The 70,424-nt window shown below is 48.1% G+C and overlaps 3 protein-coding genes and 1 non-coding gene across 7 annotated transcripts in view; 3 read left to right on the plus strand and 1 right to left on the minus strand.

Annotated features, from left to right (window-relative positions):
- LOC122911923 (insulin growth factor-like family member 3) overlaps nt 1-581 on the plus strand; it is a 3,335-nt gene extending 2,754 nt beyond the window's left edge. The window contains exon 4 of the mRNA XM_044257071.1: nt 83-581. Within this exon, the coding sequence (XP_044113006.1) occupies nt 83-107 (25 nt within the window). The 3' untranslated portion in view covers nt 108-581. The remainder of the gene's footprint in view (nt 1-82) is intronic.
- A 16,041-nt stretch (nt 582-16,622) lies between these two features.
- LOC122914822 lies at nt 16,623-16,726 on the plus strand. Its single transcript, XR_006385894.1, has one exon. It is a non-coding gene; the product is annotated as a U6 spliceosomal RNA (small nuclear RNA).
- Nucleotides 16,727-32,924: 16,198 nt separating this feature from the next.
- On the plus strand, nt 32,925-36,850 carry PGLYRP1 (peptidoglycan recognition protein 1). The gene is made up of 3 exons (XM_044260540.1): nt 32,925-33,300; nt 35,759-35,880; nt 36,480-36,850. Exons 1-3 carry the CDS (start codon nt 33,011-33,013, stop codon nt 36,656-36,658), a joined length of 591 nt encoding a protein of 196 aa, XP_044116475.1. The 5' UTR covers nt 32,925-33,010; the 3' UTR covers nt 36,659-36,850.
- A 343-nt stretch (nt 36,851-37,193) lies between these two features.
- On the minus strand, nt 37,194-59,252 carry CCDC61 (coiled-coil domain containing 61). Of its 4 annotated transcripts, none has more exons than XM_044257074.1 (14): nt 59,228-59,252; nt 52,218-52,376; nt 51,884-51,966; nt 48,034-48,191; nt 46,801-46,962; nt 40,480-40,690; nt 40,307-40,389; nt 39,475-39,644; nt 39,281-39,356; nt 38,815-38,957; nt 38,640-38,718; nt 38,408-38,462; nt 37,652-37,730; nt 37,194-37,552 (listed from the first exon to the last, which is right to left on the minus strand). In XM_044257074.1, the coding sequence occupies exons 2-14, from the start codon at nt 52,363-52,365 to the stop codon at nt 37,455-37,457; spliced, it is 1,545 nt and encodes a 514-aa protein (XP_044113009.1). In that variant the 5' UTR covers nt 52,366-52,376; nt 59,228-59,252; the 3' UTR covers nt 37,194-37,454. The 4 variants fall into 4 exon arrangements, with proteins under 4 accessions (XP_044113009.1, XP_044113010.1, XP_044113008.1 ...); XM_044257075.1 differs by lacking the exon at nt 59,228-59,252 and adding an exon at nt 55,517-59,145 and having other exon boundaries at nt 37,652-37,727; XM_044257073.1 differs by lacking the exon at nt 59,228-59,252 and adding an exon at nt 55,517-59,145.
- Between the last annotated feature and the right edge of the window lie 11,172 nt (nt 59,253-70,424).

Consider the following 70,424-nt stretch of genomic DNA (forward strand, 5'->3'; position numbering starts at 1 on the left):
CATAAAGCAAACCTCACTTAAAATGGAGTCAGAAGCCCAGAAGGGGAAGCTTTCACGGTATAACACATACAACCCTTTGCAGAACCAGCCAGAAGAAGCCTACGTGACTACCTCAGCAAGAGGAAGATTCTGTCCTTGGCAAGAAACCGCCATTACAACGAAAAGCCATTACATGCAGAACTCCCAGTGTACGCCAATGGGCTTTTCCTCTATAACAATCCCCACCTCCCTGCGTTTCTCTTGAAAAGGGGGTTTCTTGGAGGAATACAGGAGAACTGCCAATGCCAGACAAGTTACGACTGAAACACAGGCAAGTTGGAATTGCAAGTGTGGTGGCTTCTCACTGAGGGAGCTGTTGTTGCCTGGAGGGATGAGGAATGCTGCTTCCTTCCCCACATCGGAGGTATCCTTTGTTTTCTGGACTTGACTGTGATTTTGCCAGGGCTTGTGTGTGTCCAATTCCAATTCTCTGCTTAAGAAAATTTATTTATTTATTTATTTATTTGAGGGCGGGAGGTGCTGGTAAAAGAACATTTCTATTGCTAACATTGACAATATATACCCAAATGAGATGAAATCACTATCTCGAAGAAGTGGTGGCACACCCTTGTTTGTGTAAGGTTTTAAAGGCGAGATAATCACGACACCAGGCAAGATATGCACAAATCAAGATTTATTAAAGTCACTCTCTGGCATAGTGTCAGGGCTCAGGAGAAGGGGAGCCAGGAAAGTCGCCCCGGGAGGAGGTGGGCACCCTTGGGTGAGGTTCCCCCGACTCTGGAAAGATGCAGTGGGGGGAAGTTGCACTGGGAGGGAGACGGTGGGGGTCTTTTATCCGGCCAAGGCAGAGCATGGGCTCACATCCATATATGGTAGGATATTTGGTGATCAGAGGGTATGGGGTGGGGGGTCCTAATACTTCTGTTTCCTGTATAGATATCAGGTTACCTATGGAGACGCGACCTGGGCATACATCCTTTTGGCAGGAGAGTCAAGTGTTGAGGGAGGTGGGGGGAGAGGGCTGGAAGATGGCGGCCCCAGCGGTCGTTTCTATTGTTCCTCCTGCATTCCCGGAGCCACAGACCCAACAGTTTGCTGTGGTATTATTCACAGTAGCCAAGACACGCATACCCAACAACCTAAATGCCCCTGGACAGAGGAGCAGATAAGGAAAATGTGGGAGACATCATAAATACAATGGACTGTTGTTCAGCTCTAAGAGGAATCTTGCCATTTGTGACAACACTGGTGAACCAGGAAGGCATTATGCTAAGTGGAGGAAGCCAAACAGAGAAAGATAGTGTATAATATCACTTATATGTAGAATATACAACATAAAGCTGATTTCATAGGAACAGCACATAGGTAGAATGGTGGGTGCCATGGGCTGGGAGGAGGTTTGTAATGAACAGAGAAGTCAAAGACCACACACTTCCTGCTATAAGCTCTGGGGCTCCAGGTGGCTCACTTGGTTAAGCGTCTGACTACCTGAGGTCCTGGGATTGAGCCCCACATTGGGGGGGAGCTTCTCCCTCTCCCTCTGCCCTTTGTCCCACTAGTGAGTGCTCTTTTGCTTTTTCTCTTGAATAAACAAAATCTTTTTTTTTTTAAGATTTTATTTATTTGACACACACAGAAAGAGATCACAAGTAGGCAGAGAGGCAGGTAGAGAGAATTCTAAAACACAAGGACCGAACCCATGGGCAGAAAGAGCTTCACTGGGGTTGTGACAGGAAACTGATTATATGCAGTTGGAAGGGGGTTACCTACAGCACAAACTTCTGAGGTATTTTGTAAACAAAGTTTCCAGGACCTTGAGGGGGCTAACTATTGCTAGGAAAAGGTCATTTATTACTGTTTGGTAAATTCAATCATGAGACCCTTCTGAGGGATATAGGAGGCCAATGCTTGGGAGTATAATTGCCAATAGGCATCTTGGTGGGGGAGGGCAGTAAGGAAATTTCATTTTTTCTTTTACTTTTGTTTCCCACATCAACAACACAAAAAAAGTTAATTTCATACGGTGATGAATGCTTTCATTATCTTGAGCTTGATAATAATTCCACAAAATAAATGCATGCGAACTCCTCACACTGAATAAACATCACAGTTACTTCTGTCAATTACCCCTCAGTTGAGATGCCTAAATTATAACCATAATCTGCTCCTGTACCTTCGCTTGCTAACCCACGAGGAGATAGAAAATTACCAGCAAACTTTCTATAGGCACTCTGTAACCACACAACGCCTGACCAGAATCGAACCTAGCAAAGTGGCCGCTCCCGGACTCCCACCCGGCTCTGGCCCGAGAGATAACAGCCACCTGGCGCCAGAGAAACCCCCACCCAGAATTGGACATGGCAAAGTGACTGCTCCCGGACCCCCCACCCAGCTTTGGGTATGGGAGATAATAACCATCTGGCACCCCGCAGCTTGACAGGGAGACCCCAGCCAATCCTGAGGTGACACATACCCTAGCGGTGCCAACCAAGCAGTTTGAGGAATGACAGCCCTTTGACCTAACCAATAATCTGTTCCCAGCCTTTTCCCGCTCTGTAGCGCGCCAGTCATATTGTGGAGTTGCTGTTTGATTTTCCCGTGGTATGAAGTGATCTGTTACGAGATACTATGGTGTATGCTAAGTCCCTGCCTCCCCAAATAGTGTATAAAAAGTGCTGTGATCCTGGGGCGCCTGGGTGGCTCAGTGGTTAAGCCTCTGCCTTCAGCTCGGGTCATGATCTCAGGATCCTGGGATTGAGCCCCCCATCGGGCTCTCTGCTCAGCGGGGAGCCTGCTTCCCCCTCTCTCTTTCCCTGCCTCTCTGCCTACTTGTGATCTCTCTCTGTCTATCAAATAAGTAAATAAAAATCTTTAAAATTAAAAAAAAAAAAAAGTGCTGTGATCCTGAGCTCAGGACCTCTTAGCGTCACCGGCAAAGAGTGCGCAGAGGTCCGGGTTCGAACTCGTAATAAACGACCCTTGCTGTTTGGCTTTGACTCTGGACTCTGGTGGTCGTCTTTGGGGGGTCTCGGAATTTGGGCACAACACAATAAAGCTGATAAAAACCTTAAATGGGATCATTTCAATGAACCAATCATGACTTACAGAATATAATTACGTCCGGCTCTCGGCTCAGCAGGAGGGAACTTGCTCCCTCCCCTCTCTCCGCCCTCCTCTCTGCCTACTTGTGATCTCTCCCTGTCAACTAAATAAATAAAATCTTAAAATATATATATATATAATTACAAAGCAGCTTTCATCTTCACACCTCTTTCCTTTTACATATTTTTCTGTATTGCTAGTTCTTCCCCTGCCCCTGGATAAAAAGATCAAATCCCATATTTCCTGGTCCCTTTTATTTAATAAATATCCTCTGACCAATCTAAAATGTCCAGGGGTACCTGGGTGGCTCAATTGGTTAAGCATCCAACTCCTGCTTCCAGTTCAGGACCATGATCTCAGGGTTGTGAGCCTGCTTAGGGCGTGGAGCCTGCTTAGGATTCTCTCTCTCCCTCTGCCCCTCAACTCCACTCTGCCCCACCGCAGGCTCTCTCTCCAAAAAAAAGTAAAATGTACCCTCACCCTGCTTGTTCTCTCTTGCAAATAAATAAAATCTTAAAAAAAAAAGTAAACTGTCCAGAAATATATAAAAATGAAAACCACCATCTTTTTTTTTTTTAATAGATTCTATTTATTTATTTGAGAAAGTGAAAGAACAAGAGCAGGAGGGGCAGCAGGAGAAGCGGGCTCCCGGCTGTGCAGAGAGCCCGACCTGGGGTTCCATCCCAGGACCCCGGGGGATCATGACCTGAGTGAGCCAAAGGCAGACGGTTAACCAAGCGACCCGAGCGTCCCTAAAACCAACCGCCGGGATTGAAAGTTACTTCTCCTTCCTAGCTCTGGCCCGCAGAAAAAGTGGAAGCCTGAACCCGAGGAAGGAATACGGGCACCTTTTACTTTACTTTTACTCTCCCCCGTGCACTTTTATGAATCTTCGCCCCCTCTGCTGACTTAGTTTCTGAACCCAACGCTGAGGGAGCTTTGGGAGGGATGACAGTACGGCTCAGGGAGTTCCGACACGGGGGGCACTGAAGTTCCTCCTCCACCCCCACCACCAGGGTGATCCAGCACTGACACCCCCAGGGCTCTGCAAATATTTATTTATTTATTTATTTATTTATTTATTTATTTATTTAAAAGATTTTATTTATTTATTTGACAGAGATCACAAGTAGGCAGAGAAACAGGCAGAGAGAGAGGAGGAAGCAGGCTCCCTGCTGAGCAGAGAGCCCGATGCGGGGCTAGATCCCAGGACACTGAGATCATGACCTGAGCTGAAGGCAGAGGCTTTAACCCACTGAGCCACCCAGGTGCCCCTATGCAAATATTTAAAGCTGCTTCTTTCCCCTGGGGGTGCATTTTGGCTTCCGCACAGACACATCTCTCTCACCTGACCTTCCCTCGGGGAGGGTGAGCGTCTCAGTTCCGTTTGCCTATCTACGTTCCTTATCGACCTCGAGAAGTCAGCAACCCTAACCCAGCGGCAGCCAGGCTGGCGGGTGCAACGCACATGTCCATGCAGCCGCAGCAGGTGGGCCCCCTGCCAGCCACAGAGGAGTCACGGCTCTTCCAGAGCGCGGGCCACTGCCTGGGGACACGGGGGCCTCGACGGGGCAGACGCGGGTTATGGGGGTCTGTCACGTGTGTGACTTAGGATCTCGGTCTGGATAAAGGGGTGCACGCTGGCTCCCGCGCCGTGGAAGATGCACCTGTGTAACCTGCCCAGGTGCGCTGCGCGAGGCACGACTCTCGGACTCCATTCCACAGACGCAGAACTTGGGAGGCCTTGACTGACCCAAAGGCGGCAGAGACCTGACAGAGTCCCGGGGCCGCCAAAAGAAACCATTAAGAAGGATCGCAGTCCCATGCAGGGGTGGTTCTAGCCATGAACTCAGTGACGTGGCGGGTTCCGGGATACTCCAAGCACAGCTAAAACCACGACATGGTGACCACAACACACCTACGTCGCTGGAAACATGGCGGCCCCTCCGCCGCAGCAGTGCGCATGCACGAGCTCTGCTAGAGGCGCCTGCGCACTGCACGGCTGTTCCATACCACTACCTCTGCCTCCTACCACGTGGGAGGAAGGTTGGGGACGCTGGCTGGGAGATCCAGGAGAGAGTGGCCTGCACGCTTTTTAAGCGGCAATGTAAATGCCATATGCTGCTATGTTTGGTACATTTTAAACCCGTCTTTGATCCCATATTAGATGATGTTATAACCTCTATAAAAAATGATCAAAAACCGGACCAATTTTTTAGGGGGTGAAGAGTCCATTAATGCCTCTTTTGGATCGCGAGGTTCTGGTGGTCTATGTTAAACTTGTTCTTGCAGGCTCATGGTTGGAGAGGGTGGGCGGTGAGTGAAAAAATGTTCAGGGTAAGTTTTAGCCCCTTATTTCTGGGAAGCTGACCTCAGGTGATCTTCTCTCCATACAGTTTCTTTAGAACCATCCTGGGTTAAGATAAATGTGGAGTGTCAACTGTGTTATCAGGCAACATTGTTTATCATTAAGAGGATGCCTGATCTGGACTCAAAAAAACTGTGGATGTGTGACCAGAAAGAGTTAGAGATCCTTGGAAAAAGAAAGACAAAGCTTTCTTGATTTAAGAAAGTTAACTTCAGCTGCCCCTGCCCCCCATCTCGTGAAAGAACAAACGGCCAGGAGGTTGACTAATCATACCAGAATGATGAATCAGTATTAAAACTCCCAGTGCTCATTCATAAGTGCAGACAGCTTACACACACTAGTAAGCTATCTTGGCGGGATCTAAACCCCCTTTGAGCACTCAGATACTGGACCAAAAGGAGCCACAGAATTCATGATGCTGACCCTTGCCAACCCTGGTGACTTTGACATGGGCTCAGTCATTTCAAGATGATTTTTGCCCCAAGTCCATTCTGTATTCCCCATTGAGCAAGCCCATTCATGACTATGGATGTACCCTTAGCTTAAAATTTCTCCAATTTTGTTCAGTTGTGTTCTCCTTTATTTGTTCCAAATAAAACCCTTTCTTTTCCTATTCTTTGACTTGGTTGTGTCTTTTGGTTCAACACACACCAAGAGGCCAAGAGGTGAACCCAGTTTCGGGTAACAAATGACACACAGAGCCAGACAGAGGATTTCATCATCTGGGCTACAAAGTACAGTTTAAGAGCTAAGCCTTGGTTTTCCTGAGTGAAGTTTCTTGTTTTTGAGCATAACACTTGTGAGTTTCCCTATTCTATTTCTTGTTTTCTGTTTATAACCACCATGTATGATGAGTAGCAGATTTCTTCAGTTCAGGTTGACATTCACATATGTGAGCCACAATAGGGCTGTAACTCGGGGTAGCAGAGTTAAAAAGACATGGGAGGGAAACCCAATATGCACCATAACAGCATCACACATATCTTTATTGGGATGGCTTGGAACCATTTATGTGGTGCTTTCCAGCGCCCAAAATAGGCAGCTCAGCTGAAAGGGGTAAGCCCTGGGGTTGGAATTGTCACCTTGATCAATTCGATGTGGTTGGGATAACAAAATCGCTCCTCGAAAGTCAGAGCGCACCCCCGACTCCATGAGACTAACTGTGAATTTGTGGAGCTAAAGGATTGGTCTTTATAATTGGATTGGAGAATGCACTTGGAGGTGCCCTTAGCTCCCAGGACAAGTCATCTCCCACTTGACAGTGCTTCCTCATAATTAGGATATTGTTATGGCTAGACAACAGGCAAAGAGGGCTTTTTTTTTAAAAGATGTATTTGTTTATTTTAGAGAAAAAGAGGGTCTCAAGCAGACTCTGAGCTGAGCACAGAGGCTGGCATGGGGCTCCATCTCAAGACCCTGAGATCACGACCTGAACTGAAACAAAGAGTTGGGACACTTAACTCACTATGTCACCCAGGCAGTCTGCAGAGAGGACTTCTTTATGGTTTTACCCCCTTAGCCTTATTTGTCCTGAGACCCACCTCTATAGTTGTAAGATTACAAACAGAGGCTTTAGCCAAGCATACAGCAGCCACCTTTTAACCCAACCCAACACAGAATCACCCACAAATTCAAAAAGTGGCCCTCCAAAACCTAATCCTGATTGCAAGTCAAAGGGGGGACTTATTATGCTAATACTGAAACTAAATGTTGTGTATGTATCCCAAAAGACTCTACCAATGTATCCGAAGTTTTAGTAGACATGTCCACTGGAATTAAGGCAACATCTCATTCATCTAGTTCTCCCAATGATGGGTTACCTTCCTGGTTTAGCAGAGATGGATTTCACGATGATAATAGTATCATTATGTAAAACGATATATAAATTATGTAACTTGTAATTATGCAAATATGTAAAATATAATTATATAATCATGTAATTATGTAAAATATTGCATAATATAGTGTAATTATGTAAATATGTAAAATATTTTCTAACTTATTATATTGAAAATTTTAGACTTAACAAAAAAGTTGCAAAGACAATAATTATCTCTCATAACATGGACATTTTACATGATTCTAATACAATTATTGAAACCAGGAAACTAACACTGACATGATACTATTAACTACTCTACAGACCTTATTTTAATTTTCCCTGATGTCCGCTACCTGCTCAGGATCCAATCCGGAATCCCACATTACAATTTGATCGATGTGACTCCTTTGTACCCTTCCATCTGGAATAATATTCTGTGTTTTCTTAGAGTCTGTAATTGTCTATTTAATTTAGCATCCATTGCAGGACCAAACTAAAGGTCCTATCTTCCCTGTGATCTATGTTCATGCTCTGGCCCACCCCCTTTGTCTACTCATGCATACAAAGCCAATATTGTCCCTGCCCTAATCAACCCAGAGGAAGGTACCAGACAAGAAGAGATCACCGCAAAAGCCCAGAGCCCAGCAACATCATCTAACTAGACAATGCCAAACTGTTTGCCATGCCCTGCTTTTCCTTTCCCTTGGAAAACACAGTAAGTCTCTGGCCCATGATTTCCCATCTCTCCTGCTTCTTCCTCATGACCAAACCTGGTGCTTCCTCATGTGACCCTGCATGGCATGTCTCGTTTCTAGGGAAACTGTCAGTAACATTAAACTCTTTCCAATGGCATTAGCCTGTGTCATCACTCAATAACCTTCAAACAATGGGTACAAATGAGTCAGATACTTTCTTCCTTAAACGTTCCCTCTCTGGTCAGCTTTGGGAGGTCTTGCCTGTGTATGCACAGCCTGGCCCTCTCTGCCCACGTGGATTTCTGGGGCTCACTCTCTGCCCTTTCTCTTTGACACCAAACGCCTGAGGTTCCAGTTCCATCCAGTTTCCAGAACAAACTTGTTTCTAAAGGTTGACTGTGCTCTACTCAGGTCCCTGCTGCTTGCACAACTAAGTCAGTGAAAATGTCCCTGAGCAGAAAACGTAATTAGCTAGGTAATCAATTGGTATGTTGTTTTTGTTCCCATTACATATGACTCAGTGCATCACACCCAAATTCTTGTTCTAGGGGTACCTGGGCGTCTCAGTGGGTTGAGTCTCTGCCTTCAGCTCAGGTCATGATCTCAGGGTCCTGGGATCAAGCTCTGCATTGGTCTCTCTGCTTAGTGGGGAGCCCTACTTCTCCCTCTCCTGCCTCTCTGCCTACTTGTGATTTCTCTCTCTGTGTCAAATAAATAAATAAAATCTTAAAAAAAAAAAAAAGAAGAAATTCTCCTTCTAATGCTGTTACCAGAAAAATACTTTACTATGTGCACAAAGACTTAAGTATAAGAATATTTATTGCCACATTTTTAGGGTAAGACTGAGAAATTGGGGAAACCTTAGGTAACTTTCAAAAGGAGACAGATGAAATAAATTATAATTTATTTGTAGAATGAAAATCTAGGCAGCCATAAAAAGAATACCTTGTGTGCTTTTGGGATTTTAAAGGGTGTATGTATAATATTGTCCTATTTTATAAATGGAAAAGTGTGGTATATATGTGCACATATTTACAGGTATGTGTGGATACATATATACGTAAATTTATAGAAAAATACAAAGAGGACATTGTAAATGCCATTACCATGTGGGAGGGGAACGGGTGTGATGAAGAAGGTTATCATCTCTCACTGTATATTCTAGTTCTCAACAAATGGAACATTTTTCAATAAAATATATTCCCATTTTCCATATTGTTAGTTTAAGCAATATTTCAAGATTTTTTTTAAGATTTTATTTATTTATTTGACAGAGAGAGACCACAAGTAGGCAGAGAGGCAGGCAGAGAGAGAGAGGAGGAAGCAGGCTCCCTGCTGAGCAGAGAGCCCGATGCGGGACTCGATCCCAGAACCCTGAGATCATGACCTGAGCCGAAGGCAGCGGCTTAACCCACTGAGCCACCCAGGCGCCCGCAATATTTCAAGATTAAGAAAGAGGGCGCCTGGGTGGCTCAGTCATTAAGTGTCTGCCTTCAGCTCAGGTCCTGATCCCAGGGTCCTGGAATCAAGCCCCGCATCCGGCTCCTTGTTCTGCAGGAAGCCTGCTTCTCCCTCTCCCACTCCCCCTGCCCGTGTTCCCTCTCTCACTGTGTGTCTCTCTGTCAAATAAATAAATAAAATCTTTAACAACAACAAAAAAAGCTGAAGAAAGATAGGCAAAGAGGGGCACCTGGCTGGTTCAGTCTGTAGAGCTTGCAACTCTTAAGGATTTATTTCATTTATTTGTAAAAGAGAGAGAGAAAGAGCACAAGTGTGTTGGGGGCAGGTGGGGGGAGGACAGAGGGAGAGGATCTCAGGCAGACTATGCACAGAGAGTGAAGTCTGATGGGGCCTTGAGGTCACGACCCTGAGATCATGACCTTGAGGTGACAGCCCCCGAGTCAAAATCAAGAGTCTTATGCTTAACTGACTGAGGAAGGAAGGAAGGAAGGGAGGGTGGGAGGAAAGGAAGGATGGAGTGACAGGAGAGAAGAGTCACGGGGGATGGAAAGAGACAAAGCAATGGAAAATCGGGATGGAGAGAAAGGTGCAGGCTGGGGGGAGAAGAGACAGGACCTTTCATTTTTAGCATCGGCAGTGGCTGGCCTGGCCTCTGGGGTGGGCCCTGGAACAAAGCTCTCTGTCCCCACTCCTTGCTGGAGACAGTCAGTAATAGGAATAGATATTCTCAGTCCAGGAGCCTCTGACCACCTGCTCTTTGCAGAGCTGACTGGACGGCCTTGCATTTGCTGCCTGCTGTCGTGGAGCTGGAACCCAGCACGACCCTCAGCCAGAGTCCAGGAACGGAAGGAAGCGAGGTCCTTCCATCCTAATCACTAGTGAAACTGTCCCTAGACGAGGACCCACCTAGCTTGAGTGGGCCCTTAAGTCAGTCAGACAAAACGATGTAGGTCCCCAGAGCTCAGAGTTGACAGGCCTTCCCGAATACCACCCTGATGGGCCCTGAGGCCGGCTGGGTCCGGGGATGCCTGAGCCGATGGAAAGCCTTCCTCTTACAACACACACTGCCTCTAACCGCAGTCACAAAGAACTAGACTGTTTGTCTGGAGTCTTCCCAACAGTCTCCCAGGAGGAAAGCCATAGGCAAGACAGGCCATGCAGAGGCAGCCCTCCGCCCCCTAAAATGCACCACACACCCTTGTTCCAAAAACCAGCAAAGCAGGAGGACAATTAAGGAAAGAGTTCAGATCTGGTTACCTTATTCCAAACGTGGCAAGCAAAAAAAAAAACAACAACAACAACAACAACAAAAAATCTAGCAAGAAGGCTTCTTTGCAATTCCGCACATGATTCAGCATGACGTCCGCGTTCAGCCTTGATTTGGGGTTGTATCGTGATGAGAGAGCACGTGGAGGGCTGTGGTCTCCAAAGCCTTTGATGTGCCCTGCACGCCCGGTTATCCCAGGCCAGCCTGACCCCACGCTCCACTTTCAGCTGCTGCAGGAAACATCAGCTCCAGTCCCTCTGGCAAGCCGCTCTTCAGCTGGAAAGAGGAAGAAAGGCACGTTTGAGACCAGGGATGACAAGCATCTAGGTTAAAAGGTGGAGAGAGGGAGGATGAACCAGTGTGCTCTATCAGAAGACCCACGCATGGAAATTCCCTCCCCTGCTCTCTCCACTCCTGCCTCCAGCCCAGAGGCACCTGTCATTTCTTGGTGGCAGGAACAGACATACAGTCAGAGGTCCCACTTGGCACCTTTTACCTCAAAGTCACCTTCCCCAAGAAAGCAACGATCTCAAGGCATGAGGCCAGAAACAGGACCAATATTTGTGACAAAGGGCACTAGGGTCTCTTTGATAAAGCCGTTCTCTGTGGTGGCATGGATTTAGTTCCCATACCTGGCTCTCTGTCATGGCCCAGGCCCAGAGTTCAAGGGGAAGCCTCAGCCTGAGAGCCGGGGGCCCCCGGGAAGCACTAAACCTGGTTCCCAGTTGGGGTCATATAGACGCCCACCCCACCTCCCCGTGAATTGCTTCCTCCTGCCTCCTTATCCTTATCCTCCTTATCCTCACCTCTGCACAAGCGCAAGAGGACGCGGACCAACCTGTGGGACAGAAAGGGTTTGGCAATGGAGCTAATCTATTGTTTCCTGCCTGGGGTAGGCTCTGCGGAGAGTTTGGCTTCTGGCTACAGTGTTAGTTTGAAGCAGATTCTTTGGGATCTGGTTCTGGCAGGAAGTGGGCAGTGTCCCCAGAGCTGGCCTTGGGCTCCCTGGGTTCCTGAAAGAATTCCCAACTCCCAAGTCCGTCTGAAGGGAACCAGATTGGACATGGGGAAAGCTCGTGTGAGCTCTCTGGAGGGTGGGAGGGGCTGGGATGGTGCACCCCATCAAGCTACAGCTGGTCCAAACAACTTCTGGGGGGCTACCAAATGTTCCAGGGATCAAGTCTGCTCAGCTGTCTCCGTTTCACCCCAGTAAATCATATATATATATATATATATATATATATATATATATATATATTTTTTTTTTACACACACACACTATTTACACACACACACACATTCAGTGATACCGGTATTTGTATCCACAAGCACATAGCATGACGAATGTGTCTATTTTGTGAGACACTCAGAACAATGCCCCCAGTAAATATCCAAATGTTTGCAAAACATTGGAAAGCAATCTTCTCAGGGCTATAACTTTATATATCCTCTACATCAGTGAGGAGTCCAGATTTCAGTCAGGATAAACACACTTGGAGTAATTCATTTAGAAAAGGAATTTATCGGAAGGATACAAGGGAGCCCCAAGAATCAACTGGGAGACTGGAAAAATGGGCGCAGAGCCTAGCTGTCCTAGCTCTTTTCAAAACCAAGCTATGGGGGCACCTGGGTGGCTCAGTGGGTTAAACCTATGCCTTCGGCTCCGGTCATGATCTCAGGGTCCTGGGATTGAGCCCTGTGTCCAGCTCTCTGCTCAGCGGGGAGCCTGCTTCCTCCTCTTTCTCTGCCTGCTTCTCTGCCTACTTGTGATCTGTCTTTCAAATAAATAAATAAAAATCTTAAAAATAAAAAAAAAAACAAGCTATGGATCAAAAACCAGGAATGACTGCTCCCCAATATATGTGCCTGAAACGGGGGTCTCAATGCAGTTGCTACCGCCCACCCCCCTATGAGAAACACTGTGTTTTCTGGCCCCAGAGTGCTCTGCTCACCCACCAGAAACAGGGTCAGCTGCAGCCTTCATGTAGCCAGAGAGATGGCAGCTCGGGGTGAACTGCTAAAACCCAGAGCTCTCCCAGGACCTGCAGACGTCAGGTCATATCTCAGATGTCTTCCAGGTGAGGAAATCCTGGAGAACATTGGAGCCTGGTCACAGCAGCTTTTTTAATCAATTAAAATTAAATAAAATGTTGGGTTTATTTCCTCAATTTCCAGTACAATGGAGAATGTGTTCGCCATGGCAGAAAGTTCTGTTGGACGGGGCTGAACGAAATGCGTTGAGAGGAGAATTTAAAGAGCCTCTCAGTGATGAAGTGTATAAAACCAGCAAAATGAAGAAAGATTCCAATTTCCTAACTCTTGTGGGTTTTCTCCCACAATGTAACCCGCTGTGGTTGGGTTGCCTGGGCGGCTTGCCACTGCCTGGTGGGAATTGTCTTCTCCCAGAACATGTTCCTGGAAAGTCTCTGACTGTGCCCTTAGACACAAAATGGAAAATCTCAAAATGAAGTCTGCAAAAACGTCACCGAATCATGTACACTTGCAACTGGTAAACTTCATGACATGTAAACTAGATCCCAATAAAGTTGTTCCAAAGTAGGATAAATTCTGTGCAAAAGACAAAATCACTTATGTAGAGTGTCTTTCTTTTTTGTTTTTAAAGATTTTATTTTATTTATTTCTTTGAGATAGAGAGAGAGTGCACACGAGTATCAGGGAGGGGCAGAGGGAGAAGCAGACTCCCCGCTGAGCAGGGAGCCTGACAGGGGGCTCTATCCCAGGGCCCTGAGGTCATGACCCAAGCCCAAGGCAGACACTCAACAGTCTGAGCCCACCCAGAAGAGTCTATCTTTCCCCGTGATGGCCAACAGCAGCACAGTACATATAAGGCTCTTCAGAAATGGCGAGGTGAAAATAAAGACAAACATGAAAAAACCACTTGTCAGAAACTGGGAAGGGACCGAGATGTTAACCTTACTGCATCCTGCCACATCCTACGGTTCCTCTCAGAAGACACAAGACTTCTGGGTCAGAGACAAAGGACAGATTTGCTCCCAGCAGTAGAGAGTAACCAGGTACCAGCATTTGCACCTGTCCCCTGAGCCACAGCACCTACAGGGCAAGGGAGGAGGTCCGGGAGATGGCAGCGCACACAGTGGGTTGCATTACAGGAGATGTACTTGTATCTTAAGTAAGGAAATCTGAATTTTTCATAATGGGTGGTAAGCCTGCCTGGCTTTTGTCCTAGAAGATCTTACCACTATTACACAGGACACTGAACAAATCCGTCCTCCCCCTGGAGGGAGATACTCCCTCTTATCTTTCAAGGCTCTTTACACTACAAATATTCTTTTTTTTTTAAGATTTTATTTATTTATTCGACAGAGAGAGATCACAAGTAGGCAGAGAGGCAGGCAGAGAGAGAGGGGGAAGCAGGCTCCCTGCCGAGCAGAGAGCCTGATGCAGGGCTCAATCCCAGGACCCTGAGATCATGACCTGAGCCAAAGGCTTAACCCACTGAGCCACCCAGGCGCCCCTCTTTTTTTTTTTTTTTAAGACGTTTTCACACTACTTGAAAGGAACTTGGAAGAAAGAGCAGTCAATACCTCCTGGCAAGACAGGCAAAAACGCAAGAGACGCATGGAAAATGGTCACCAACACCAACAAACAATATTAAAACAAAGAAACACCTACAGTAGTCCCCCCCTTCCCTTATCCATGGTGGGATATTTCCAAAATCCCCAGTGGATGCCTGAAACCATGGATAGTTTCCGATCCCATAAATACTATGTTTTTTTCCTATAGGGTACCATAGGTGTCCACAAATACCTATGATAAAGTGTAATTTATAAATCAGGCACAGTAATGGATTAACAGCAATAACTAATAATAAAAGGAGAATTCTAATAATACGCTGTACAAAAAGCTATATGAGTGTGGACTCTCTCTCTCAAAATATCTTGGTGTAGTGTAGTGCACTCATCCTTCCCAAGATGACCCGGGAGGACGTGATGAGATGGAGTGAGTGGAGTGACAGGCATTAGGACACAGCATTAGGCTACTTTCGACCTGGAGACAGTCCTTCAGAATGGGGGTTATCTGCCTCCCCTCCATGGCAGGTAAAGCAGGGACTGCTGTAAATAAACGAGTTAAGAAGAGAGAGCAGGCTTGTGGTCTGGGAAGTTATTGTCTTTGCTAAGATGGTTGTGACAGTCCTGAGCAGGAGGGATGACACTAGGATCACAGAAACGTGACCTGGTTTCCATCTTCAAGGTTGCTCAAAATCAGGGAGCGACTCCCCACTGTCTCCAGGATGAAACCCAACCCAGTCTGCCCAGCACGTCCAGCAAGGTCCTTCCTGATCTGCCCTGCTTGTTCTACAGCACCTTCTCCTCCAGCACTGCTGGCCTCCGCCATGCACCCCAAGACTCGCTCCCCGTGGTTCCCCAAACAGGTTCCCAAACCTGGCTCACCTGCAGGTCTCTGTGTATTGTCCTCCTGGCCTTCACAGGAGTCATTCAATCTTCTCGAAGGGCTTGGCTAAGGCCGCCCCTCCTCCCCACCCTCCCAGCACTGCCAATTCCTCCCACTGATAATGAATAAGGTGTATGGTGGCTCAGTGGGTTAAGCAACCAACTCAATTTAAGTTCAGCTCAGGATCTCAGGAACCTCTGGGGCTCTATGCTGGGTATGGAACCTGCTTAAGATTCTTTCTCTGCCTCTCCCTCTGGCCCGCCCTTCTCACCTTCCCACTCCAGCTCCTGCGCACTGGGCAGGCACTTTCTCTCTCTCTCTCTCTTAAAAAAAAAAAAAAAAAAAAGAACCCATTCTATCTGTCCCCCATAGCGCCCATGCTTAACACTATCATTGGTTCATGGGCCATGTGGAGCCAACCTAGGCTCCTTTTGAATTTTCAAAGGCATGCATAGATAGGGTAAAACTTCCAGCTCATGCTTTTTTAAAAATTAAAAATTAAAATCGCACTCCCTTCCTTTGACCTTCCTCCCCATCAGCACTCCTGAGTCCCACGCTTTTACCGGTTTCTGGCATTAGCCCGTTCATGGCTTTAAATAAGGTGCTTGCAATTCTCTTTGATGATTTTAAGGACCCGACTCTACCATTTCCAAGCAGTGGGATTTTTTTGTTCAGTGACTTAGTGTCTTGGACCTTTGGTGTGCTCTTCACAGACAATGAAATAACCACACTTACCCTTACGATATAAAGCAAATGCCGTTGTAATTATCACGGACACTGGAGACTCCAGCATACTCCTTATGATCCAAATTGAGTCCATTTCTGGAAACATTTTGGATAGACGTGTTTCAGGACATCAGAATTTGGACTCTATTTTTTTTAAGGTTTTTTTTTTTTTTTTTTTTTTTTGGGTGGTAGGAGCTGGCTCGGTGGCTGAGTCAGTGGAACATCCGACTCTTGACCTCAGCTCGGGTCTTGATCTCAGAGTCCTGTGTTCAAGCCTCGCATTGGGCTCAAAACGTGGGACTTGAACTTACAACCTTACAAGATCAAGACTTGCATGCTGCCTGGACGGAACCAGTTGGGCACTCCAGCTTTTGGGGGCTGAATCTACCAGCCTTGCTTCTTGCTTGACAAGAGGTTTCATGAGGTTTCTATGAAGATAACTTAATTACACGGAAATTAATTCTTCTACTAGTAATTTATGATTTGGCTTTATAGTTGGTTATACTGTTTATCTACAGCATTCTCCTCCCTGAGGCCAGGAATTTCTCCGTTGTAGGTTCAGAATTAAGACTGAATTATTAATTCATTCATAAGCTAATTAATTTAGAAGACAGGAACGCAGTTTTTCACGTCTGTGATCCCATCAGCAGAGGGGTGGGTGTGCCTCCAAGGTTGGGTCTCCTGTTGGGATGCCTTGGGCATTAGGAGACAGTGTGGAAATCTGCTATGCCAATACCAACCTACGCAGTGCCTGCTGAGACAGCACATACAGTAAAACTGGAAGGATACAGAAATTAGCACGGCCCCTGTACAAGGAGGACACGCAAATCTGCAAAGCGCTCCCTTTTAAAATAAACAAACAAAAGCAGAAATATACACCAACCCACACAGACTTCTGCCAAATTAGGGGAGGAGGGCTCATTTATATGCAACATCCTCAGACTCTAACAGCCCTCCAGGCTGTCTTAACTTGCTTCAAGTAACACACGCATTGTTTGCTGACTTAATGCCTTTGGTCTCTAACAGAATTAACTTGCCTTCTTTGAAATTTACAGACAACTGGCCTTGGGTAATAAGGGATCAGAACTTCTGCAGGCCACAGAGGCGGCCAGGTCCACTTGAAGTCCCCTGGGCTTTCTGACTCTCTCAAAACTCTTTTAGCAAATGAGTCTAAGGTCATGCACCACATTACCAACCCCCCTTTGCACATCTGTAAAACTTGTCCTCCTTGGCAGAAAGACCAGAATACTCTTGCACAACAACAGGGTATGAAAATATCAGACCTTCTTGCGCACCCCACCCAAACCCAGGGCACCAAGGAACTGGAATTTCTGGTAAAATCAATCTCCCAGCACAGAGATAACTCAGGAGCTGGCACCAGCCAGAAAGGTCACTGATCCCAGCACTTCCTTAACGGATTCAACCCCCTTTGAAAAATCTCCAGGCCAGGCAGAAACTTTGGAGTTGGCCTTTGGACAAAAGCCCACCCTCTCCCCAGGTGGCCAGCCTCCTGAGTAAAGCTCCTCTCCCCAGTCAAAACTCATCTCTTGAATACTGACCTTTCCAGGGAAAGGCTGCTGAACTTGGGTTTTAGGAACAAGACCACTCCTATTCAAAATTACTCAGGCACTTAGAGAGGAGAGGGAGGAGTCCCTCCCGTCAACAATGCACTTTTACAAGGATGTGAATACTCTGCTTTCTCTTTCTCACGCCTTTCCCATCTTTGTCTTGTGCCATGGGAAGGAAGCCACCAGGAGACAGAGGGGCACAACTAGTAATATCCCACATACTTATCTCTTCACACAATTAACGTTCATGGTGACAGTAGAATCCTAGGAAGGAGCATGGATGGAATGTTCCTTCGGACAAGGCACTCTGTAGTCTGCTGCCTTGCAGTCTGTTTTATGAACTCCGGAAGCCTATCCTGTGGTTGCCTATTCCTTTCTGGTTCACGCCGGTGGAGTTTCTGCAGCCCCCACTCTTCTTCTAGATCATTCTGCAGCTCCATCATTTCCCACAAATGAGTCTGAAGAAGACACACAGGGTGGGTCTGGAGGTGCCTTGCAGGGGAGGGGAGAACGGGGACCCCTTGACGCTTCCAGGGCAGGGGAACATGGAAAGTCTAGAAAAAAGTGGGCCTCTGGCCGGTGACTTGACAAGCAATCATTTCCAGGTGGGCTTTCCCTGGAGGCCTTCAGAGAACGGCACTTGCCAGAGTCACCACTTTGAAAGTATCCGTGGTCATATGGACCCTGAGGCTTGGCAAGTGTGTCTATCAGAGTCCCAGGATCAAGTCCCAGCCCCAGCTCTGTGGCTGCTCTGCCCACAACTGCTCTGGAGCTGAGATTCGAGAACCGTGGTGCCCAGGATCTTTGGTAAGGATCCACAGGGCACTCCCCACAAGCTTCTGTCTTGTGGCATCCCAAATGGACCCGTGAACCTCTCTCGCCTGTTCGATTCTTGGCTTCCTGCTTGGTCATCACCCCCAGGCCAGCTCTGGCTGCAGCTCAGTCTCCCCCTGGCCAGCAACTATTAGACCCGACCCTTCCCGGAGCCCTTCCTGCCACCCTGAGTCTGTGTCAACATCCACTCTGAGCTGTGGCCCACGCTGAATGCAGTTCAGTGACATCATCTGCTATACCCCGGTGCTGACCGCTGACCGGATGCTTATACTCTCTCCATCATTCTCATGTCCCTCCGCTGCCACTGCGGCTGCTGCCTCCCATTCTACTCGTGAGCTCAGGCTCGGAAGGAATCACAGGTGAGAGCAGGTGGAGTGTGGAAGGAGGAGATGGTACCATGGATGGAGGTGGGTGTTAGGGTCTGTAATCAAAGGAGTGAGACTGATAAAAGCGAAGGTCAAGCAAAGCTTTATTTCGCGCCAAGCACCAGGAATCATACCGACCATCAAACACACCGGCCGGGGCCCTCCCCTCCAGAGAGGACGACCCCTCCCTGCTTTCCAGACTAACTTATAGAGCAAAGGCCATGCGGTTGGGCCTGGACACACAGGTGGCCAATGAGATTGTAACACACACAGGAAACTCCACAGTGATGCTAGGTGACCAACTAAATTACAATTTACCCTAGTAGACATTTGAACCAGCCTATCACACCTTGGTTAAGATTGGCACCAAAAGTCTCCCAAAGGGCGGGGCCCATACTCCTCGGAAGCTCGGAGACAGTATGCACCCCCACTGATTGAATACCACCACCTGGCCAGACCCACCCTTGTACTTGGATTTTGTTACGTAGGACTGGTTTCCATGACTTGCTTTTAAACAAGTTCCCCTGGGGGGGAGGGGCAAGGTCAATTTAAGTTTTACAACAAAATGGCAGTTCAACCAGGTTGGGGCTTCTCTGGCTGAATAGGCCAAAATAAATGGAATCTTTTATTTGATTTGGGCAGCTTCATTTTTGATTTATATAAAAACGCAGGGTCACACACTGTTGTGATAATATTTAATTTTTAGGGGCGCCTGGGTGGCTCAGTGGGTTAAGTGTCTGCCTTCGGCTCAGGTCATAATCTCAGGGTCCTGGAATCAAGCCCCACATCGGGCTCTCTGCTCTGCAAGGAGCCTGCTTCCTCTCCCTCTCTGCCTGCCTTTCTGCCTACTTGTGATCTCTCTCTCTCTCTCTCTCTTTGTCAAATAAATAAATAAAATCTTTAAAAAATATTTAATTTTTAGAATTAGCTTCCTGCTCTTCCAACTGTATGAGGCTCCTGCTAGGATTTTGCAGACCCTGACATCATTGTAAATTTCAGGTAAGTCCATTCTGAATGTAAATTTCAGTAGTTCTGGAGCTGATGATTCTCTCAAGACAAGTGCTCTAAAAATATTTAACTTTACAAATCGGTCCTGTGTAGCGTGGATTTATTTAAATGCAAATATATCCAAGGGTATTTTGCTGTCTCATTTGACATTTCTTGTAACTTGTGAAGTTGTCTAAGAAACCAAACAGGGCTTCATAATTTGTATATAACTCAAACGTTTTGTGTTTCATCATTGTATCTTCAACTATAAGGAAAAATGACTTTTAAAATTACCTTCCTGGGGCATCTGGGTGGCTCAGTGGGTTAAGCCTTGGCCTTTGGCTCAGGTCATGATCTCAGGGTCCCAGGATCGAGCCCCCGCATCGGGCTTTCTGCTCAGTGCGGCGCCTGCTTCCTCCTCTCTTTCTGCCTGCCTCTCTGCCTACCTCTCTGCCTACTTGTGATCTCTCCCTCTGCCAAATAAATAAATAAAATCTTTAAAAATAATAAAATTACCTTCCTGGAGGGGTGCCTGGATGGCTCAGTTGCTGAAGCATCCAGCTCTTAATCTTAGGGTTGTAAGTTCAAGCCCCACACTAGGCTCCATGCTGGGCGTGGAGCCTACCTTTAAAAAAAGAAAAAAAATTATTAAACATTTTCTGAAGGCAGAAGTTTGGATAAGATCATTTGAATATAATTTTCCTTGGGTTTTGTCTTTTGGGCTTTTTTGGTAGGGGAGGAAGGGTCTGTGTTCAATAATTCCTGGTACCCTAACCACAAGCATGGTGGACCCCTTGGTCACTCACCACTTGAGGAATTTTCCTTTGTTTTCTGATGATTTTTTTCTTAACATATAGTGAACTTTGTCAAGTACCTTTCTGTGTCTATTGAAATGACCGTACAGGTTCTTCCTTACTCTGACGCCATGGCAAACTATACAGATTTTTTTTAATGATAAATAAAGTCATTGCACTTAACATTATTTTCTTAGAAACCAAATCATCATATTCCTTAGTGTTGTATCAAACACCAACAATATCAGTTCAAATTAGAGGAAATACATGCCAATACCAGCTTCTGACAATAAAACTAAGGAAGTTTCAAGTCCCGAAGTTTGGCTACTTGAGGTCAGGAAATCATGGAAAAATTCCAGAGTATATTGTTCTGCACATGGAAGGAGGGCAGGAAAGACAGTGGTGTTCTCTTGCATCACAAGATCACATCTTCCCCTTTATTTTTGGAGCACTAGTTTGAAGAGGTCCTGGCACATTCCAGTTATAATAATTTTTCTCCCATGAACAATTATCTCATATTTGCAGTATGTTGAAAAAAATGTCATCTTGTAAGTCTTTTCTTTTCTTTTGAGTCTGAACCACTAAGACTCCCGGGTACTTTGGGAGACTCCTGATGGGTTGGATGGCTTGCTGAATGTATCAAAAATCAAATTTGCAGGGGCACCTGCTTGGCTCTGCCAGTGGACTGTGAGGCTCGATCTTGGGGTTCTAAGTTTGAGCCCCACATTGGTTGTAGAGATTACTTTAAAATATTTATTTTTTAAATCAAGTTTTGTACTTTGAATACACTCTTAAATACATACGCACACCACGGACATGGTGGTGTACGTATGGACATGGAGCTCAGATCTCTCTCACTGGAACTTTGACATCTGAGGAAACGTGTGTGTTAGAAGTTGCACGTTAATTCTGGTTTGTTCCTTCTCCCTGAGCAGCTGGGCTTCCTTTTCCATGTTCTTTGTTGTTCTCTTGCTCTCTTTTCTCCCTTTGCTATTTTCTGCTGCCTCAGAACATCTGCCGGCTAGGCCAGCTCGCATCCTCTTGCCATGCCCTAGTACTTTCTTGCTACGTGTCTCTGTCACCTAATTCAGGAAACTGATGGGAAAAAGCCAAATTTGCAGAGATGCCAATCAACCACAGAAACCATCTGGAAGGCCAAAACCTAATGGCCCATTCCCCTCCTCCTACTCCTTCTTTTCCTCCTCCACCTGCTGCCTCTCCTCCTCCTGCTCCTTCTCCCCACCCACCAACTCCCTCCTCCTCCCTCTCTCTCTCCTCCTCTCCCTCCTCCTGCCTCCTCCTTCTCTTCCTCCTCCCTCTTCCTTCTTCTCCTCCCCTTTCTCCCTCCTCCTCCTCCTTCTCTCCCTCCTTCCTCCCCCACCTCCTTTTTTTTTTCTTTTAAAGTTATCTCTGCACCCAACACGGGCGTTCAAACTCACAACCCTGAGATCGAGAGTCACGTGTTCTGCTGACTGAGCCAGCCAGGCGCTCCATGACACACTCTTCTTAATAATAGTTTCCGGAACTTTCCTTACAGTTGCTGTCTCGTCCTTAAAACAGCTGGATCCCAGTTGTTTCAAAATGTTTTGTGCTTTGGCCACATTCCCACCTCACCCTGGGTCTCTACCCGTGTGGATGCCTCTCCCTCTCAAGCAGCCCACTCTTCATCATGCATCTGCTTAGGAACTGATGAACTATCGGCTCTGGTTGCAAAATTATCTGATGGCCAGGTGACTTCTGTCCTCTGCCAGATCTGCAACCTCGATCTCCTTAGGAACAAGAATCCTGCCTCGAAGCAGCTTTAAGCTTTAAGTCACCAACTCCCTGATGGCCAGTGGGGAAAATCACAACTTGCCCTCCCCCTCCACTCTGCTGTGGGCTGCCCGGACACAGGATATGAAGGCTCGTGCTTCACCGACTGGGCTTTGAATGTTAAGCATACGCAGAACTGCTGGGTTAAACCTCATTTGCTCTCATTACATATTTGTCGGATTCTGTCTGCTTGTACTTTGTTAAAGCATTTTTGTATCCATGATTTTCTTTATCTGTCAGAGAGAGAGAGCAAGGGGGAGCAGGAGGTAGAGGGAGAAGCAGGCTCCCCTGTGAGCGGAACCCTAACCCAGGACCCCGGGATCATGACCTGAGCCGAAGACAGTCGCTTAACCGACTGAGCACTCCCCAGGCGTCCCATTGCCTCCATTTTTTAAAAATTTTTTTAACGGGGCACCTGGGTGGCTCAGTGGGTTAAAGCCTCTGCCTTTGGCTCAGGTCATGATCCCAGGGTCCTGGAATCAAGCCCCACATCCGGCTCTCTGCTCAGCGGGGAACCTGCTTCCCTCCCCTGCTTCTTGCTGCCTCTGCCTACTTGTGATCTCTGCCTGTCAAATAAATAAATAAATAAATAAATAAATTTTTAAAAATAAACATATAATGTATTTTTATCCCCAGGGGTACAGGTCTGTGAATCGCCAGGTTTACACATTTCACAGCACTCACCATAGCACATACCCTCCCCAATGTCCATAACCCCACCACCCTCTCCTGACTCCCCTACTCCCAGCAACCCTCAGTCTGTTTTTTGAGATTGAGTCTTTTATGGTTTGTCTCCCTCCCAATCCCATCTTCTCTCATTTTTTCTTTTCCTACCCCCCAACCCCTCCACATTGTATCTCCACTTCCTCATATCAGGGAGATAATATGATAGTTGTCTTTCTCCGATTGACTTATTTCGCTAAGCATAATACGCTCTAGTTCCATCCACATGGTCACAAATTTATCGCCTCCATTTTCATGAGGGATATTGGTCTGTGATTTTTCTTTTTCTGGAATATCTTTCTTTCTGGCTTTGATATCAGGATTACGCTGATGTCATAAACGAGTTAGGGAGTACTTCTTACCTCGATTTTCAGAAAGAGTTTGTACGAAACTGTCCTTTATTCCTTGAATGTTTGAATCCACCAATAGAACTGTCAGGGTCTGGAATTTAACTCTCCGTTACAAGTCAACAAATTATTCCGTAATTGTTGCATAAAAGTTGGCAGAAAGCTCAAAACACCTGGGTCAGAGACAGAGGACTTTGGTATTCAGAGCGTATCAAAAGGAAGAGGATTAGTGTGTCCGTATTGATGCATCTCCCCCCACCACCACCCCCACAAGTACCATGGGGCAGGCAGGGGGAGTCAGAGCCTGGCCTGCCTGCCTGTGGTTGTATCACAACACAGAGCTTCAGGAATCTGAGCAGTAAGTCAGTCTCCTCTTTATCTGGGAGATAAAGCCTTCCGGGCTGCCAGCTGTAACCACGATCTTAAGAAATACATAAACAGCCATCTGAGCTTGGATTCCTTTCTCGCCCAATAAGAATGTTCAGGGATGCTCAGTTCCTTCTGTGGATTGCCTCTCTCTGGGGGCTCAAAGGGAGAATTCTTTCCATGTGTTCTATTCGTTCTTTCAGCTTCTGATGGAAGCTGGTAACTTTGGCTGTGCCTGCATTGTTCCAATCTCTGCCTCTGTCTCTGCAGGGCTTTCCCTTCTGTCTCTAGTCAAACACCCCTCTCTTTCCCCCTTCTAAGTGTAATTGTATTTAGAGCCTACCTGGGTAATCCCAGATAATCTCCCCATCTCAAGACCCTCCCTGAATATAATCACACCTGCAAAGATTTTGGGGGAGGGGGTCTTTTTGCCAAGGAAAGTAACACTCACAGTTTCCAGCATTAGGATGTGGGTATCTTTGAGGAGGACCACTTTTCAGCCTACCACAGCCATTATATTACACAACCTTTCAAAGACACAGTAAACACAATTGCCCTAATCGAGAGGTTGAAACAAGGAATTAGTAAAAATCTCTCTAATTTATGGAGCATCAAAGGGCAGAAGAATTTGGTAAGAGGACTGATCTTAGGTGAGCTCAGCAATATTATCACAGATACAGATTCTCTCTATCTTCTCTGCCTTCCGAAGAGCTGACCACACTAATTATGGCTTCCCTCATGGTTGAAATCAGGTTTCCAGAAGTTTCCGCGGGTATAGTTATAGACCTCCAAGAGGGTCTGCTATCTTTCACTCCCTCTCCCTCTCTGCTCCTCAAAATGACCTCTTAAAAATGCAAAGTGGTGGGCAGTGCCCAGCTGGCTCAGTCGCTGGAGCAGAGGTTGAAACTCTTGATCTTAGTGTTGTGAGTTCTAGCCCCACGGCGGGTGTGAAGATTATTTAAAAATTTAAAAAAAATTTTTTAATTAAAAATAAAAATGCAGGGGCACCTGGGTGGCTCAGTGGGTTAGGCCACTGACTTCGACTCGGGTCATGATCTCAGGGTCCTGGGATCGAGTCCCACATCGGGCTCTCTGCTCAGCGGGGAGCCTGCTTCCCCCTCCTCTCTGCCTACTTGTGATCTCTCTCTCTCTGTCAAATAAGTAAATAAAATCTTTAAAAAAATAAAATAAAAATGCAAAGTGGGTTAGCATCACTCCTTACATGCTTTTCTGTGGCTTTCCAGTGCTCACAGCACAAATCCAGGCCCTTACCAAGCCAGACAAGCCCCAGGAGAATCTGGTTCTACTGAGCTGGCTCCCCACACACTCTGGTCCTTTCCAGTCCAGCAACAGCAACCTTCTTATAGCTCCAGAACATTACCCTGCAGTTTCTCATCTCCACACCTCTACTCCGGCTGGTCCTTCTGACACAACAGCTCTCTCTGTGGACCCTGGCTGATTGTACCTATAGGTGCTGTGTGATCAACACGAAACTCAGTAACTCTGGGCTCTAGTTCTTCATGGCATGGTTGCCATAGCTCTTATTAGGAGCAAACCACTCTCAGGGACACACAGACCCCCAAGAAAATTACAGAACAGTACCCTTGAGAGGCTGAGGCTGTCTCCTTACTATTGAGATTGGGGAAAAGCGCGGCAGGGAGGGCAGGGACAGCTGAGGACGGCGCGCCCTCTGGCGGTGGAAGGAGGGAACCGCGGAGAAGGATGCTTTCCCCCTCTCCGAAACCAAGCTCAAGGTCAGAGTTGATGATGATGTTCTTTGGGGGCCTGCTACCTGCCAGGCCTAATGCTAGCCGTACCACACATGTGAAATATAGTATATCTGGAGTTATTTTAAATAGTTAGGAGTTTCTTTGTTTCTGTGTGTCTTCCCCACTAGAAAGTGAGTAAAGGGACGCCTGGTTTGTTTTTTTTTTTTTAAGATTTTATTTATTTATTTGACAGACAGAGATCACAAGTAGGCAGAGAGGCAGGCAGAGAGAAAGGGAGGAAGCAGGCTCCCCGCTGAGCAGAGAGCCTGATGTGGGGCTCGATTCCAGGACCTTGGGATCATGACCAAGCTGAAGGCAGAGGCTTTAACCCACTGAGCCACCCAGGCGCCCCATGGGACGACTTCTTTTGTTGTTGTTTTGGCTTGGTTTGGTTTTGGTTTTTTGTGTTTTTTTTTAAGATTTTATTTATTCATTTGACAGAGAGAGGAGGAGTGGGGGAGCGGCAGGCGGAGGCAGAGGGAGAAGCAGGCTTCCTGCCCAGCGGGGAAGCTGACACAGGGCTTGATCCCAGGACCATGGGATCTCGACCCCAGCAGAAGACAGACACTCAACCAACTGAGTCACCCAGGCACCCTGGGACTCCTGTTTTATTTACCATTGAGTCCCCAGGACCTGCAATAGGTAGAGCAGGGAGCCTGCTTCTCCCTCCACCTGCCGTTCCCCCTGCTTGTACTCTCGTCCTCTCTTGCTCTCTCTCCTATGCTTGCTTTCTCTCTCCCTCTCTCTCTGGCAAATAAGTAAATAAATAAAAAAATTTTATTTATTTACTCGACAGAGATCACAACTAGGCAGAGGGGGGCTGGTGGTGGCGGGCAGGCTCCCTGCTGAGCAGAGAGCCCAATGTGGGGCTCAATCCCAGGACCCTGAGACCATGACCTGGGCCGAAGGCAGAGGCTTAACCCACCGAGCCACCCAGGTGCCCCAAATAAAAAATTTTTAAATAAAAATAAATAAATCTTTAAAAAAAAAAAGAGGAACAACAACAAAAAAGGTATTAATCGCATGACTTAAAGTCAACTGACTGAGAGATTCAACAAATGTGCAAGAAAGCTGTCCCCTTCCCCCTCCTCCCCTCCTCCCCTCCAATGGCCCCGAGTGAACCATGGTCTCTGGAAGGAGAAAAAAATCCATTTTGAAAGTGCACAGTCACGCTTGGTGTGGACTGTTGCTTTGCACACAGCTTTCTATGTTGTGTTTCTGAAGGTGTTTTTGCGAAGAGGCAAGACCGTATTTTGCCTAGCAGCTGTTTGCTTAATGTATAACTTTTCAATATTTAGCAATAGGGTATGTAGACATCTATCTGTACTTTTTTAAAAGAATACAAGTCAGGGGAAGGGCAGAGAGAGGGAGGAGCAGACTCTGCTGAGCATGGAAACCAAGGCGGGGCTCGATCCCAGGACCCCGGAACCCAGGACCCTGAGACCATGACCTGAGTCAAAGGCAGAGCTTAACCCACTGAGCCACCTAGGCGCCCTGGGCCTCTATCTGTACTCTTGCCCAGGAACATTCATCTGAGGGGCAGTCCTGATGCTTACGACAGCTCTCTGAGGGCAGAACTGTCCTTAAACACATTCACAGATGGAGAAACGGAGGGTAGCTTCGAATGTGATCTTCCCATGTATCTGCCACCAGCTGTATGCAAGGAACTGGGGATATAATAGTATGCAAAAGGGGGAAAATGATAGCCCCTTCCTTATCTTTAAGCCGGGTGATGACATGTCCTCAGTTGTTTGGGACAGTCCATGTTTGCCTGCTGACCCAGCAAAACTATCAGTAGCTCTGGACTACTGTTGGTCTGGGCTACTTATAGACCCCACTGTATACGAGAGACAGAAATTCATCAAAAAATTGCCCAGGTAAGTTAATAACTATGCTTGTGATAAACACGAAGGAAAGGAAACGATGTGGGGAAAACAACTGGGGGAATTCATCACCTCCTCAGGTGACACGGAAAGAAGAGTGACAGGATGGGACAAGTGAGGGGGGCTTGGGAATGTCAAGGAAAAAAAAGAAGATTCTGCATTGTGTTTTAACTTTGTTTTTGCTACAATTAGCATTTAGTTTGACTTTCTCTCATTGTTGAGATGACAAAGAAAATCAGTGTTTTTTGCTAACTGCAAGAGAATCTGTGGAGTTTTTATAATGGCTGACTTAATTATAATGAGATCAAAGAAAAGCAGTTGATGAATTAAATATTGAAAAAATCCAACTTCCTAAAACATACGGGGAGTAGATCTAATTCCCTATTTAGAAAAATGCACCAGTAATACAGTGTCAGGATTAAAGGTAATGCAATTACCCACTGAAGCTCTTGTAAATGCTCACAAGGGTATGTCTCAATTTTAGGCTGACAAGAGACAGAATAAATAGAATTCTAACAAGGGAAGACTTCACACCACCTGTTCATAGTACCGGCAAGCAGTCCGATGTGTAAATATCCCTGTCTTGTTACAAAAGGCAAGCTGAATGTTTTGTCATCTTAAAGGTAAGGTACAAAGTTCCCAAATTTTTTAAGGTTCCTCTATTTAAAACTTGTACACAGTGTGAAGAAAGTCCCCTGGGGACAGGGTATCAAAGTACCCTTAAAGGCAGCAAGAAGGGCAGGGAAGCTTGATGTCTCGGGAGTGAGCCAAGCGAGGTTAGGCTGTCAGATCATGGTGAGGTGCTTGGGACTCATCCTAAGGGTCATGAGAAGCCACAGAAAACTGACTCACTTTTGAGACTGACCTGATCAGATCTGAGCTGTGGTCTCACGGTAGCCAAGGTGCATGCTGGGAAGTCACCGAGGAGGTGGGAGCAAAATCCAGGGGCAAGACTATGGTGACTGGACCAAGATGGGGAGGGGGCAGTAGCCAGGACCAGCCTAATTCATAGGACATTTAGGAGATAACAGCAACATGACTTGGGGGTGACTGGATATTTATCAGTCATTCAGGATTTATTGAGCACGTGCTATGTGCGGGCTGTTGTTCTGGGGGGGTGCTAGAAACAAGAGGAGACAGAGTAGAGGTTGGTCAAGGATGGTAAGCTCATGCATGGCTTTTGTAACTGGAAGACCATCACAGCATTCCTTTAGATGCGGACTCTTGGAAGAGGGCTGATTATGGAGGAGCACATCCTAAACCATTCTGGGAACCTTGCATTTGAGTTCCCTGTGGGACATCCAATTAGCGATGTCAAGTAGGCAGGTGGATATACAGATGCAGACGTCATCTGAAAGCTCCAGGCTGGACATAAAAAGTCTGGAAGTCAGCTGCATTTCAGGGGCAGCTGAAGCCATCGCATGGATGAAATCCCCCAGTAGAACAAGTACAGTAAGATGGTTAAGGAAGGAAGATGGAGTCAAAAAGGGAGAGAAAAAGACCAGCTAGAGAAGCAGAAGGAAAATCAAGACAGTCTTGTGCCACAGAGGCTGAGGAAAGTGAATGTTTCAAAAGGGATGTGGTCGACTATGTCAAATGCTGTCTAATTGCCCAAGGCAATCCAGCTAAGGTGTAGCAGGGCTGAAATTTAAAATTAGGTCTAACTATTTAATAAACAGCACCAGGCCAAATGGCTAGCCATTTGGAAACAAAATTAACCCCCTACCTCACACTGTATGCAATTGCAAATTCTTGCCAAGGTAAAAGTCTAAAAGTAGAAACACAAGATAACAATATTTTTTTAAACAGAAAAAGTTTCACAGTCTTGGTGTGTTAAGATCTTCTTAAGGCAGCACAGGAAACATAGCATCCGTAAAAGAAAGAAACAGATTTTTCTTTTTAATAAACTAGAGGAAAATGTTTGCAGCACATTTGGCAGCGTCAATACTCTCCATATACAACGACCCAACAGCAAAACCGAGAGACTTAAAGAGATGAACAGACAGTTCGCAGAAAATGGATGCAAATAGCCTCAGATAACCACCTCTCTGATGCTTGAAGAAGCGCAAATAAAACAGTAATGAGACACCATTCCTTGGATTGGTAAAGCATTTTAAAGCTAATCCCATTACTGGGGAAAAGAAATACAAAAACTTTTTTAGGATGATATTTGGCAATATTTATTAAAAATTTTAATGTAGGGGCACCTGGGTGGCTCAGTGGGTTAAGCCTCTGCCTTCAGCTCAGGTCATGATCCCAGGGCCCTGGGATCAAGCCCCACATCAGGCTCTCTGCTCAGCAGGGAGCCTGTTTCCCCCCTCTCTCTCTGCCTACTTGTGATCTCTGTCTGTCAAATAAATAAATAAATTCTTTGAAAATTTTTTTAATGTAGGTCTATTTCCTGATCTGGGTGCTGGGTACATGGTGTATTTGTGGTGTGAAATTAACATAGTTCTTCACTCTATTAATTCTAATAACCCTATTTTAAAAGTACGATGTTCTATATGTATGTTATTCCTTGATGCTTTCAAAAAGACCACAGACACAAAACGTACACACCCAATGACTCAACAATCCCAGTTATGGGATTCTTTCCTTCAATTTGCAAATTGATAACAAAAAGATGAACAACCCAATTTACTTTATTTAAGATTTTTTTCTTTAAGGCATCTCTACACCCAACGTGAGGCTTGAACTCACAACTCTGAGATCTAGAGGTGTGTGTTCTACTGACTGAGCCAACCAGGTGCCCCCAGTCCAATGTATTTCAAAAATGGACAACGGACATGACAGCCAATTGACAGAAGATGATTCCCAGCAGGCAGAAAACACAGGGAACAAAATGTCCTGAGTGGTCATAAAAATGCCATTTCAAGTTAAAAAGAGATCTCTATTGCTTTACACTCATAAATTTAATAATTGATAACATCCACCTCTGGGATACAAGGGGGTTCCAATACTGTACTGGTAGAAATAGGAATTGTTAACAGCCTCCGGGGGAAAACCATTTGGTAATAACTATTAAATATGTAGAGTCTTTGACCTAGAAAGCTTATATTTTATCAGTTATCAGTATGTATGGCTGGATGTCTGATAATATTTTGTGCATGGGGGAGGTTGTAGAATGAAGAACAGCAAAGCTTTAAAAAACAACAACAACAACAATGATCCTCTCCAAATGGCAAGCCTATACCATGAAATACTATGAGACTATTACAAAGATTCCATTAGAATTAGCTGTGTTCAACTAGAGAGAGGGACATGGGATAGGAGGTCACAAAAGGCAAAGTGATGTGCGTGATTTGATTTTGGGTTTGTTTTTTTTTTTAAGGCTTTATTTATTTATTTGACAGAGATCACAAGTAGGCAGAGAGGCAGGCAGAGGGAGAGAGGGGGAAGCAGGGTCCCTGCTGAGCAGAGAGCCCAGTGCGGGGCTTGATCCCAGGCCCCTGAGATCATGACCTGAGCCGAAGGCAGAGGCTTAACCCACTGAGCCACCCAGGCGCCACTTGATTTTGTTATTTAAAAAAATACAGATGGGGCACCTGGCTGGTTCAATCGATAGGACATGAGGTTCTTGATCTTGGGGTTGTGAGTTCGAGCCCCATGTTGGGTGTAGGGATTCCTTAAAAATAAAAAAATCTTGAAAAAGGTAATAAAATACTTAAAAACTAAAATACACACACACACACACACACATATGATCTTACATATGTTTGTAGGAAGCAGACCGTGGTCTAAAACTCCATCTCTGGTGTCCTAGAAGCCTGTGGCTAAACTCCAGCATTCCTGTCTTCTCCCTATACGTGATAACTTCTCTGGGCCTCAGTTTTCTTGACTGTAAAAGGGGTTAATTATATCTATCCCCCAGATCCATTGGAAGAAAGTGAAGTGGCAAAAAATGTTAGCGACGCCTGGTGGGCCAGTCCGGATCACAGAGGTAAGCGTGCTCTCCCGACCACCAACAACGCCATGGAGGAAATCCTATCACACTGTGAGTGAGCTCTGGCAGACAGAGCAGGAGGGGAGTGGGACACAGGGGATTAACATTTTTTATCAATTTTGACTGGTTACAGCCAGCATGGGTTATTTGTGTAATTTTTTTTAAAATCCACTAAAGTGTAAGGAAAGGAGGAAGAGCAAAGGAGGGAGTCGGCCCTGAATTTACCAGCTCTCTGAGAAGTGGTGGGAAAGGGGGCTTGGGCAGGGCAGAGGCCCCACGACACCCCAACAGGTGATCTTAAGCCACCAAGTGGCCTGGGCAAATGGCTGTTCCTCTCTCGACTTCAAGAGTACCTTCTTGGCAGAATGGAGTTGCCAGCGTCACCCAATGCAAAACATGCAGCTGACTACCAAGGACAGGTTTGAATTTGAGTCCCAGTGGCCCTTATGTGACATTAGGAGCCGGACCTGTTGTAAGGGCTCCACTCTTATCCACCCACTTGCTTCCTTAGTTCACATCAACCTTCTGAGTAAGGTACTTTACAGTATCCCCATTTTGTAGGTGGGGGAAACTGAGGCACAGAAAGCTCACTTGCAGGAGCTCACACACTGAAATGTGGCCAGAATTCAAATGCAGGTTCTGAATCCAGCCCGTGGAGCACCAAGTCCTCCTATGTCCCCCTCTCCCAGCCTCAGTTTACTCAACTGCAAAATGGGCTTCTCAACACTCAACATCTTCATTTCATTGCAAGGGTTAAATAACCACAGGATTGGGCCTAGGAGAAGTGTTTTTTAAAATGGGAGCTTTGGGGGCACCTGGGTGGCTCAGTGGGTTAAGCCTCTGCCTTCGCTAGGGTCATGATCTTAGGGTCCTGGGATCGAGCCCCACATCAGGCTCTCAGGGAGCCTGCTTCCCACCTGCTCCCCTCTCGCCCCACCTGCCTCTCTGCCTATTTGTGATCTCTGTTAAATAAATAAATAAAAGCTTTAAATAAAATAAAGTGGGAGCTTTTGATTCTTAAATACAGAGATTAAATGGGCAAGAGAAGGTTGGGAGGTGGGGGATGTGGGTGAAACAGACAAGAGGGATTAAGAGATACAAACTTCTAGTTATATAATAAGTCACAGGGGTGAAAAGTACAGCTTAGGGAATGTGGTCAACAAGATTGTCATTGCATAGTTTGGGGACAGATAGGGGCCACGCTTATCACCGGGAGCACTGAGTAAAGTACAGAACTGTCCAATCACTATGTTGTATACCTGAAACTAAAATAAACTTGTATGTTAATTGCACCTTAATTTAAAAAGTGGGGGGAGGGAGCCTTTGTTACCCAGGACCCTCCAGGAGGAAGACAAAGGCACACAGGTCTCCATCTCCTGTGTTAATGTTCCTGGTGAGTTATTCAAAGCCCCGCTGAGAAGGGAAACAAAGCTGGGCAGGGTGCCAGGCCCTTGCTCTTCCAGAAACCACAGGGAGAGGTGACCAGAGGCCTGTGCACCCCTCCCCACGCTGACTCTCGGCCAGGAGACAGGCCCCTTGGCTTTGCCACAGGCTCCCCACTTCCCCTACCTCACCACAAAACATCCTGTTGTGGCCAGAGAAGGTAGCACAATCTGGGGTGTAGAGAGACCCGCCTGTTCTGCCTGGGTGTGAAGCAAGGCCCTCCCCGCTGCCAGGCCCCAGCAGATAAAGGTGGCCCGGGCCAGCCACGAGCTCCTAGCCGTGCCTGCGTGCCTCACCTGCTATGTCTGCCCTCTGTGTGCTGCTCACCTGGGCCCTCCTGGCTCTCTTCGGCCTCGGGCTTGGGGTGCCTGGAGAAGACCTCCCATGCTCCTGCTGCCCCATAGTGCCCCGGAGAGAGTGGAAGGCCCCGGCATCCAAGTGCGTGGATAAGTTGAAACTGCCCGCACGCTACGTGGTGGTGTCGCACACGGCCGGCAGCCCCTGTGACAGCCCAGCCTTGTGCCTGAACCAGGTCCAGAACGTGCACAACTACCACACGGGGATGCTGAACTGGTGTGACGTGGGCTACAAGTGAGTGCGGAGCGGGGGCGAAGGCCCAAGCTAGGGCGGATGGAGGGAAAGGGGTGCAGGCCCGAAGGACCCGCCCTGGCCGGCGGTTCTAGACTCCCCCTGGCTGACCGGTGGGCTTGCTTTCTCCCCAGGACGGGCACACAAGACTGTGCGCGCGCGGCACACAGGTGCTAAGAGCGGAAAGGGCTGAAGTCCATGCTCTGCTCCCCTCCCACCCCACCCCATGGGAGGGAAAGCCTTTGCCAACACAAAAGAAACTGTCCTCTACACTGCAGTCATTTCATAAAGTCTGCCGCCTCTGCTGGGAGGCAGATAAGCAGGCTGGTTCAGCCCAGAGGACAGGGGACAGCGAGGAGGACGGGGGGGGGGGTGTCACCAACGCTTTCCCCATTTTCATTTGCTCTCCCTCCTCTGCAAAGTCAGCTTGTGGCCCCCACCGGGTCACAAAATCAGCCAATACATACGTGCAAAGCCCTTAGGACACCACCTGGCATGCAGTACAAACCCCCAAGTTCATGGGCTCTTGCCCTTAGGCACTTACTATGTGCCAGGCCCTGCCCAGGTGCTGGGACAGGGGACACATGACCAGTGCGAATCTGGCCCAATGGGATTTAAAGACCAAAAGGGAGGAACAAGTGGAAACAAGCAAAGGCAACCAGATAAATTCAGCCGGTGATGGAAGCAATAAGGCAGGACGGGAGTTGTGGGGGGAGACTGAGGTGGCTCTGGGATGGGGGGCGCCGGGAAGAGTGGTAAGCTGCAAGGTCCAGCAGGGGTAAAGGCTAAGAGGACAGGTGAGAGGGTCATACCTGGAGGACAGAGGTCAGAATGGCTGGAGGGAGCTGGGAGGAATGACATGAAACAAACGGGGAAGACCGGGTGGGCAGCGCTTTGTGGACCACCCTAAGAAAGACTGGAGCCATGGGAGGGGCGTGAGCTCGCTGGGTGTAAGAGCTCCCTCTGGCGGCTGTGGGGAGAACAGACTGCAAGTGGGTGACTGCAGAAACAGATGGCTAAGATCTCAGCCTGGGGCCCGTGCTCCCCCCTGCCCCGCCCCGCACTGCGGGGAATAACTTTGAACCCTACAGGTTCTCAGATCTTGGTAAGCAGCAGTCACGGTACTGGAAATCCAGGTTCCTGGCTTCCAATAGGGCTAGGGAAACCTGACATCACTGGAATTCTAGCCGATGAGGGTATCCCCAGCAACTCGGCTCAAGCTTTTACAATCCCAAGGCTCCATCTTCCAGGATTTGTCTCCAAGACTCAGGGGCTCCGATCCTAAGTGTTTCCATGAGGTATTGAAAGCTTGGCTCCCCAGCCTCTGGCCTAAATCGCCTCACAGAAAAGCAGACCGAAATCTGTTTCTCAGATTTTGGGATTTAGAGTCTGATCCCAACATTATGGATCTCTCTTCTTGTCACTTTACATTTTTTGGGTCTCAGTGTCTTTACTGAGAAAAAGGGCTCCTCACTCGACCCAGCTGGTGGTGGTGCTGGAGGTTTAAACTAGACGCTTCCATTTCACAAACACACAGGGAGTCCCAATTGCCCGTGCCACGTGCTGAGGCTGTGGCAAGGCCAAAAGCAGCCCAGTCCTGGGTGCCATCATCACCCTGGAATTTCTAGTCTCTCTGGAGCCAGATTCTTCTGCACCTGGCTTCCTGCATGGGAGCCTCAGGACCCAAAGATTCTAAACGTCCAACGTTCTTTCCATCATTGGTGACTGTGAGAGCTAGAGGTTGGAGGCAGCAATCTTGCAACTCCAAAATGCTGATCTTCTAGCTAATCCCAATGTGCCAAAATCAGACTCGCTCCATCAAGATGTGTCAGATGAGTCTTGAGGATCTGATGCCAGGACTGGAAACTTCCAAGAGCCAGATGCCAGGACTCCAGGGTCTGTATCTGGTTTTGATGCCAATCCTGGAGTCTCAGATTCTGTCACTCAGTGTACCCCAGCAGGGAACAGAGAGCAGGAAGCAGGCTGAGCCAAGGGGAGAAGAGCTTCTCGGAGGAGAGTTCTGAGAGGCAGGGGTCTACGGGGAATGACCTTGGGGTTGACAGTGTACCTGCCTCAGAGGACTGCATGAGAGGACTCAGCAAATCAAGAGTTCAACAAATCCTCCCGGGGGGCTGGAGGAAGCAAGGAATCACCTGGGTGGGAGTCTCAGGGACCCGGATGAGAATCCAGACTCCCCTCTCTGGTTGTGTGATTGCAGGCAGATGTCCCTACCTCTCTGATTCTCCACCTGCAGAATAGGGGCAGTACTGGCTCACGGGTGGCTGTGAGTGTGTAGTGTGGTGCCTAGGATGTGGCAGGGGCGAGAGGCATTGGATTTCAGGAGAAGAGGAAGGTGTTGGGGGGAATTGTGTGTGAGTAGCATGGGGCAGGGGAGGAAGGGGGGAGGAGGCCCTCCCTTACTCATCAAGTCCACACCCTCCCCACCCCGCCACCCACACAGCTTCCTGATTGGAGAAGATGGGCTTGTGTATGAAGGCCGGGGCTGGGACACCAAGGGCGACCACACAGGCAAGATCTGGAACCCTATCTCCATTGGCATCTCCTTCATGGGTAACTATATGGGTGAGTGTCCAGCTGCTGGCACGGTGGGCCGGCCTGGGATCTGGGATATGGTGCCGCATGGTATGTGGTCCTTGGGAAGTTCTGCCACCTCCAAGCTCTGTGACCTCAGGAAGTGAGTCAGCTTCTCCAAGCCTCACCAATTACTTCAGAGAATGACCCTTTCTTTGCAACTGCATGGTCTGGGCCAGGACGAGTTAATCTGTATAAAAGTTCTTCGGCCAGTCTGTGGCTCATAGAATATGAGCCTGAGACACAGCCACCGTCATGGGGAGGACCCAGAGGTCTGGGGGCAGAGGAGGGAGGATAAGCTCTCATCTTGATACTTGCTGAGGGTTTAACCTGTACCAGGCACTGTTCTGTGAGGGCTTTACATAAAAAAAACTCATTTTCTTGTCCCACAGCCCCATGGGCACATGCCATCATTCCCTCCTTTCGCCGATGAGGAAACTGAGGCACGGCAGGATTAAGTTCCTGCTAGGGGGCTGGCAGACCCCGTTCTGGGTGCTAGTGGGGCAGGGTGCACAACTGGAACCACTGCCCCACACTACCTCTGCCCCTCAAGGAAGCCCCAGCCTAACTCCTGCTTCTGTCTCCCCCAGAGCGGTCACCTCCACCCAGGGCCCTCAGGGCGGCCCAGAGTCTGCTGGCTTGTGGTGTGGCTCAGGGAAAGCTGAGTCCCAGTTATGAGGTCAAAGGACACCGGGATGTGCAGCGGACACTCTCTCCAGGTGACCAACTCTATGAGATCATCCGGACTTGGCCACACTACCACGAGTGAGACCCTGTCTACCTCCTCCACACCCAGAAACCCCACCACCGACCCTCCAATAAAGGAGCAGCTCAAACTGCGTTCCTGCGTCCCACCACATGTCTCCCCTCCCTCTCGACCTCCCACAAGACCCCCAGCCATTCCCACCCACTCCGGGGCCCAGCACTCTGTCCTCGCTGGTGCTCAGAACCCAGAGGCCCCGACCCTGAACCAAGACCCCAGAGATCCCAGCTTGGAAGGAACATCACAGCTCAGAACCCAGAGGTCTCAGGTCAGAGCGCAGGAATCAGCACCAAGTTGGCCCAGATGTCACTGACAGCAGCTCAGGGGTCCCGTGGGACCGTGAACCATGCTCCACAACACCCCTCCTCTAGCACTCAGTCAAAGATATCCTGTGCAACATCTCTGCTTGGACCCCTTTGAGGATGAGCTGCTCACTACCACCCTTCATTACTTTAGAGAGTCGGCAAGTTTTTCCTGACTCTGAACCCCAAAGTGCCTCCCAGAAAGACACCAGGCCCCATTTACAGCCACCACTCAATCCTCATGTCTTCCCCACTCCAGCTCCACCCTTCAGTCATAAGCTGAAGGATCCCAGAGGGGAATACGTTTATTTACAAAATTCACATACCCTCCCTCCCAGCATGCAGTGTGTAGGGGGGAATCAAGGCTTCACACACCTGAAACCCCCTGTGAGCACCAACAGGGGAGGAGCCTGAGCAGGGCTGGATGGACAAGCCGACCAGCGCCCCCACTCAGAATCCAGCGGAGGGGGGGGATGGAGGGGCTGTACTCCTTGTGGGGGTCACGACCGTGTGTCCAGTCGGTTCATATATTCCTGCAAGGCCTTCAGGCGCGCGTCTATTTCGGCCATGTCCGCCGCCTGGTGGTCGGAGCTGTATTCTGTGAGAGCGGGTATGGGTGCAGTGGCCGTGAGGGCCCAGCACACTTCCCTTGGGCCCAGGGGGCTGGGGAGGGAGAGATGTGGAGTCCCGGGCTCACCTTTCATAGGGACCCAGCCTCCTGAACTGGTCAGGCGTCTCTGATGGTGGCCGCGTTCCAGAGGGGTGGACTTCTGCTGCTGGGAGAGACGGGAAGGAGGGGTTCGGTATTCTCCCTCCATTCCTGTCCCCCAGATCCCACTGGAAATTTTGAACCTAAGGGCCTCAAAGAACTGGGGCTGACACCAACTGGGCACTTACTAGATACAAAATCGCCTCCTGGTATCTCCACCGGAGCCCCCTGGGATGAAAACTACTACCATCCCCTTTGAACAATTTACAAAACTGAGGCTAAGGGGCACCTGGGTGGCTCAGTGGGTTAAAGCCTCTGGGTCCTGGGATCAAGCCCAGTATTGGGCTCTCTGCTCAGCAGGGAGCCTGCTTCCCACCCCCCTCTCTCTGCCTGCCTCTCTGCCTACTTGTGATCTGTGTCTGTCAAATAAATATATAAAATCTTAAATTTAAAAAAAAAGAAAAGAAACTGATGATAAGAACTACCAGGAGTCACACATGTGACAGGAAGGCGGGGCCATGTTTTAAGAGCTGGTCACTTGAGGCTAGGTGCCATCAGCAGGTATCATCTCCCCCAACCCAACTCCACACTCCCCTCCAATCCAATGGTCTCAAAACATTCTGCATCCAGGTGCATTTCAAAAGACCCCTAGGCAACCTGACTGCCCCAGAATGGGAATGATGGGCTTCTGGTGGTTTCCTGCTACCCCCACCTCCTTCAAGATCTGGGGAAAAAGACACTCACCTTGTTGGGCCCACCCCAGGTTGTGGGGCTGGGAGGCTTCCCGCGGCGGCGCACGCTTGACAGGAAGAGAGTATTCAGGAACAGCGGGTGGAGCCTTGGGCACCTCCCACCTAGCCCACCAGGGTGGTTTCAAGGCTCCCGTCCCTATCACCCAATCTCCTCTCAAAAGGCTGTTTCCAGACTCCCCAAATTCCCGTTTGAAGGCGGTCCTTTCCCTGGGCCCAAGTTTTACCCTCTAGGAAGGGATTCGGAGAAATCCTCCAACTCGCTGCAGGAGCTGGCAGACGAGCAGCGGCTGCGGAAACTGTCCACTAGAGTGGGGAGCAGAGAGTAAGCCAAGCCTTCCGCGCTCACCCGCCTGAGGCGCCCAGCCCACCGGCCTGCCCCGCGCACTGCAACCCAGTTACCGGAGGAGCTGCGGTTTCGAAAGCGGTCAGCCGCGTCCCCTCGGCCGCTCACGGCAGCGGGGGGCCGAGTCTGGCGAGACCAGGAGAGGGACGGACCGTCCCCGCTTCCTCCGCTGCCCAGTCGGTTCCGCTGCTGCTGCTGCCTAGGGAGCGGAGGAGGAGATACCACCTTGTGCGCGCAACTGATGCTAGGAATGGCGTCGCTGGGACCCTCTGGGTCACAGCCAGGGCCAGTATCCCAGCTGAGGTCACACAGGAAAGGGAAGGAAAAGGCATGCGGTGACATAGACCTGGTGGCGGGGGGTCAGGAAAGGAGGTGGAGGTAAGGTGGAAAGCAGGAGCAGGGAAAGGGAGAGATAGAGCGGGTGACAGATGATGGCGACAGATGGGAGACGAGGATGGACAAGTGCACAGGCCCATGGGGGAGGGGGGTAAAGGGACAGATAAGGAGGAAATGGGCGCTAACCTCATTTTGATCTCTCTCTGCTTCTTCTCTTTGGCTTTAACAAAGGCTGTAGGGTCAAAACGTGGCGCGCGACTACCTAGGATGGGGTGGGAGAGCGTGGAGAGAAGAGGCTGGGGTCACAGGACCACGTCTCCACAGCGCCAGTCCATCCCCCACCCTACCGCGGGCAGGGCAGGGCAGGGCAGGGCAGAGACCTGTGGGCGAGGGTGAGGGGCGGGCAGGGCGGCCTCTACCCCGGCCCCCCCGGCCACTCTCCCGGGAAGAAGAGCGGGTCGCACCGCGACCACGCGATGTGGAGCGCTCCCGCGACGATGAAGCCCGATCCTCCCGCGCCCGGGGCTGCGGCACTGGCGGAGTCCGTCTCCTGCGGGCACAGGGCCCAGCGTCCGTTTCCCACCCGCCAGCTCCTATGTCAACTTCTATTTCAAGCCTCTTCTCGGATCACACCCTCTCCGAACCTTCAGTCCATCCCCATCAACTAGACATTCACGCCCTTGCACAGACCCTTACAGATACCTTGTCCCAGGCTCTGCCCCTCTCGGAGCCACAGAGAACCCTCCCCCCCTAAAAAGAACCTGTCACTTCCCTACATCCGAACAAACCCCCTGGACCCTTCTTCCTGTCTCCCACAGCTCCCTAGAAATCCTTTCTAATACTCCATCACCCATCCCAATAAATAACATCGGACATCAACCAGATCCCCACCAGCTGGGCCACGCCCTTTCGCTCCACAAGATCCATAGGTCCCACCCCTCCCCCCCCTTATCTCCAGCCCCAGTCTCCTGACTGACCCTTCAAGCCCAGTCCATCTCTTCACAGACTCGTCCTGCCGTATCCAACTTTCCGCCCCACGCAGTCTATCAGATTCCTTCCAACCCTCTATCCCCCTCTACTCTAAGCCTCACTTTCACTCAGGCCCTGACCCTACGGCCTGGGCCCCGCCCTCCCACCCACAGACTCCGCCCCTGCTCCCCAGTCCCCACCCATCCAGTCCCTGGCCCCGCCCCTTCAGACCTCCTCTCTCACCCCCTCTTGTACACAGCCAACTCGGTGTTCACCGTCCTAAGCCGGGCGCGCAGGCTCCGCTCCGAAGCCTTCACCTCCTCGAGCTGCCAGGAGTGAACAGGGGCGTAGAGGACAACACTGAAGCCGAGGTCCAAACGCCACCGGTCACCCCGCCGCCCGCCACAACCCCTCACCTCCTTGGCCAGGCGCCGGCAATCCTGGCTGCGGCGGCTGACCCCGCGGTGTCCAAGGCCCCGCTCTTGCCGCAGCTCCAGCTCCAGTCCCCGGACGAGCCCACGCAGGGCCTCAGCCTCCTGGCGCGCTGCCCTCCCGGCCAGAGCCTCCTCGCGTGACTGGCCCAGCTGCGCCTCCAGTTCTCGCTTCTCAGATGCCAGGCGTGAAACCCTGGGGAAGACAAGAGGGAAGACAAGTGTAGGGAGGAGGACTCGCAGGATCCCATCATTGTCATTTCTCCATGGGGCTGGGCACGAACCATTTCATCTGCTCCACGAAGGCAGGCAGGCACCCCCACCACTCCAGCTGCCCCCATGGTCCCATCATCTCTCCTCCGCCTCCCGCACATGAGGAACACGGCCACATCACTCCCAGTCATCCCACGGGGAGGACACAGCCCTGTGAGTTCCAATGCCAAAATAAGTCATTGATCTGTCCTTCTCTGTACCCTGAAAACCTAGCCCTGAGGTAGGTCCTGACCTTTGACTTCCTCCAAGCCTCTCAGTCAGCTCACACTGCCTCCTATTCACCAGAAGACTCTTTCTAAAATGCAAATCCAATGGGGCATCTGGGTGGCTCAGGTGGCTGGGCTTCTGATTCTTTATTTCGGCTCAGGTCATGATCTCAGGGTCCTGAGACTGAGCCCTGCATGGATCCCCTCATCTGGCTCCACGCTCAGCCTGGGGTCTGCTTGTCCTTCTCCCTCCCCTGCTTGCACTCTCTCACACGCGATCTCTCTCTCTCTCTAAAACAAATACATAAAATTTTACTTATTTATTTTTAATTTTAAAGATTTTATTTATTTATTTGTCAGAGAGAGATCACAAGTAGGCAGAGAGACAGGCAGAGAGAGGAGGAAGCAGGCTCCTTGCCAAGCAGAGAGCCCGATGCGGGACTCGATCCCAGGACCCTGAGATCATGACCTGAGCCAAAGGCAGAGGCTTAACCCACTGAGCCACCCATGCTCCCATAAATAAAACTTTAAAGATGCAAACCCAATCAGGTCATTACTATGCTCAAAACCTTCCTTGAGAAAAAGACGTACACACAAGGCTATTCATTGCAGAACTCTTTGTAATAGCAAAAAGAGTAGAAATAACCAAAATGTACACCAACAGAAAATAAGGTGAATTTCTATTGTATATCCACTCAATGTCCTAGCCAGTGCAATAAGGCAAGAAAAAGAAATCAAAGGGAAGGATTAAGGAAGAATGAAGAAAACAGTCATTTGCAGATGAAATGATTATAAGTATTGAAAATCAAAGGAAGTTTATAAATTATAAGAAATAATAAGAAAACTGACCAAAGTTACTAGATACAAAATCAACATATAAATACAACTATGGGGTGTCTACGTGGCTCCGTTAACCAACTGAGCACCTGCCATCAGCTCAAGTCAAGATCTCAGGGTCCCAGCAGGGAGTCTGCTTCTCCCTTTCCCACTCCCCCCAACTCCTGCTCTCTCTGTGTCTCTCAGTAAACATCAACATGGTTTATATTTAAAGAAACTATTAGCAAAATCATCCAAAGATGGAAAAATCTAACAAAATATAGACCTACATAAACACATAGGTATACTGTTTACATATTAGAATACACACTATTGGGGTACCTGCGTGGCTCAGTTGGTTAAGTGACTGCCTTCAGCTCAGGTCATGATCCCAGAGTCCTGGGATTGAGTCCCCCATCAGGCTCCCTGCTCCATGGGGAGTTAGCTTCTCCCTCTGACCTTCTCCCCTCTCATGCTCTCTCTGTCTCTCTCTCAAATAAATAAATCAAATCTAAAAAAAAAAAAAAGAATACACACTATTTATACAGATTTCAGCTTTTCAGCTTCCCCTAAATTATTCTATAGATTCAATGCAATACCAATAAAAATCCCAACAAGTTTTGGGGCACCCAGCTGGCTCAGTCAGTGGAGCATCTAACTCTTGGTCTTAGGGCCATGAGTTCAAGCCCCCTGTTGGGTGTAGAGATTATTTAAAAAGACTAATATTTTAAGCCCATTATTAAAAAAAAATTCCGGGACGCCTGGGTGGCGCAGTTGGTTGGACGACTGCCTCCGGCTCAGGGCGTGATCCTGGAGTCCCGGGATCGAGTCCCACATCAGGCTCCCAGCTCCATGGGGAGTCTGCTTCGCTCTCTGACCTTCTCCTCGCTCATGCTCTCTCTCACTGTCTCTCTCTCTCAAATAAATAAATAAAATCTTTAAAAAAAAAAAAATTCCAGCAAGTTTTATGTTTTTGTATTGAAAAACCTATTGATTCTAAAATTCATAAAGAAATGTAAATTTCCAGGGCGCCTGGGTGGCCAGGAAGTCTACTTCTCCCTCTTGCATTCCCCCTGCTTGTATTCCCACTTTCACTGTCTCTCTCTCTCTCTCTCTCTGTCAAATAAATAAACAAAATCTTTTTTTTTTTTAGATTTTATTTACTTATTTGACAGACAGAGATCACAAGTAGGCAGAGAGGCAGGCAGAGAGGGAGGAAGAAGCAGGCTCCCCGCTGAGCAGAGGGAGCCTGATTCGGGGCTGGATCCCAGGACCCCGGGATCATGACCTGAGCTGAAGGCAGAGGCTTTAACCCACTAGGGCACCCAGGAGCCCCAAATAAATAAAATCTTAAAAAAAAAAAAAAAAAAAGGAGTTGATCAAGTAAAGAAAAAAAACAAGAGAGAGAAATGTAAATTTCCAGGAAGGCTGGGTGGCTCAGTTGGTTGAGAGTCTGCTTTTAGCTCAGGTCGTGATCCCAGGGTCCTGGGATCGAGCCCCACATTGGGCTCCTTGCTCAGCTAGAGGCTTGCTTCTTTCTTTACCTCTGCCTGTCTATGCTCTCTTTCTCTCTCTGACAAATAAATAAAATCTTTTTTAAAAAATGTAAATTTTAAAAAATAACCAAGAAAAATTCTTAAAATGGAAAAACAAAAGTCAGAAGACTTCCTCTGCCCAGTATCAGCCTAATTATAAAGCTACAATAATTTTAACAGTGTGGTGCTGGCACAAGGACAGACAAAACAATGGACGACAGAGCACAGAACCTCACCTGATGTGTGATACATATATAAACATTATTGGTGAAAATGGCTAGGGAGTAAGGAAAGGATACTCTTTTCAATAAATGTCATTGGGCTGATTGGTCATGTGAAAAAAACCAGGAAAGGACTCCTACCTCCCCAAAAATCAATTTCAGGTATATTGTAGACATAAATGTGAAAAGCAAAAGACAAAGAATTATAGAAGATGATACAGGACAACAGCTTCATGATACTGAGAGAAAAGGATTCTAAAAACAGACATAAAAATCACTAACTTCAGAGAAAAAATTTATAAATTAATTTACATAAAATTAAGAACTACATAAAGGTGCCTGTTTATCAAAAGACACTATTAAGAGAGTGAAAAGGCCAGCTATAGAAGGCAAGAAGGTTTTTGAAATACATAAAATTAACAAAGGGCTCATATCCTGACTATATAAAGAGTTCCTAGAAATCACTAAGAAATAGATGACAGAAGAAAAATAGGCAGCTGACAAAACAGGAAATCCAAATGGCTACTAAATATATGAAAAACTGTTCAATATCACTGGTAATTAGCAAATGAAAAGTACCAAGAGATGCTAGGTTGATGGAAACTTAATAAGAAGGAACCAAGTCTCCGTATCCAAACTCATCAGCCCCAACACCACCTGACAGTAGGTAAGCACACAGTACCACCACGGAGGGCATCTTGCCAGAAACCTAAATCTGGGGGCGCCTGGGTGGCTCAGTGGTTAAGCCGCTGCCTTCGGCTCAGGCCATGATCTCAGAGTCCTGGGATGGAGCCCCGTATCAGGCTCTCTGCTCAGCAGGGAGCCTGCTTCCTCCTCTCTCTCTCTGCCTGCCTCTCTGCCTGCTTGTGATCTCTGTCTGTCAAATAAATAAATAAAATCTTAAAAAAAAAAAAAGAAAGAAAGAAACCTAAATCTGATGAGCCTATAGGTTTAACAACTACTTCACAGGAAATACAAGGGATGGGGAATGCATTAACCATAGAGACAGAATGAAGTATTTACAGAGGAGATATGATGTCTGGGATTTGCTTCTGAGGGAAAGGGGAGTACACAGATCAAACAAGATGGGCAAAATGTAGATAACCATTGAATCGAAGGCAAAGGACGTAGGCATCATACTATTGTCTACTTTTGTGTGTTCTTGGAATTTTTCTTAATAAAACACTTCTTGGTGCCTGGGTAGCTCTGTCAGTTAAGTGAATGCCTTCAGCTCAGGTCCTGATCCCATGGTCCTGGGATCCAGTACCCCCTCAGGCGCCCTGCTGAGCAGGGAGCCTGCTTCTCCCTCTGCCTGCTGCTTCCCCACTTGTGCTCTTTCTCTGTGTCAAATAAATAAATAAAAATCTTAAAAAAAAAAACAAAAAAGTTCTTAAAATTTGTAGCTCCCCTATATTCTCCAAGGAGCTTCCCATTCAGCCCCACCTATTTGACGTCCCTCTTCCTCTCCCCCCACCTTCCCCTCCAGCCAAGCTTCTCTTTGCAGATACAAGTCTTCCTTCTGGAACACTCTCTCACCTTCAAATATCACATCCCCTGCCTGCTGCCAGGCTAGGTCACGTCTCTCTCTTCTCTGCTTTTGTGGTTCTCTGTACATTTCCTTCCTAAAGCTAACATTTATCAGTGTGATTATCTGTTTTCTGTCTGGATCCTCCAGCCGTCTGGCCACTGTGAGGGACCCGAGTTCTGCTGCCAGATTGACTATGTTTGACTCTACCCCACTTATTACAAGCTGGGTGACCTTAGGCAGTTTGACCTCACATCTCTGCAAAGTGGGATGATAAAAATAATAATTCCCACCTATAAGGCTGTAAGAATCTATGAAGAGTGCTTGGGATCATGTCTGACACTGAGTAAGGGCTCAAGAGGCATTAACTAGGGCTGGGCAGCGTGCCTGGCACACAATACGAACCGGGAAAATGTCCAATGGATGAATGAATAAATTTGGAGTCTTCCCGAACTTCCGAACTCCAGTTAGGAAGAGGAAGTTGGGAAGAGGAAGATAAGAAGCCTTTGACCAGCTATAGGATCTCAAGCTACCCTTGCTAGTTCTGGCTGTTTCTGAAGGGCAAAGGGCACCACGCTGTGGCCAGTCTGGGAAACACATACATCCACACAAACCAGTCCTGAGGCTGAACTGAGGACAAAGTTTGCGCTGCTTCAACGCACAGCCAATCTCTTCCAGGAGGACCCACAAGGCTCTCCAGCTCCGTAAGCTCCCACTCCTCCCCGTCAGCCCCAACACTCAGTCCTGGCCGAGCAGCCTAGCAGCTGCCAACAGAACAGAGCGCAGCAGCTAAAGGAAACAAAGGGGGCTTGGTGCTGGCTGCCCGGATTCAAGGTCTAGTCTGGCCATATTACTCACTGTGACTGGGGCAAATTCTCTAACCTCTCTGGGCCTCCACGTTCCTCCCCAGCAAAACGCGGATAACAGCAATGCCTGCCTTGCAAGGATTAAAAGAATGAAGTCATAAACCACTGAGCAGAATCCCTGGTACACAGTGAAATCCTCAATAAACATTAGCTGCTGTAATAATTATTACTGTTACTTCTATTATTGTTACTAAGCGCCTGGGTGGCTCAGTCAGTGCCATGTCCGACTCTTGATCTCAGCTCAGGTCTTAATCTCAGAGTTGTGAGTTCAAGCCCCGTGTTGGGCTCCATGCTGCGTGTGGGGCCTGACTTTAAAAAATAAAAAATAAAAAAGATAAACAAATAAAAATATTATTTGCCCTACCCAATGGATGGGGCCCCCTCCAAGTGGGGATGGAGTCCCTGATTCAGCACCCCACAAGGCACAGCACATGGTAGGTACTCAGTAAACATGCCAAAAAGACTTTGTTTTCTTCACTTTACTCTCCTAGTCCCCTTGTTCTCACCACATCCTACCAAATACAATGCCTTTGCACATGTTGTTCCTTCTGCCTAGAATACCCTTCCCTTACTAGGCAGGCTCCAGTCTCCCCTCTGGGCTTCCCACGTTCCACCCACTGTGAATCGTAACTGTCTGCAGACAGAGCTATCTCCCCCCACTGGACTGGGAGTCCCAGGAGGGCAGGACCAGGACTGTCTCAGTCATTGCTGTGTCCCCAGCACCACCCAGCACGAGGCAGGCACAAAGGAGGGGCTCAGAATAAGTACCTGGTGAATGAGGGCCCACCATCCTCCCAGTAGCACAGAGCACGGGACCCTGCGGCGCCCCCCCAAGCCCCAGCCGCCCTCCCCTCCCAGACTCACTGCTCTCTCAGGTGCCAGATTTCCTTCTCCCGCGTGTCCCGAGCATCCGGGCCGTCTAGCCCTCGAAGGCGGCCCAGCTCCTCCTTCAGTGAGCGGATGATGCCCTGCAGGACCACAGGGTCTGGCTTGCCCTGGTACGGGAGGGGCAGCGGGTAGTGAATCCTGGGGAGGATTAGAACCGTGGCAGCTCAGAGGCCAAGAATCCACCCAAGGGCAACTACCAGAACCTGAGAGCCTTCGAGTATGAAAACCCCCAATTCCAAAAACCTCACATTCCTAGAGACTTAAGTTCCCAATGCAGCTTCCAGCCCGCTCCCTGCTCCCCTGCCCCTCGCACCCACCTGCCGGCCGGCAGACTCCCTTATCTAGCAGACTTGGAACCACCGGCACCGACAGGCCTGGTGGAGTCTGAGCTGACTCCCCTGTCATTCACTGCTGATGGAGTGAACCTGCCGCCAAGCACAGTCCTAATTCAGATTCCACAGGGGTAGATTCTAAATGGCCCGACCTGCATCACCTCTTGGCTGAGGAAAGGTAAGTCACCTCAATCTACTGTCCCACCAGATGCTATGCATCTGGGACTGACATCCTCCCACTAGAAAATCAGATGCGGCAGACACCATCCCCTGGCTCCCCAATGGCCATTTCTGGCACCCTTTTGCCTTGCTGCCTCCCAATATGCAGGCTAAAAAAGCAAGCTTATTATCCTAGCATCTCCTGCATGGTGACTGCTTGTGGCCATGTATAAGGAAAGGCCACAAGACCATTCCTGGCCAAATATTATAGGAAATCTGTTGGGCATTTCCTAAGAACACTTTTGCTTTCCTGATAAAAATGTAGATGCCATAACAAGTACAGCCCTGTTCTCTTCCTCTTGCTTTGATATAGAATAAGTGCCTGGAGGGCCAGCAGCCATTTTGTGAGCATGAAGAGGTAAGTCTGGAGGTCAAAAAGTCAACACATCAGGGATGACAAAAGGAAACAAGACAAAACAGCGGGAGCCTGAGTCCCTAATGAAATTTTTGTTGTGTCATAAACTATTATTTGTTTCAAGCACTAATAATAGTTATTCTGCTATTTATAGCCCAACACAGTATTAAATGATACAAATCTCAACCCTGAAGATTCCAAAGGCAACACTCCCCCCCGCCCTTGCCCTCAGGGGTTCCTGAGTTCTAACCACATCCCCACCTGCACGCCAGCCTGAGCTTAGAGCCAGTCCCTTATCCCCACCTGTCAAACTCTACAGAGTAGATGAGGATCAGGTAGCGCTTGGAGTTGAGCTGGGCTGATCTGGAGGCCAAGGGGCCTGAGCGGCCCCCCATCTTGCGATTCCGCAGGGACTCCAGATCTGTGTAGGTCAGTAGGTCAAGGGTGACCGACTCACTGCTCTGTTGGAAGAGGATGAGGATGGGAAGAAATGCTGGGCGACCGACAGGGCCACACCCAGAGCACACAACCCACCTACCCAGGCCACACCCCATCCATTCTTTGGGCTTGCTGGGCTTTTCCTACACTGAGGAGGATGATCAAGATGGCCCTGCCTTAGGGCTGGCACAAGGATGTCAGAGGGAGAAACGGGAAAGAACCTAAATGCCCACCCATGGGAGACAGCTTAGTGCTGTGGCTCTCCAAGCATTGCCTGAAGACCCATGGGGGTCCCCAAGACCCTTTCAGGGAATCCACGAGGTCAAAACAATTTCCATAATAATACTAAGATGTCATGTGCCTTTTTTTGCTTTGCTGGCATTTATACCAACGGTGCAAAACAATTGTGGGTAAAAGCGATGGTACCCATCAGCACACATCAAGCCAGCGGCATCAATGTAGTAGTAGTCACCGTATTCTCTGTTGCCCCGTAGTCCCAGTGGGGGGCCAGGAAGGAAGAAGAAAGGAACGAACATAACACAGGAAATCAAACCTAGAATGTTCTTTTCTTTCTTTTTTTTTTTTTTTTTTAAGATTTTGTTTATTTATTTGACACAGAGAGAGACCGCACAAGCAGGGGGAGCAGCAGGCAGAGAGAGAGGGAGAAGCAGGTTCCCCGCTGAGCAGAAAAGCCCAATGTGGGGCTGGAGCCCAATGTGGGGCTCCATCCCAGGACCCCAAGATCATGATCTGAGCCAAAGGCAGACATTAACCAGTTGAGCCACCCTGGTGCCCCAAATCTAGAATGTTCTTGGTGAAGCAGTAAAAATCATTAATTTTATTGAATCTCCATCCTGGAGAACATGGCATTTTACTACTCTGTGACACGATGGGAAGCACACATTCTGTGGCATTCCAAAGTATGACAGTTATCTCAGGAAGAACACTTCTGTAATCGAGCTTAGGTCTAAATTAGCCACTTTTTCATGGAAAACTATTTTTATTTGAAACAACGACTGACAGACATAACTACGGTTATTCAGACTTGGGTGTCTGGCAGGCATTTTCTCAAAAATGAACAAAGTCAGCTTGTCACTTCAAGAAAAACAGCTACCAGTATTTGTTGCCAATGGTAAAATTCAAACTTCACAGCAAAAATTAGAATTTTGGAAAACTTGGATCTGACACTGGGTGCTTGATAGCTTCTTGATGTTGAAAGACTTCCCTGGTGAGATTAGGGAGGATATTAACAAATGTGACTTCCTGATATTGTATTAAAAAAATGTGTCAACACTTGGAAGATCTATATAACTCAGTGAACCATAGTTTCTAAATGACCATCGCATGACATCATAAGATGGGTAAAAGATCCAAGTAAAGTTCAAGATACATCCATAGATTTTAATGTAACCTGATCATGTTCACGGATAGGCTTTTGGACTCCACACTGCAACAAATCTTTAAGAAATTACCACCTGCCCACTTTTAGTATGTTAGCAAAGAAGGATTTTCACAATTTCCTGATTAAGGGGCTCCCTTTTCCAACTACATAGGTATGTGAGAGAGATTTTTCAGCATATACTTCAACCAAAACAAATCACAACAGACTGAATGCAGACGCACATATAAGAATCTAGAAGATTTGGGGGTGCCCGAGTGGCTCAGTCAGTTATGTGTCTGGTTTTGGCTCAGGTCATAATCTCTGAGTCCTGGGATTGAGCCCCACCTCAGGCTCCCTGTCTGCTTCCTCCCTCTCCCTCTCCCTGTGGCTCCCCCTGCTTGTACTCTCTTCTCTCTCTCTGTATGTTTGTGTGTGTGTGTGTGTGTGTGTGTGCGTACGCACGCGTGCATGTCAAATAAGTAAAAATCTTTAAAAAAAAAAGGATCTAGTTTTCTATTAAGCAAGACATTAAAGAGATTTACAGAAATGTAAAATAATGCTGTATTTCCCACTAATTTATTTTGTTTTAGAAAATGTATTTTTGGGGTGCCTGGGTGGCTCGGTTGGTTGAGCGACTGCCTTCAGCTCAGGTCATGATCCTGGAGTCCGGGAATAGAGTCCCGCATTAGACACCCTGCTCAGCAGGGGGTCTGTTTCTCCCTCTGACCTTCCCCCTCTCATGTTCCCTCACTCTTTCTCTCTCAAATAAATAAAATCTTTAAAAAAAAATGTATTTTTCTGGGGCACCTAGGTAGCTCAGAGGGTTAAGCTTCTGCCTTCGGCTCAGGTCATGACTTCAGGGTCCTGGGATTGAGCCCCACATCGGGCTCTCTGCTCAGCAGGGAGCCTGCTTCCCCCTCCCTCTCTGCTACTTGTGATCTCTGTCAAATAAATAAATAAAATATTTTTAAAAATAAAAATACAATAAAAAGACAGTATCTGTAAAACCCTTACGAGCCAGACGCCATTCTAAGTTTTTTATAAAGAGGTCATTTAATCTTCATCACATTGTGAAATAGGGACTACTGTTATCCCCATATTACAGTTAGGAAAATTAAGGCATGGGGTGCCCAGGCAGCTCAGTCAGTTAAGCATCTGACTCTTGACTTCAGCTCAGGTCATGATCTGAATTGAGCCCTACACTGGGCTCCACACTGAATGTGGAGCCTGCTTACGATTCTTTCTCTCCCACTGCCCACCCCCCTGCCCCTGTTTGTACACTCACTCTCTCTCTCTCTCTCCCCCTCTCTCTAGGAAAAAAAAAAAAGAAAAAGAAAGGGGAAAAAAAGAAAAGAAAAGGAAAGGAAAGAAAAAAGAAAACTAAGGCATGGAGGGGAAGTAACTGGCCCAAGGTTCCCAGCTACTAAGTAGCAGTGATGAGTAGGAGTTCAGAATTCATGCTCTTGGCCATTACGCTACACTGCCTATACATGCTAAAATGTTAACAGTCTAAAGTAGGGGATAGACGGGATTATAAGAGACTGTCACTTTCTAACTCATACACTCTTTCACTGTCATAATTTTACAAGTACAAATTCTCTCTATAATCAGAGAATAATGTAGCTCATAGTTTTAAAATGAAGTCTAAGTAGCATCCCTACCACTCTAACTTCCAGCCTGTTTTTTTTTTCCTATTAATACATTTAACTATTTGCCATTATATATTTTTTCAACTTTTTGTTTTTCCCACTAGAATGTCAGCTTCGTAAGGACAGGAATTTTGTCTCTTCTGTTCACTGCTATATCCCAATGGCTATCACAGTGCCTGGCACACTGTAGATACTCAGTAAAAATGACACGAATGAATACTTATATTCACTGATGTGACTAAATGTTTATGAAATATTATTGAATCTTTTAAAAACAGGTTAAAGAATATTTTGGGAAGTATATCCACTATACAAAATTACACATCTACAAATACACACACATACATACACTTTCACAAGTAAACAAAGAAACAGAGAAATGGCTGGGGTGCTTTTCACCAAAATATTAATAAAATATCATCAGGAATGAGTATTTGGAGTAAAGTGGTTTTTACTTTCTTCCTTACGTTTCTTTGTGACATGATTTTTACTCTCTTCTTTACATTACTCTGTGACATGAATTTTCTACATGAGAGTATCTATCATTTACATTTGGGAATGAAAAATATAGCCCTGTCCCTTTAAGGAAATACAAGGTAGAGGGTCTTGCATATCAGTTGGGTATCTACCTCCCCAGGGATCCAGAAAACAGAAACCTCCCCTGGCCCCCAGCCCTGGCCCCTACCTGGGTGAGAGCCGACTCTAGCATGTTACAGAAGATGTTGAACTGTTTGAAGTTCCCCGTCTTGTGAGTCAGATCTTCGATGACTGGGTAGAGAGAAAAGTCCTTCCTGAAGTCTGACCACTTGCCCAGCCCAAGAGCAATGCATCCAAGCTTTTCAACTTTCTCCACCTCCCGTGCTTCTGGCCGGAGGGATGAGCCCTCCACCCCCTCCCCACGTTAGAGTCTCTTGTCAGGTAGAAGAGGCAGAAGGGCAGGTTCCTGGTTGGCCTCATCTTCAGCGAGAAGGTAATCCTGAGGAAGGACAGGTGAAGCCACCCCAGGCAGGCACACTCACAGCTGGCGTCAAACTGGCCCCGCCACTGGTCAGCCGTCATCCGGTCCTCCACTTCCAGCTCTAGCACCTGCCCAGACACCACCACCCGCACGGCATGCTCCACACCCCGGAAGACGTAGTCCACCTGCAGGCCAGCTGGCTGGTCCATGGCCAGTGTCACTGGGGAGAGGGATGAGACAGAGACCCAGAGGGGCTGAGAGCCCGGGCTCCGAAGCTGGAAGGCCAGAATTCATATCCTGGCTCTGCCATTCACCAGCTTCAGCACCTTCGGAAAAAGACTCCCTCTTGTTCTCATCTGGAATATGGGTATAATAACGGCATCGACCTCACAGAGTGGTCATGAGGATTAAACTGGACCATACATACAAAAGCATGTAGAACTGTGTCCATACCCAACACGTGCTGGCTAACAGAATACATGGTTTCTGACAAGAGAACCATGATTAATACTATTATTAATTTATTAATCCTCATATTCAATATATATTAATTAGTCATTCATTCATTCATTCATTCAAACATTTATGGAGAAAAATCAAGCTGCAAAGGGAGACAGAGAGTACTGAGGTCAGGAAGGGCAGATTTTAAGTCAGGCTTCAGGGCCGGCTCCTTGAGGAGGCAACCTATGGGCTTAGGGCTATCTAGCAAAAAGTGGTTCAAATCGAGAGAACAGCAGCACTGTATATTATCGATGACACACTTAAATCATGTCTAGTAAACTCATAATCGACTTTATTAATTGGTCTGTTCTAAGCCTAAGTCCCTTCTCTTAGCCAATGGGTTACCACCCGCTGTTAGTTCTTTGAGGTGGAAGAAAGGGGCAGATTTCTGCCTTCAGCCTGGATTTTAGCGGCTGGTGCAGAATGAGAGGCCCGGGCTGCCTGAGTTCACATGTAGCTTCAGCTATGTGCACATACGCAGGCAAGTTACTTCAACTCTCTTGGTGCCAGATTCCTTATCTTTAAAGTACATGCCATCCTGGGTGCTGGGGATATGATGACAAACCAGATTATGCCCCACTCTCAAGAGGGCAGCAACAGTCAGAGATATAAAAATGTCCAAAAAAGGGAGGGGAAGTAGTGGAAAAAGGAGATGCTGGGGGTAAGGGTTGTTCTTTTAGCTAAGGTAGCTAGGGAAGGCCTCTCTGAGCAGAGGCCTGAAGAGGGGTAAAGCAATGGGTTATTATCTCGGAGAAGAGTATCCAGGCAAAGGGAACAGCCAGGCAAGAGCTCCAAGGTGGGATGTTCCTGATTTATTCCAAGAACAGCGAGGTCAGCATGAGGGAGGGACAGAGATGAGATCTAATGGGCCAGATGGTGCTCACACAGGCCTTTGTAAACCCAGAGAAGGATGTCCGTGCTCATCTCCTTGGACTGGTATAAGGATTAAGAGTTAATCACGTTAAAATCTTTGGACAAACTGAGCAACGTCCGACACACAGCAATCACTAAAACACATACTGGCAACATCATCATTATTATTTGTTGTTGTTGTGTCTTGAAAGGCAGTACAGAAACAAGGCAAGCCCATTTTTCTTGCTGGTGGACAGATGGGGAAATTGAGGATCAGCGGAGTCCCACAGCTGCCCCCAAAACAGAGCTACCCAGGGCTGCCCCAACCCAGATCATGGGGATCTCTCCAAAGCCTGGTCTCCTTCTCTCCCCCACATCCTTTGCTCCTCACACTCCCCCAAGAACTCCTCCTAAAGGCTGATACAGAAAATATAATATTGTGAGGCCGGAAAATGATGAGCCCCAAAACTCTAATAAGTCAGTGGTTTTTAACCTTTTAAGAGTCTTTGCACCTTTGATAGTCTAATGAGATCTCTGAACAAGATCTCCCCAGATAAATGAATAGACCCATAACCCTTTGCAAGTAATTTCAGGGGCTCCCAGACCCTCCCCACCAGGCCCATCTACAGATTCCCCTTTCTCAAAAGCCCAAGGACAACCGCCAAAGCCCCAGACATTCTGGTAGGCTCCTCTGTCTCTAGGCCTAAGCTCTTAAGTTTATTCGGGGGAGGGGTCTCTCTCTTTGGAAGCGGCTGATGAAATCGAAAGACCTCTTCCCCTTGCAAATCCACTCTCACAATTAGCCACTCTCACATTCCCTGGAGGCGCAGAGGTGGGGTTAATAATCTCTGACCTATGGGCCAACAAATGGCTACACGTTTCAATACATCCTGCATCCCCTGGTCCTCAGTGCGGGTGCCAGGCAGCGCTGGCCCCGCCCCACCGGGTGTCCTAGACCTCGCCCCCGACCCCGCCCCTCCAGCTCCGAGGGCCAATCAATGGTTGCGCCGTTCTGGTTACCAAGGCGTTGGAGGTACCCGCAGAACGCCTGAGGAGCTGCACACCTTCACTTGCCCAATTCACCACCCCACTCGTGGTACCCAACTCCGGGGGGTGACAGAGGAATGAAGGGGCCCGTCCCACCCCATCTCCACCACCAACCCACCCCTGCTCTCCTCCTTCCCCACTCCCCCGCATAAGTTCCCCATTCTCTTCCGGAGAATAGCAGCCCTTCACTAAATCACAGGGCCTTTCAGAATCCAACTGCCCCTGATGTCATCCGCCTCCACCTCAGTCCCCAGATATTAAGCCCCTGAATATTCTCGCTGAATTCCATTGTCCTCTTACACACACCTGCCTCCCACACTTCCATAAACTTCGCCCGCTCCCCTCCCCTCATTCCTTCTTCTCCGCTGCTTGTCGTGAGCGCCCAACAATTGCTGATGAAATAAACCCACACCCCTGCCAGCTCCCCATCGTTCAGGCCCCAGAGGGCCTGGAGATTCTGGACTCTCCCACCCCTCCCCGCTGCAGAACCTCCCTCCTTCCCTCCATATCTCAGCCTCACTCCTTCTACCACATTCTTGAAACCAGCCCTCTCCACTCCCTTCCCCAAGTCCCTTATTGCCATTCTGCTCTCCCAGATTGGGGAGGGGGGGTGCATTCCCCTTCTCCGTAAACCAGCCCCCATGTTCTCCAGGGGTTCCCCCATATTCTACCTAAATTTTGCTCCCTCCTACTTTTCCACTTGGATTCTGCGTATTTGCCCAAGGTTCTACGCCACAGTGGGGATCTACCCCCATTTTCAGCCTGTCTTACATTATCCCCACATTTCACCTAGATTCTGCTCCCTCCCAAATTTTATGTATACCCCACCCCCAATATTTTCCACCTCTCTTCCCTGGAGAGCCTTCCCAGAACACCCCTCCTTGCTCCCCCCCAATTTGGGGGGATTCCCCAGGCCCCGCTTCCCTCCCCCCTTCCAATCTCCCCACCGTGTCCTTCTACCTGCATCCTCTGTCCTTGCTCTGTGACCAGTGGCCCATCCTGGTTGCTGGTTTCGTTCCAGTCCCAAGACTCTCCTAGCTCTTCGTCTCAGCTTCCAGACCCCGCATTCAAGGCCCCGCCCTCGCCAACCCGTGACGTCAGCCCTTCAACCTTGAGCGCTATGCGCGCACACCCCAGCACCCCACTCTGGCCCACACACCTGACCCCATTTCTCGGGCCTAGTGACATCATGGCTTCAGCGCACACGCGCATACACGTACGCACACGCACGCAAGCACACACGCACAAGCACACTCAGCTTTCCGACCCTGGGGCCTTTCCCTCTCATCTTTCACTAAGGTGACTCCCCTCTCGGTTTCCAGGGTTACATCACTGTCCCTGGCTCCTCCTCCACCCAATAGCGCTCCCTGGATATTTACGATTTCACAGTCCTTGCCCTAGGGTGGAAGCTGAGAATCTTCCACGCTGGGCTCCCCTAAAACAAATCCACATCACCATCTCCCACACAGGACACGGGCAAATCCCCACCTCTGTCAGCCCCCAGTCACGACAGCTATTTCGCACTGTCTGCAGCACCGGCTTCCTCCAACATCAGATTCCAGCCTGGCCAGGACTTAGCTGGCCTGTCCTATACAGTATATGACCCCCACACCTCTCATACACACACACACACACACACACACACACACACACACACACACACACACGCTTGGCCTGAGTTACCACTCCCCGCCATGTGAGTTTTAGCTGGCTAGAATCCCCCTCCCTTCACCCTGCACTCCCCCAGAATACAGACAGGAGCCTTCCACCCTGTCCCCCTGGAATATATAAACACGAAAGCCTTTAAGGACTCCCCACAACCTGCCCCTCCATAGTGCACACTGCAGCCCCCTCCTCCCCCCACCCCCAGAATATCCAAATACCCTCCCCTACTATTCCTCAAACGCTTTTTGCCTTAGATGAGGACTACACGCACCCATCAGTGACTTGTCCTAATTCTGCTCTCAGGTAGATGCTGTAACCATCCCCCATTTCACAAAGGATGAAACTGAGGTTTGCCTAGAACCCTGCAGTGAGGGGCTGGCACACTGGTTCCCCTCCCCATCACCCAGCTACACTTCTGTTTCCTCCCATAATTCTCTGCTCCTTTCCCTCCAGGCACCAATCCTTACGTGTGGCCTGGTACCTTAAGCATGACACACACCGCAGGACAGGGACTCCTGGGTTCAGCTCCTGCTCCTCCACTTACCCACAATATGGCCCAGGGCACTTCGCCTCTCTGGGCCTTCTCCCATCAGTAAAGTGGAGATGATAAGAGCTCCCATCTCACATAGGATGACTGTGGGGATTAGAGTAATTAATACATGTACAGAGTTTCAAACAGTGCCTGGCACCCGGTCAACTGTCCACCATCTGTGCAACTAGCTGACGATTAGCTGACAGACCAGAAGCCCAAGAAGGCAGAGCCATTTTGTACGTTCTTGTACGTTCAGCACCCTGGGCCTGGCACAGATTGGGGACTACTTGTGAATTTATGCGAGAGGCCAGGAAACAGGGTTCTAGGCACTGGAGATACAGACAAAGTCCTCTCCCCTCAGTTCATTGCTGTGTCACCAGGTCCCAGCTCCAATGTCCGTTCCTGTCAGATGCCCTCTCGGACTCCCAGGCTAGGTAAGGAGCTGTCTCAATCACCAGTGTCCCCAGCACTGCCCAGTGGAGGGGTAGGTAGTCCCAGAGGGGGAGTTTAATGATGAAAGAGCTCCAGTCCAAGCTCCAAACTGGTCTTTTACTTCAAGTGAGGACTGCAGACCTTCAGCATGAACACGGGTGCTTGATAAAAATTAAAAATAAAAAAATGCAGGATCTTGGGCATGATCCCAAATCTAAAGAAGTAGAAGTGGGGGGTAGGCCCAGGAATCTGCATTTTCTACAGACTCCACCAGCACTGAGATCTGAGAGCTTCTGCCCCTGGATACCACAGTCTGCCCAGTTTATTACCCCATCCTGACCCCACCACCCCACACAAGACCCTCCCAGCTCAACAACCCTGCCCTATACCACAGGGAGTCTCTCCTCCCCACCAAGAAATGGTGATGGTGATGATATAATACAAGGAGCACTTTTTTAGGGCCCTATGGGCCCTTCCAGGTACTATATTCTCATGGAGTCAATACTCTAGTGGGGGTTGGGAATCTAAGAAGCCAGGGGATATAAACAAACCCTAATATAAGTTGGGTAAGTGCTGTTAACTGAAGAAAACCAAAACCAGGTTATAAGAGGCCAGGGAGTAACAGAAGCTATTTTAGCTTGGGTGGTCAGCAAGGGCCAGTCTGTGGATTTGACATTTGAACAGAGACCTGAAGGAAGTGAGGGAGAAGCCATGCAGACATCTAGAGGGAACATTGTCCAGACAGAGGCACAGCAGGGACATTCCCCCAGCTGGGAATGTATTTGCTATGTCTGAAGAACAAGGAGGCCAGGGTGGCTGAAGCAATGTCAATAAGGGAGAATGGCAGGAGTCTGAGGGCAGGCTGGAGGGAGAGCCGAATCAGGTGGTGTCCTGTGGGCTTGGCGAGGTCTTGTACTGTGCGAAGTAGAAGCAAGTGTGGGAATGTCTGGACCAGGGAGCAACATGATATGATTTTTGTTTCAACAGAAACCCTTGACTACGGGCTCCAGGTGAGGAGCAAGGAACCCAGCGAGGAGGCCACTGCAACAGACCAGGTAAGGGCAGGTGATGACATGAATCAGAGCAGTAGCAAGGGAGGTGGTGAGACAGGGCTGGATTCTGGAAGTGTTCTGAAGATAGACGCATGAGATTTGCGGATTGGCAGATGACACGCATGCAAGGGAAAAGCAGAGTCAAGGACAACTCCAAGGTTTTTGCCCTGAGTACCTGGAAGAATGGAAGTGCCATCAGCAGGGTTTGGAGGTTGGAAGGGGAAGCTACAGGTTTGGTTTGGGACAAGCTTTTTAAAGCATGGATGTCAGTTGGACTTCCAAGGAGAGAAGAGTCGCCGTTGGACAAACGAGCCTGGAGTTCAGGGGAGAGATCCAGACTGCAGACAGGCACCTGGGAGTTATCATTATATAAAGAGCAGGTGAGGCCAAGCATTTAAACTCAGGCAACCCAAGTCCAGATCCCATAGTCTTAACCACCAGGAGCGGTGTTAGGAAGTTTAGGGGTCGTTCATACAAAACCTGGCATATACTCAACCCTAGATAAATGCTCCATGTATCATACGACATCACACCTCGCCCAAGCACACCTCCATCCTCCAAGTCCTCGCTCCTTCACTCCCTCCGCGTAGCTTCACCTGCCCTGCACCCAAATCAAGGCTTGAAACTCATCTCAAGGACCTCCGCTCCTCCACACCGCGCTAAAATCACCCCTCTCCTCAACCCCCCCATTAAATCACAAGGCTATAAGAGAATTTCTGTATTTGACCACCTGCTGTCTCCAGCTTTACACACTTTTCCCATTAAAGACCCTCCTGCGAGAAACAAAACATGACACCCCCCCCCCATTCAGACGCTGCCCTCTGCCTCACAAACCCTCGTCAAAGCGCCTACCCGTGTTAAACGTCACCCCTTCCCGATTCCCACACTGCGGGGTCAGCTGCCCGCCGCAGCCCATCCTCCCCCAAAGCATCCCCTCCCCCCAGGATCGCCACCCTAGCCCGCGCACCCGCCACTCTCGCAGCCTCTCACCTTCTCCACAGCCACCCCTCCTCGCGAGCCGCTCAACTGCCGAAGCTCCAGCCCCGCCCCAGGATCCGGCCTTCTCGCTTCTGACTGGCCCTGGCTCACTCGCAGCCGAGTTCTCATTAGTCAAAACAGACGCCCGTCACTCCGTGTCCCGCCTCAGAGACGAACCCACCCTCCAAAGCTTGCCATTGGTCAACTCGGATGAGAGATTCCTAAATGGGCTTAGTCCCGGGTCTTCGCTCCAATCATTACTGGCTAATTCCTACTGCCAGTCATGCAAAGAGGGTTGTTCCTCGGAGGAGGGGAGGAAATCCAGGAAGTAGCCCCTTGACTCCGCCCATCACCCCCTGCGCGATCTAGTCGCGCCCACGAGGAGGGGCGGACTGGAGGAGAGTTGGGTGAGCGTCTTGGCTGCGGGTCGTGGGGGAGCTGCGAATTCTTTGCGTAAAGTGGGGCAGGGGTTTATCGTTGCTCACTCCGTTCCAAGCCAGCATTAAGCGCTTTGCAGGCCTTGGCTTATTGAAACTTAACTGCGGTGTAGAGGCTACTCTGATCCCCATTTTGCTATTAAGGAAACAATCGCAAAGAGGAACAGCCACTGCCCAGGGATCGCACAGTTTGGGAATGTATTTCTCTTCTGAGCCAATGAGTCATTAACGGGGCTGATAGAACTTGCGAAGTTTGGGGGGGAGAAGGGGAAGGGGGCGTTCCTATAGAAAAGAAATACAAAATTACTAACACAAAATTGGGGTACGAGGGGTGCCTGGGTGGTTCAGTAGGTTAAGCGTCTCCCTTCAGCTCAGGTCATGGTCCCAGGATCTTGAGATCGAACCCCCCGATCGGGCTCCCGGATCACCTGGGCGTCCGCTTCTCCCTCTGCCCTTACCTCTGCTTGTGCTAGTGCTCGCGCTCTCTCTAATAAATAAATAAAACCTTAAAAAAAAAAGTTGGGTATGAACGTGAAAACTTAGAATATGAAATAATAACAAATTATATATTTAAAAGAGCTGACAAATACCACAAGCATTGCAAAATCCCCAAAGATAACGTAATGTTTTTATTAATTTACTGCCTGACACACCTCTTGTGGTAGTCGCCTACTTTTTTGGCTGGATATACTTATTTCATAATGTCCTAGTCTGCAGAGAGAAGAGAAAAGTAAATGAACTTTCCTCTAGTATGCACTTGGTGGAACTTTTTTTTTTAGTCCCCATAGTTTAGAAAAACTTTCACCCTCCCAAGTCAGAATTGGTGATGTCATCGAAACATTTTGGAAACTGGTAAAAACTTTCACACAAAGTTTAGCTCACATTAGCTATATTTTGGGAAATGTTTTTTGTGGACTAGATTCTGGCTCAATCTTTTTTTTTTTTTTTTAAGATTTTATTTATCTGAGAGAGCAAGAGAATGAACATGGGGGTGGGGGGGGCGGGCAGGAGGGGCACAGGCAGAGAGAAAAGCAGACTCCCCTGCTGAGCAGAAAGCCCAATGTGGAACTTGATCCCTGGACCCTAGGATCATGACCTGAGCCAAAGGCAGACAACCATCTGAGCCACCCAGGCACCCCTCACTCAGTCCTTTTAATTACTAACTCACCTCCACAGGTGCTTGTGGAGTAGGCCACTGGAGCATAGGGTCATGCCACAATAGACTATGGGCCTTGTACCTACTCAGTTAGCACCACTCACAGTAGGAGCATTCCTGGAATGCATTCCTAAAGCAGGACTGCTAGTTAGGCCATTAAAGTATATCTGAAAGTGGCTATGAACCACATCCCCATATCCCATGAAACCCAACCTAAATGTATCCTCAACTCACCTTCCCCTCTGCTAGATCCCACAAATGCTACTCTGGCACCACCCACGGTAAAGAGAAGTGCAACAGCGGGGAAGTAGAATTGCAAAGACAGTAGTCTTCACCAATTGCATTTAAAATATCCTCCTTTTACAAATGTGATGAAGACCTCAGACCTTAGGAACACACTGAAGGACCTTTGCAAATCGGGGCCCTCAAGCTGGCATGAGCTTGGCTATCAACGCATCCTGAACACGTCATCGTGCACTTAAGTGTCCATTGTGTGCCAAAGGCTATTACAAAACATCTTGCCCCAAAGCTTAAAGGCCAATCCTGCCATTGCCACCAACTGGTTTTGCCTCCCTGCATCCTTGGATTAGAATCCAAGACACATTGGGGAAGAAAAAAAAAAGGAATCCCAAAACATCCTCTCACCAGCTGTGGAAGCTTCCATAAGTCACGCCTCTTCCTCATGCTTTCTTCATTCATAAATGGAGTTCCATTCATTCCTTTATTCATCAAGCATTTCCTGAGCATCTGCTATGCTCCAGGCACTTTTCTGGGTGTTGGGGTAGGTACATCAGTGAATAAAGAGGAAAAAGTCCATGCTTCATGAAAGGGAAACAAAGAATTAAAATATAAACAAATGTATATATATGTCAGATTGTGGTAGATGTTATGGAGAAAATAAAGCAGAGTGAAGGGAATAGGGCAGCCAGAGGTGCCTCAGAGAAGGTGACTTAAAAGAGAGACCTGAAGAAAGTTAAGGAACCAGCCTTGCGGGTACAGAGGTAGAACATTCCAAGAAAAGCAAACAGTGAGTGCAAAAGCCTGGAGGTTGGAGCCTGCCTGATGCATTTCAAGAAAAGTGAGGAGGGGCACCTGGCTGGCTTTTTGGTAGAGCATGTGGCTCTTGATCTTGGGGTCATGAGTTTGAGCCCCATGTTGGGGGTGGAGTTTACTTAAGAAAAAAAAATCAGGGAGGAAGTCAATACTGAGTGAATGGGAGTGTGGAATAAGACACCGGGGAGGGAGCCAAGTCATGTAGGGTGTTGGAAGCCACCGTGAGGTCTCTGGGTTTTGTTCTGAAATGGGACCCACTGAAGGTTGAGGGCAGCAGGGACACTTTTTTACTCATGTGCTAAGTGGTGAGGCTGGTGGCTGTGTTAAGAATAGACTGTGAAGGGGCACCTGCGTGGCACAGTCGGTTGAGTGTCCAACTCTTGGTTTTGGTTCAGGTCATGATCTCATGGGTCATGAGATTGAGCCCTGAATCGGGCTCCGCTCTCAGCATGGAGCCTGCCTGAGTTTCTCTCTCCCTCTTCCTCTGCCCCTCCTCCTATCTCTCTCACTCTCTCTCAAATAAATCAATAAATCTTTTGTTTAAAAAAGTATCAGCTATTAGAACAATTCAAGTGAAATAAAATAGTGCCACCTATGGAAAACATTTTGGCAGTTCCTCAAAAAGTTAAATGTAGGGTTACCATCTGACCCAGCAATTCCACTCCTTGATGTTGACCTCAGAGTATGGAACACCGGTGTTCAAACAAATATTTGACATGAATGTTCACAGCATCCCATTCAAAATAGCTAAAAGGTGGCAACAACTCAAATGTCTATGCATAGATGAGTGGATAAACAAGATATGGTATATCTATGGCATGGAATATATTTCAGCCAGGAATGGAGTATTGTTCCATACTACCACATGGAGGAACCTGGAAAACATGCTGAGTGAAAGAAGCCAGACACAAAGGTCACACATTGCATGACTCTGTTCATATGAAATGTCCAGAGTAGGCAAATCCATAGAGACAAAAGCAGGTTAGTGGAGCCAAAGACTGGGGGGTGGGGGTAGGGGTGGGAATGGGGGCGTCGCTGCTTAATGGGTGTGAGGTCTCCTTTGGGGATGATGAAAGTGTTTTGGAACTAAATGGAGATAATGCTTTCACAACACTGTGAATGTACTAGATGCCTCTGGCTTGTGCCCTTTAAAATGGTTAATATTTTTAAGCAAAAGATTTAAAAAAAAAAAAACATTCAAATGAGAGATGATGGCGGCTTTTATGAGGGTGGCAGCGGTGGAGGTGGGGAGATGTGGTTAGAATCTGCACACGTTCCGAAGGTAGAGCTGACAGAATTCACTGATGGATTGGGTGTCAGAAGGGAGATAAAAAAAAACGAGTCAAAATGACTGTGAGGCTTTTTGATCTGAAGAGCTGCGAAGATGAAGTTTCCATTTATTGAGATCGGATGACTAGCAGGTGGGGGGCAGGGAGAAGGAGGGATCAGGAGTTTGGTTTTGGACACAATGGAGTACTTCACGGACTTCCAAGTGGAAGTGTTGAGAAGCTAAGTGAATATATGAGTCTGAATTCTGGGGTGAGGTCCAGCCTAGAGAGATCTATAAATTTGGGAGGCCGAGAGAAGAAGACCAAGTGCTCAGCCCCAATGTTTAAAGACGGGGCATTGGGTGGCCCCGTTGGTTAGGCATCTTACTCTTGACTTTGGCTCGAGTCGGGTCATGATCTCCAGGTCGTGAGATCGAGCCCCACGTGGGGATCTGTGCTAGGTGTGAAGCCTGCTTGGCATCCTCTATCTCCTTCCTCCTCTCTCTCTCCCTCCCTACCCCCAGCTTGCAAAGAAACCACAGAGAAAGAGCAGACATTGAGATAGGATGGAAATCATGAATGTGGAGGGTCTTGGGAACCAAGGGAAGAAAATAAACCTAGGAAGAGGGTGTGGCTATCAGTGAGAAGTCTCAAGCGGCATGAGGGCAGGTCACTGGACTGTTGGATTGAGCCACATGGAGGTCACTGGTAACCTCGAGAGTTGATTTGGCCAAGTTGTGAAGCCAAACCCTGGCTGGGGTGAGATATTAGTACAAATCTCTCTCTCTCTGTTAGGGTTTTGCTATAATTCCATAAAGAACAGCAAAACAGTGGAGCTGTAGTTAGATGAGGTTAATAAAGCATATTTGTAATAAAACGTGTTTTACGCCAATAAGAGCGATCCAGAAGAGAGCAGACAATGGATGGTGCAGGAGAGAGAGGGAAGAATTGGTTAATTTATGTCCCTGAGCAGACAAGAGAGGATAGGATCTAGTGTCCACTGAGAGTGTCTCTGTATCTAATAGGAAGACAGAGAATAGGGTCTCAGGTGCAGGTAGGAGGTAGCTGTCCTGGGAACGTTCTGATGGCTTCTCTTCTCTCTCTCAGAATGAAGCAGGGTCCAGGGTGAGAATAAGGAGTGTGGTAGGGCTAGAGGTTCAAGGGGAGGAGAAGGTGTGTAGTTATTCCAGGAGCATGAGAGAGTGAATGGACAAGAGGAGGGCTTCCAGGCCATCCCCAGGCAGGTGATCACATAGCGTGTGTTTGTGTCCAGCCACACTGAGCCGGTGCAGGCACAGAGTAGGCAGAGAGCTGGGGAAGAACTGCCCACTGGTCTCATTCACATAAAAGCTGGGAACAAGACCTGGTGCCCAGGGAGTGCTAAAAGGAGGACAACTTAATGGCTAGAATGCTTTGATTTAGGAAATAGAAGGGCTATGAAAAGAACAGGGACCAAGGTCTTGTTTAGTCCTATCCATTTACAGATAGGGAAACAGAGGCCCAGGCAGGTCCAGGTTTCCCACACCTTAACATGATACTTTTTATTTTATTTATTTTATTTTTTTTAAAGATTTTATTTACTTATTTGAGAGAGAGACAGTGAGAGAGAGCATGAGCAAGGAGAAGGTCAGAGAGAGAAGCAGACTCCCCATGGAGCTGGGAGCCCGATGCGGGACTCGATCCCAGGACTCCGGGATCCTGACCTGAGCCGAAGGCAGTCGTCCAACCAACTGAGCCACCCAGGCGTCCCAACATGATACTTTTTAAAAATTTAAAAAGATTTTATTTATTTGACAGAAAGAGATTGAGAGAGAGAGAAAGAGCACAAGCAGGGGGAGTGGCAGGCAGAGGGAGGGGGAGAAGCAGGCTCCCTGCTCAGCAGGGAGCCCCATGTAGAACTCAATCCCAGGACCCTGAGATCACGACCTGAGCCACAGACAGATGCTTAACCTACTGAGCCACCCAGGAGCTTCTAACATGATTTTTTTTTTTAATGTGAGGTACTATAATTATTATGCTCATAAAATGTCCCCAATAGAGGGGTGCCTGGGTGACTCAGTGGGTTAAAGCCTCTGCCTTCGGCTCAGGTCATGATCTCAGGGTCCTGGGATCGAGCCCCGCATCAGGCTCTCTGCTCAACAGGGAACCTGCTTCCTCTTCTTTCCCTCTCTGCCTGCCTCTCTGCTACTTGTGATCTGTCTGTCAAATAAATAAATAAAATATTTTAAAAAATAAAAAATAAATAAATTGTCCCAATAGATAAACCCAGGATCAGATGGACTGAGGTCATCAGCAAACATAGCCCAAGCCGCCCTGGATTGTCCTGCTGGTTATACAGCTGATTACGTAGAGAAGTCATTAAGCTGTGGGTGCTTTTCCTTTATGTCTCAGTGAGAGGCAGTGAGGTGGTTAATGAGCTTGTCTGCCTGTGTTTGAATCCCAGCTCTGCTTCTCACAGTCTACTTCTCCTGTGTCTCAGGTTTCTTATCTGTAAAATGGGGATGATAACAGCAGATGGGCTTCGTAGGGATTTTTTGCGGGAGGAATGAATAGATCACTACATGTAAATCTCCTAGCACAATGCCTGCCACAGAGGAAACACCAAATAACCATGGTGATTATTATATCGTCAAATCCCTTTAACAATCTAAGAGAGAGGGTGCCTGGGTGGCTCAGTGGGTTAAGCCGCTACCTTCAGCTCAGGTCATGATCTCAGGGTCCTGGGATCGAGTCCTGCATCGGGCTCTCAGCTCAGCGGGGAGCCTGCTTCCCTCTCTCTCTCTCTCTCTCTCTGCCTGCCTCTCTGTCTACTTGTGATCTCTGTCTGTGAAATAAACAAATAAAATCTTAAAAAAAAAAAAAAGACAAAAAGCTTAAAAAAAAAAAAAAAAATCTGGGGTGCCTAAGTGGCTCAGTGGGTTAGGCTGCTACCTTCAGCTCAGGTCATGATCTCAGGGTCCTGGGATCGAGTCCCGCATCAGGCTCTCTGCTCAGCAGGGGGCCTGCTTCCCCTCCTCTCTCTCTGCCTGCCTCTCTGCCTACTTGTGATCTCTCTCTGTCAAATAAATAAATAAAATCTTAAAAAAAAAACACACAATCTAAGAGAGAGGTACTATTATGATCCCTTTTTGACTGTGACAGGAACTAAAATTTTAATGCTTGAGTGGGTTAGTATGCAAACCCACCCACATACACACACACACACACACACACACACACACGGCTGCACGTATTTGTAATAATTCTGGGTGGAAAGGAAGAATAAAGAAGCCCAGGGAAGCTAAACTAATCTACATCGGTACATAAAGCAAATTTTTCACATTCACTAGATTGGCCAAAATTAGGTGGTCTTGGAACATCGAGTTCTGGAGAAGTATATGAAAGAACAGGTCATCTGGCACAGGTATAAATAGGGGCATCCCTGCTGGAGAGCAGTCTGGCATTCTCGGAGGAATTAAAGAGAAGGATGCCTGACAACCCAATTTCTCCACTCTCCAACAGGTCTGTACGTGAGGTACGTATGAGGATGCGAATTGAGTGCAGTTTAGAGGCAAAGGATTGGAGGGAATTTGATGTCCACATTGGAGGGAATTTTAGGGCTTGAGAAGCGAAATGTCGACTCTATGATGGGATACCCCGCAGCCACAGAGAAGAGAAAGATTTGCACGTCACTGCACTGCTTAGTAAATGCCTAATGCTAAATGCTTTAAGAAGCCAGCTGGCAATGATCCTATGAGAAAAGCGATATATATATATATATATATATATATATATATATATATATATAATTTTTTTTTTTTTTTAAGGGAAGGAGACGGAGAGAGAGAATCTTAAGCAAGCTCCATGCCCAGTCCATGAGCCTGATGCGGGGCTGGATCCTACGACCCTGAGATCATGACCTGAGCCAAAATCAAGAGTTGGATGCTTAACCGACTGAACCACCCAAGCACCCTGAAGGTGCCATTATTTGACAATCTCCCATTCTACCCAGAGAGGTTAAGAAACTCTCCTGAAGGCATTCAGCTAGCAAGCAGCCTGGTGGGTTACTTAAACCCTGGCAGCCTCTCAGAATCCTTTCAAGACTCACTCATCCTGAGCTAGAAATAAGCATAGCCACACAGAGAGCTCTCCAAAAGCACAATGAAAGAAAGATAATGAGGTTTGTGGCCCAATGACACTGTTGCAAATTTAAAACACACACAAAGAAACTAACTGTAAGGATACACATGAATCTTAATAAAAGAACAGAAGAAGGATGGAAGCCAAAAATTAAGCACGCTAGAGTGGATGCCTATGGGAGGGGGGCAAATGAAAGGGGGAAATTTCTAAAATTAAATTCAATCAAAGATGATTGCACAGAATCGGTTCAAGTCTGTGTGCTTGTGGTACCAAAGTGGGAAGCATGGAGACTCCCAGGGAGGGGGAGATGGCGGGGGAAGGGGTGGGGTGGGGGGAGACATGTACCTGTGAGAAACTTGGTCGGAGAAGAGGGACCAGCATGAAACAGAGGCAGGGTGGTAAAGCTGTGTGAGGGTAACCCTGCAGCCAGGCTGCCAAGGGTTCAAATCCCAACTCAACCTCAGGGGATTCAAATTCCCTGTGGCTTTGTTTCCTGTATTTTTTTTTTTAAATAAGTAGTTCTTTATGATTTTTTTAATTAACATATAATGTGTTATTTGTTTCAGGGGTTAGGTCTGTGATTTATCAGTCTTACACAATTCACAGCGCTCACCATACTTTTTTTTTTTTTTAATGCCAACATGGGGTTTGAACTCACGACCCAGAGATCAAGAGTCACGTGCCCTAGTGACTGAGCCCGCCAGGCACCCACCCGCCCTAATATTTTTAAAGCCATACCCTCACGAGAGATAACATAGAAAGCCTCTTTTACCCCTCCCACAGACCTAAGGCAAGAAATCTATATTGCTCCTGGATGTTCTCACGGAAAGCCCATTTTTCTCTCTCTTGGATACTGCGCAGTGTATCCTCTGACTTGCCTTTTAAAAGGCTGGCTCTGGCTGCTGTGGAAAGGGGGCAAGAGTAAAAGCAGGGAGCCCAGAAAGAGGCTCCTGTGAGAGAGTCTAGTCGGGACCCGTTGGGGGCCAGTACCTCGGTGGTGATGACAATTGGGGCAGGCGTGATGGGGTCAGATTGAGAATCTAAGACAGCAAAGGCTGATGGATTGGATGTAGGTGTGAGGGAAAGAGGGGGTGTCAAGGGCAAATGCAAGGTTTTTGGCCTGAGCGACAGGGAGAGTTTGGAATTTATCCCAGAGGCAGTCGGAAGTCATAGGAAGATGTTGAGCCTGGGGTGGGGGGGCGGGGGGAGGGGACTGGGTCAGATGCCATAATCACCAAGGAAGGCAGCCAGGACTGGGAACACAGGCCTGGGAGACAGGCCACGAGGATGGATTCTAGCCCTGGCTCAGCCCCCAACTCACTGTGGGCTCCTGGGCAGGATAAAACTATTCTCTGGGCCTCCATTTCTCCAACCTACAAAGAGCCTGGTAGGAATAAAAGCCCCCTGAAAGCCCCCTCAGGGCAAGTATTTTTGGTCCAAGATTCTCTGACTCAAATATTCTCAGGATGAGATAAATACACAATCATTATTAAAGAACCAGCTTCTTCTTTTGAATCCTCCACCCCGAAGTCCCCTTGGAGGGGCACAGAATTTCTCTGGTCTGGGCAGGAGGGACATAACATCAGTGACAATGGCGGGTAGTATTTGTTGAGCATACATCCTGTGCCAAGGGCTGTCTGCGCTCTGTCAACACCGAGATCAGACAGGAGCCCTGAGAGGTGGGTGCTTTATTATCTGCCCCTATTTGTAAGTGGGGAAACTGAGGCTCTGAAGAGGTGAAATGATTTGTCCAAAGCCATGTAGGAGCGCAAGGACTCCAGTGATGTCTCCCCACCTGCACGGCTACCTATCGCCCTGGTCCAGCCAGCCACCAGCCCTGCTCATCTGGATAGCCAGAGTCACCTGCTCGCTGGGCTCCTTCTACCCTCCAACCCCCAACATACTATGTTTTTCATACACAACTAGAAGGATCTGTGATAAAGCCGATGTCAACTCACATCCCTCCTCTACTCAAACCTCTCCCACAGTTGTCATCTCACTCTGAGTAGAAGCTAAGACTTTACAGTGGCCCTCAAGGCCCCGCACAGTCTGCTCCCTGCCTAACTGGCCTCATTCCTCCCACTCTCCCCTCCCCAACTCTGCTCTAGCTTCCCTGGGCTCCTCTTTCTTCCGCCAACATGCCAGGTGCACGCCTGCCTCAGGGCCTTTGCACCTGCTCTTCTCTCTGCCTGGAGCCCTCTTCCCCCAGAGACCCATATGGCCCACTCCCTCACCTCCTCCTCCTTCAGGTCTCTGCTCAAATGCCACCTCCTCAGTGAGGCCTCCCCTGTCCACTATATTTAAACCCAAAGCCCTACTCTCACTCTGTTTTTTTTAACTTCTTTTGCATGTTGATTGTCTATTTCCCTAGCATGTGAGCTTATGAGGTCAGGAATTTGTGTCTCTTTTGTTCACTGCTGTATCTCCAGTGCCTAAAACAGTGCCCAACACATAGCACATGCTTGATAAATATTATTGTCAAATTGATGAGTAAGGATTTGTCTTCAAGGCTGATGCTTGTAACCACCATACATTGTGTTCAAAACACTGTGTTAACTCTTCACGTGTTGGCTTCTGATCACATCTTTCCATCTCTCCTGCCCCTGCTAGGGTCCGGAGAAAGAGCCCCTTCCTCCCTGGAGTCTGTTCTAGCTCACCCCTTCCCCCCACATTGCCCCGTTGGTGCTCATGTCACTCCCCTTTGTAAACTCCTCCATTGACTCCAGGATTGCCTCTCATAACCACCACACCTGGGTTTTTCATACTGTTGGTCACAACCATTTAGGGGACTGTGAAATCAACCAACATTCTTCAGCAGAAAAGAATTGACCAGAGTCTGTGCACAGAGTGTAGACGTAGTGCAGACATAGGTGAAGTACAATTTCATGAAACTTCTGTTTCAGTGTTGTATGCATTCAGTTGTGATGTAATATCTCTTATCGTGGTCAAAACAGTTTGCAAAATCCTGTACTTCATAGTCCAGACTCCTAAATCCTATGCACAGACGGGAGGGAGACTATTGATACCAGTTCAGATTTCTCTCTTAGCTGGCGGTGACCCAAGCCAAATGGTTTCACCTGCTTTGGTTCTTGGACTCCTTGCCACACCCTAACCACTGTTACGGTTCTCCATTGATAGATGATGAGATGAGGCTCAGACTGGGGAAAGCCCATGCC

Source organism: Neovison vison, chromosome 7 (genome assembly GCF_020171115.1).
Source record: "Neovison vison isolate M4711 chromosome 7, ASM_NN_V1, whole genome shotgun sequence".
Lineage (NCBI taxonomy): Eukaryota > Metazoa > Chordata > Mammalia > Carnivora > Mustelidae > Neogale > Neogale vison.

Bases quoted from the DNA above. Each gene is read 5' to 3' on its own strand.
- PGLYRP1 (XM_044260540.1), top strand. From the start codon at position 33,011: ATGTCTGCCCTCTGTGTGCTGCTCACCTGGGCCCTCCTGGCTCTCTTC. The intron at 33,301-35,758 runs GTGAGTGCGGAG...CCACCCACACAG, and splicing joins TGGTGTGACGTGGGCTACAA to CTTCCTGATTGGAGAAGATG. The intron at 35,881-36,479 runs GTGAGTGTCCAG...TGTCTCCCCCAG, and splicing joins CTTCATGGGTAACTATATGG to AGCGGTCACCTCCACCCAGG.
- CCDC61 (XM_044257074.1), bottom strand. From the start codon at position 52,365: ATGGACCAGCCAGCTGGCCTGCAGGTGGACTACGTCTTCCGGGGTGTG. The intron at 51,967-52,217 runs GTGAGTGTGCCT...CTCTCTACCCAG, and splicing joins GGGCCAGTTTGACGCCAGCT to TCATCGAAGATCTGACTCAC. The intron at 37,731-38,407 runs GTGAGTGTCTTT...CGTCTCTCCCAG, and splicing joins CCTGGGGTGGGCCCAACAAG to CAGCAGAAGTCCACCCCTCT.